Raw genomic sequence first — 72,089 nt, 5'->3', positions numbered from 1 at the left:
GCCTTTATTCATTACCTATACATGATATTCCTTCTATATACATTTCTCCCTTGTATACATTTCCTCCTTGTTCTTGAGCACTTGATGTCATTGCTAATGGGGTTGAAAGAATTGAAGTAATTCATATGATTCAATGTGTTCCTTGTGAACTCTAGTAATCATGGCTAGTGCATGATTCTATGTAGTTCTTGTAGCCTCCAAAATTTGATTCTACAGTGTTAGTTTTGTAGCTAAATCTATTAGGCTATTAGCCACTGATAAGTTATGATCCTCTATGATAACATCTTGGGTTTTTTTCAGTTCTCTCTACATGACCTCCAAATGAGGTATCAACATTGCATTAATTGAGATCAATTTGGATCTCATAGTTTTGTCACTTGCCTGAAGCTCACCATTTTACCTTGAGCATTCAACAAAATATTATAGTGATCTATGCTAGATCCTGTTGACTTGAAGATAACATTGTTGGATTCCTTCATCTTATTCTAATTCTTATATGCCTATGCTTGGATAGTATCTGTAAATCTTGGCACATCTAACAAAATTGTGTACACCTGTTGTACCCTTTATATAAGATTCATCATTACTTGTCCTTTATCCTATAATAACACTTTTTTCTTGGCTATAGTTATGATAACTTTGTCCATAACCTTGGTCTCAACTCTTCTTTTTGACCAATCCATTAACTTGTCATTGGATTCAATATTCTCAATACTGGATCAATGATATGTACAAGTTGATCAATGATTGATGTCTCTTCATCTATATTTTGTATCTCAAAAGCATCAACAAAAATATGTTTTAAATCTTGTAGTGTTTGTTGCTGCTTTAGCTCTTCTTGCCTCTTTTTCTTCTTCAAAATTTCTTGTAATAAAAATTTTTTACTACAAGGTGAAATTTTCCAGATCAAATTGCAGCATCTCAATATGTGTTGATCTCAGATTGGTTTTGACAATTGAGTCTCAACACAGTTAAGAATTTTTCTAAGTTTATACCAGGTATAGTATAGATGCTAAGTGTTGGCTCTTAATTTAACAATTTTTGAACAACCAAGTATGCAAGGCAAGAATACATCTATGGGAAGCTATCTCCAATAATGGACACACTTCACCAAGAATCTGGGCCAATTGTAAGGCTATACTCCTTCTGCACTTCAAGCTCTACAAAATCTAGGCGAGTGAACCTATAGATTCTTTATATGGTACCAGTTATCAAAGCATACACTGAATCTAATGTAAAGTAGATAAATACCCTTATTTATCCTAATAATGCATGAAATAACAAAAATCTACAGTAGCTAAATGCAGATCTATGAATCTCAAAAGCTGAGTGAGGGCATTCTATTATAGCTCTTCAACATGAAAGAGGAAAAGCGTTTGATTATTGATGTTGATTTTTAACAAATAGTCAAACATGCAGCAATATAACAAGTGATCCTATAACTGATCAGTGCCTAATCCATTGGGCAATTCCATGAATTCAAAACATACATCTGTGACATCAGGACATATTTCACATACCTAGACATCAAATCTATCTAATCACCTTATGATTCAGATATCAGTGTTCATTCAGATCTCATTCTCACAAGATATCCTTCTCAAGTAACCAGTAACCTTTCTAAACATATCAAGCATTTACTTGGCCATTGGATCTTAGATCTTTGTTCCAAGACCACATAATACTTATAGATTGCTGAGATAGGAGACAAGAACTAGAATGAAACTAGTGAAATTGTTGCTCATATTTATTCATTTCCTTGAAACTATATAGTCAGATGCATAAAATAAAAACATGAAACAACCTAACATCTCAGAACTATCTATATTCTCTTGAAACTTGCTGTTCACATGAGAGAAATATGCCGAAGAATGAAGGTGGAATCACAAATTTTGATCCAACCAAGTGGTCTCACAGAAAGACTGAAGATTTCCAAAAAATTGGAACCCTTACCATGAGAAAGAAAGAGATAGATAACGGAAGAAGAAAATCTTGGATCTGATTAGGAGATGATAAGTGTCCACCCAAAATTCCTTCCAAGAAGATAAAAAACCTCTCTACCTTCTCTCTATAACTGAAAATCAAATCCAATCATCCTGGTCTCTACATGGCAAAAATATTTGAGATCATCGTAACTAATTTTTGATGCCAAAGTGAACTCACAGGGTAAAAGTGAAAAATCAGTTCAATATGGCCTTCAGAATGCAATAAAACATCTCAGAATTGATTTTCTTCATTTTCACATTTCACCAAGCCTTCATATCTATCCTTTTACCAATTCTGATGATGTATGATGAAAACTACTCATTCTACTACCAATGCCCTTGATTTTACAAATTGACCTACAGTGCAAAATGATGAAAACCTGTGCATAATCTAACTCTAGAAATAAAAAATTCAGCTCTTCCTAATTTCAACAGTATATTGGAGTGCTAGTTTTTGACAAAAACTACCCCTGTTATGTTCCTCTAAAATTTATACCTTTGTTCATAGGTTTGCACATTAAAATGCCAAAATTGAAAAATTGAAAAATTGAAAATAATCTATAGTTTGAACTATAGAATATTTAACAACTAAAATCAAAATTTTCAAATTTGACTCAACGTGCACACATGGGGACATTTTTAAAATAAAAATCTGCCTTTATACCCTCCAGATAATCAGACAATGCCACTTGTCAACCTCTGACTTGTTCTAACCATCATAGTGCCACATCATCGATGCCACATAAGCACCATGTCAACGTCACTATCTTGCTATGGTAATTCTTGTGCAACTTTCCCATCGTGAGATAGTGGCTACCATTAGATTTTCCACATGTCACGATCTCCTCATTTATGTTGCAATCTCACCACATCATCTCATGTTGGGACCCCTTGCCACATGTTGTCATCACCTCTATCCTTGCTATGTCACCATGGTTAATTAGTGAGCACTTTTGGTTGGTGAGATAGTGACACTCGTTCGATCAGGACATATGTCACCATCTCCTTCCTCAGTCTATTTCCTACCACCTCATCACGCTGGTTAGTTTGTTTAAAATATTGCTTCATCATACTGACGTCAGTCCACCTCATCAGGGTTGGGTCCCACTCCATCGCTCACGACCTCCAAAAAAAGTGCTTTGTCTTTAAACACAATGCCTTTTGTGTGCTATTGTATTTAACTATTAAAAAGTACCCTCCTGTGAGCAATGTGGAATTATTTCTTTTCACATACTTTGCACTACATGGCTTCCTTCTACCCTTAACATTTCATCGCAAAATTGAGGCATCTTCTTCATGCCATGGGGTTGGCCACATAAATAGTGGAGCATCTAACAAGTTGGCTATAGTCCTCAGATGATTGCAATCTATTTATGCGTTGACTGTCTTGATGCTAAACTCTAGTCCCTTCTGCCTTCATGGGTTTCTTCTTTGCTTGGCATTGACATCTAGGCTCTTTTTTTTTAATGCATGGATCTCTTACAATTGATGTCCCTCATCTCCAAAAGTATGTCTTTCTAGTTGTAGAAACTCCTACCATGCCTTCTTACGTGGCCTAACTATTTGGAAGTCCTTCCTTGACATGGGCGTCTTGTTCCCTGCATTTTATACTAGCATTGGTTTCTTTGATTTATCTTTAGCACTAAGACCCCTTTCAAGACATGGGTCTATGTTCCTTCATGAATGTGGAGGCTCCTTTGAAAACGTGGCTCATTCCCTGCATCTTTGTTTGCTCTTGGTAGCTATTTTTGATGATTGCCTACATTATTTTTATGGTAGCTACCTCCTTCCTTCATATGCTGCCCATGCTTCTTACCAATTGCTTGATGAGATTGAAATTGAGATATAGCACAATACCCAAATATTACCATACATCTCACAAATATCTTTCATCAATTTATAATTTCTTCACTATAGCCTTTGCTTTGGTCCTATCGATATATTTTTGCTCTTTGAAAATGGCATGTAGTGTCTTGTGTACATCCCTTGCCATAACTTTTGCATCACCACATACATAGAGATAGCCACCTTGAGTAATGAGACTCCAAATATCCGATGCCTCTTAGTAGCCAGCTGCTCTACTTAACAACATACCTTATCTTCTTCTTTGCATTGTCTGTGGTGTTTTAAAAGACTATGAGCTCCTTTTATATTGCATGTTCTTTAAAAAACTACGGGTTCTTTTTGTGTTTGATGTAGGGGAGGCTTTCTCTTCAATGTCTATCTTCCTTGCAGGTTGTGTGGGATTTCTTTTGTGCATGGGACACTTGCTTAATCGTTGGATGCTCTTATTGATGCTGTAAAACTCCTTCCAATATGCATGGGTTCCTCTTAGTCTGGTTCAGCTTCTATTTACTGATGCTTTGCCTCCATGGTGGATTTGGTTGCTTGGACATAGGATTCACTCTCATTCCCTTGACTATGATGTGAATTGCTTTCTTCCTTGATCTGCGGCTACTCCTTTAGACACAGATCCTGCTCAAGATGGGGATATTAATCCCTTTATAAACTACATAATTATCTCCCTTGTTATCTATCAACTAAATCTTTATATGGCATGAATTGCTTCAAAAATTCTTCCATTTGAAACAATTGCTATTATCGAGGTGCTCCTGGAGTATTTATGTTTCATTCTTGGAACCTTAGCAATCTCCTTTGCCTTAGAAAGTGATGGAGACACAACCCAAGCATAAAATGGACACAACAGGAAAAGGGAAATTGTATTAAATATGAAAATAAGCTAGTACATTTAGTACAGAAAAATAAGACTTCAAAACATGCCCTAAGGGCTTACAATATCACAAAACTAGAGATAATTTCTCCTTTTGGTACCTCCTCTCAATTTCCACTCCAAACTGCCTTTTACAATGCTAAAAATGTCCTTAAATAGACCCCAGAGGGTTAAGGACTAGGAGTACATTCTAGAAAGTGCTAGTAGGCATCCACCGACCAAGTAGAAGGCTCCAAAGGCTGCGTTAGAAGTTGGTGCAAATATAGAAGAATCCAAAAATGGTAGCCGAACTTTCAGGAGGCATAACTTTTGAACCATAGCTCCGATTGATGAATTGTTTACATTTTCAGAAAGCTCTTGAAGTGCTCTATAGCCCTATGGACCAGCTTTGCTCGTCCCTCATTTTTGGCCCTTTTCAAGGTCATTTAATGCCCCTAACCTGACTTTGAAGCATTCTTAAGAGATCTCCAAAAATCAGAAAACTGCGATAACTTTCAAACCATGGGGCCTTTTGACCTGATTCTTTTTTTGGAATGCTCTAAATTACAATTACATTCATCTGGCCAATTTACACCTCCTAGTTCACCAAAATGATGGCTCAATTACATACTCCTATTTTTTTTTAGCATTTACACATATCCCAAGGTGTTCAAATACTCTATCCTAGAACACTAATAGTGGAACCATGAGAGTTGGAACCTTTATTTGACCCAAATGGGTATCCAAAAATGAAAACACATAAAATAGAAACTAAGTCTAAGTACATTTCTATTTTGGGTGACACAAGATTGCCCTTATACCTCTGGATGCTCCTATATCAGACACCTAGGGTAGATTGAAAAGTGACCCTGTCACTTTATGAATGGTAGAGGAAATCCAAAATGGGAAACCTCAGCTGCTGAAATCTAGGTTGAGTCCTCTATCGACCGTCCTTTCCACTTGACCAAATACTCTTCATACTACCTATTTCTGGTGCTTTTGCCCACACGATGATCTAGAATGTCTTCTATCTCCTCCTTCTTAGAAGTAGGAATTGGACATGGCTCTAACATCAGTTCCTCATCTGTACCATCATCATGATACTCTATTAAGTTTGCAATGTTGAAAATAGGAGAAATGTGAATACCATCTGGAAACTCCACCTCATATGCATTTTCTGAGTCATGTTTCTTCAGAATTTTGCAGGGGCCAAATTTCTTCATTTTTAGCTTGTTGTAAGTACCAGCTAGAAATCTTTCTTTTCATAAGTGTACCATGACTAGATCCCCTACTTGGAATTCCTTATGTCTTCTCATTTGATCAGCCCTAGCTTTATACTCTTGATTCATCTTGGTAATGTGTGCTTCAACCTCCTCATGTAGACGCTTGATATGTTCAGCAAATTCTTCAGCTTTAGCACTTGTCCTTTCCCCTTGCTCTATCTTTATCAATTTTGGAATAGTCCTTGGGCTACTTCCATATACAATGTGGAATGCTGGTCTACCAGTACTCCTATTTACAGAGTTATTGTAAGCAAACTCGGCTTGTGGTAGAATCAAATCTGACCCCTTGGGCTTATCCCCAACTAAACATCTTAGCAAATTTCCCAGACATCTGTTTACCACTTCTATTTGGCCATCAGTCTATGGGTGATGTGTGGAATTAAATATCAAGTCTGTTCTTAACTTTTTTCACAATGTTCTCCAGAAATACCCCACAAATTTAGTGTCTCTGTCGGAAACTATACTTCTTGGAAGACCATGTAGTCTTACCACTTCTCTGAAAAACAAGTTTGCAATATGGATAACATCATAAGTTTTGTGGCATGGAATGAAATGTGCCATTTTGGAGAACCTATCAACCACCACAAATACTGAGTCATTACCCCTTGGTGTCCTCAGCAATCCAAGAACAAAATCCATACTTATGTCCTCCCATGGCTTTGATGGAACGGGCAATGGCTGATATAGTCTAGTATTGTGGCTAAATCCCTTGGCAACTTGACAAACCTGGAAACTCTGTACAAACTTCTTCACATCTTGTGATATCTAAGGCCAAAAATAATGTTCTCTAAGAATGGCAATGGTCTTATCTCGACCAAAATGTCCTGCCATCCCTCCACTATGTTTCTCTTTAATCAGATTTTCCCTCATGGAACTCCTTGGAATGCACAATTGGTTGCCCTTGAATAAAATACCATCTTGAATCAGATAGTCTAACCACCTAGTTCTATCTACAACAACAGGCTCTTTACAAGGTTTCCATGCTTAAGCAAAATTAGGATCTTCAAGGTACAAATTTTTGAGTTCATCAGACCCAACTACTTCAACCTGCATTACTGTAAGCAACAACTATCTCCTGCTTAGTGCATCTGCAACCCTGTTAGATTTTCCACTTCTATGTTTCAACACAAATGTATAGCTCTGCAAGAACTCTACCCACTTCATATGCCTCTGATTCAATTTACCTTGGCTATTTAGGTATTGTAATGCCTAGTGATCAGTATAAAAAAGAAATTCCTTTGGCAATAAATAATGCCTCCATTTCTTTAAGGCCTGAACTATTGCATAGAACTCTTGATCATAAACATAATACTTCTTATTTGCATCATTCAATTTTTCACTAAAATATGCAATAGGCTTACCTTCTTGGCTCAATATAGCCCCAATAGCACTGCCACTAGCATCACAATCCACCTGGAACACCTTTCTAAAATCTAGAAGTGCCAACACAAGTTGTTCTATCACCTTCTTCTTTAGCAATTCAAAACTTCTCAGAGCTGCTACAGTCCATTTGAACTCTTTTCTATCCCTTCTTATTGTGTCAGTTAGGGGTGCACATATGCAACTAAAATTCTTAATAAACTTCTTGTAAAAACTAACCAGACCATGAAATGATCTTACCTCAGTAGCAGACCTTGGAGTAGGCCATTCCAAGATGGCTTTTACCTTCTCTGGATCCATTTTGAGACCTTTAGGTGATATAACAAACCCCAAATAGACTAACTCCCTTTTTGCAAAGATACACTTCTTCAAATTAATTAACAGTTTCTCTTCCCTTAACCTTTCAAGGACACTATGAATATGCAATAAATGTTCTTCCAAAGTCTTGCTTAAAATTAAAATATCATCCAAATAGAGAATAACAAATTTTCCCAAGAACTTGTTAAGTACCTCATTCATAAGCCGCATGAAGGTGCTTGGGACGTTCATCAATCCAAACGGCATGACTAACCACTCATAAAGACCCTCCTTGGTCTTGAAGGCCATTTTCCACTCATCTCCTTCTCGAATCCATATTTGGTAATAACCACTCTTGAGATCTATCTTTGTGAAGGTTGAGCTCCACTCAAGCAGTCCATAAGATCATCCATTCTTGGCAAAGGAAATCGATATTTGATGGTTATCCTATTTATAGCTCGAGAGTCTCAACACATCCTCCACTCTCCATCCTTCTTTGGTGTGAATACTACAAGTACTACACATGGACTCAAGCTCTCTCGAATCAAGCCCTTCCTCAATAGCTCCTAAACTTTTCTATTTAGCTCCTCTATTTCAGTAGGAGTCATCCTGTGAGTAGCCTTGTTAGGCAAACTAGCTCCTACAATTAGATCTATCTGATGACTGATTTGCTTTATTGGAGGCAATCCTTCTAGAACATTATCAGAGATAATATCTCCAAACTCACCTAGTAAATCTAAAACTTCAAGTGGTATTTCACTACTACCTTCTTTATCTTTCCTAGGAATCAAAGCATAGCACATACGCTGATGTTCCATTCCATCTAAAAAATTTCTTCCATCAACAAGACAAATCCTACCACTACTACATACCTTTTCACCTTCCTTTTTCATGGGCTTTAGTTTGTGGTGAACTCCATCCTTTGTTAGAGAGTATGTGTTTGCATCACCATCAAGTACTACATGTCTATCAAACTGCCATGGTCTACCCAACAATAGATGGCAAACATCCATTGGAATAACATCACAGAAAACTTCATCATGGTAACTCCCAATTTTGAATTTCACGAGACATTGTTCACTTACCAGGACCTTATGATCATCTTTCACCTAAGCAATCCGATAGGGCTGGGGATGTTTCTTCCTCTTGAGCTTCAACTTAGAGACCATCTCCTCTGACACCAAGTTGTCAGTGCTACCACCATCAATGATCACATCACAACATTTTTCCTCACATTTGCACCTGGTACGAAACAAACTCCTCCTTTGTCCTGGTTCAATCTCACCACTTCATAGGACCCTTTTATTTACCAATGTCTCTCCTCTTTCTACACCCGCTGAATGTGATGACTGTACATCCTCATCCACATGAGCAATCCTAGCTTGACCCTCATCTCTCCTATCTGTCTTTCCTTATCGTTGAGGGCATTCAAAGGCATGATGACCTTCTTCATTGCAATGGAAATAGGTACCACAAAAGCCTCCTCTTCCTTGTCCATGTCCTCTACCTCTTCCTCTTTGATTTCCAAAGTCTTGATCATGAGAGTGATTGAAACCCTCATTCCTCTGGTTCCTACTAGTACCCACATCTTCATTCTTCTTTTGGGTTTCATTTCGACCTCTAGATGACCTATTGCTTCCCCTTCCTCCTTGGCCATGCCCTCTTTGTCTCCCTTCAAACCTCTTATTCAGCTTCTCTTCAACTCGTAGGAAAAATTGGTATGCCTCTTCAATGCTGGTCATTCTTACCAGACTTAATTTCTCCTGGATGCTAGGTTGCCACCCACTGATATAATGAGCAACCTTCTCCTTATTTTCTTCTACATACCTTGCTCTAATCAAAAGTTGATAAAACCCCTCTGTATATTCTTGGACTAATCTTCCTACTTTCTTTAGCCCATGCATCTTCTTAAACAAATGAAGCTTGTAGTCCACAGGAATGAACTGCTTCTTTAGTTTGTCCACCATGCGATCCCACCTTGTGATCTTCTCCTTTCCTCTTCTATTTATTTCCAATTGAACCTCTTGCCACCAGATTTTGGCATGGCCTTTCAGTTTGGCCTTTGCAAACTTAACCCTATCTGGGTCCCTGATATCCTCATACTCAAAGTATTCTTCCAGTTCATTGATCCAGTCGATCAACTCATCTGGTTTCAGATTTCTTGAAAATACACCCACATCAATTGTAGGTTATTTTCCAAATTTAGTAATGGCCCTATAAAGCCTTTCCTCTGGCTAATTCAGAACTTCCCTGTCAAATTCCCCTTCTAGTCCAATTTCTTCTTCTTCATTGTCATCCTCACTATCATCACTTGCGGCAAGATTTGTTCCTCTACGGAGCTCCTCCTGCAATGCTTGTACCCTCCTTTGGTGAGCTCTAACCTCCTCAGGATTAACAACTCCAGCCCTTCCACCATGCTCTCCTTTTAGAGGCATCTTCTTAACTCAAACCCACAACCACACAGTCCTAGTGCAAACTGCCTCACAGTCGACGCTCTATCTACACACTCAGGAAAACCAACTCTGATACCACTTGATGGAGACACAACCCAAGCACAGAATGGAGACAACAGGAAAAGGGAAATTGTATTAACTATGAAAATAAGCTAGTACGTTCAGTACAAAAAAAATAGACTTCAAAACCTAGCCTAAGGGCTTACAATAGCACAAAACTAGAGATAATTTCTCCTTTTTATACCTCCTCTCAATTTCCACTCCGAACTACCTTTTACAGTGCCAAAAATGTCCCTAAATAGACCCCAGAGGGTTAAAAAATAGGAGTACATTCTAGTAAGTGCTAGTAGGCATCCACCGACCAAGTAGAAGGCTCCAGAAGCTGCATTAGAAGTTGGTGCAAATCTAGAAGAATCCAAAAATAGTTACCGTTTTTCGAGAGGCATAACTTTTGAACCGTAGCTCTGATTGACGAACCGTTTACGTTTTCAAAAAGCTCTCAAAGTTCTCTATAGCCCTATGGACCAGCTTCGCTCATCCCCCATTTTTTGGCCCTTTTTGAGGTCATTTAATGCCCCTAACCTGACTTTGAAGTATTCTTATGAGCTCTCCAAAAACTTAAAAGTTGCGATAACTTTTAAACCGTGGGGCCTTGTGACCTGATTCTTTTTCTAGAATGCTCTAAATTGCAATTACATTCATCTGGCCAATTTACACCTTCTAGTTCATGAAAATGATGGCTCAATTGCATACTCCTTTTTTTTTGGCATTTATACGTATCCCAAGGTGTTCAAATACTCTATCCTAGAACACTGATAGTGGAACTGTGAGAGTTGGAACCTTTATTTGACGCAAATGGGTATCTAGAAATGAAAACACATGAAATAGAAACTAAGTCTACTTTTTTTTTGGGTGACACAGGATTGCCCTTATACCTCTAGATGCTCCTACATCAGAAAGGTGGTCATTGGATCGACCCTTGCTTTTTTTATTTATCCTATTTTGCAATTCATCTGCTTTTGTACAAATATTCCTCACATTCTCTCCAACTGATAATAAAAGTATTTTTATTTCATGATTGTGCTCCTTTTACATCTTCTATATTTAGATTTTGGAACCATTATTGCACCATCAAGATCAATAAAAATTTAGTAGTCATTTGTAATGTCATACGAATAATTGCAACATTCTTTACATCCATGTCTTCTTCTAGAAAGCCTGAACTTTCTGATGTTTCAATTTTTGAATCTGACCAATGTCTCTTCTTTTACTTTGAAATTTTACTTTTACGGTCTGACACATCTTTCTCAATGAAGCCACTACAATCACTATTAGACATGCCTCTTTACTAAAACATTTTAATAAAATAAAATCATTATGACCCATTTTAATCCTTTTGAAATTTCTACAATGTTCTATCACTTTGACAAGATTAGTCGAGCCCCAAAGTGGGTCTAGATAAAAAAAAATTCATTTTCGGACAAATGAACCTTCAGACTGGTCTACTGATCTATTGAACTGGCTAGAATCACATTTAATCACTGATTGGTCATTAAAAACTAATTTTATCACTTTCCACTAAGAGTCACTTTTGTGCTAGGAGGTCTATTGACTGGCCTTAAAAACTGACCCAAACACCTAGTCTAGCTCTGAAATTGAACACACTAATCCTCTGCTCCAAATAATTTTACTCCATCAAATCTTGTCTCATGAGGAATCCAAGGTCAAAAGATATTCACTGTCAAAGTTGCCTTCTTAGAATCACCTGCAGATAAACATGTTAGAAAACTGAAAAGTACGTTTGGTTTGAGCTCTGAAAATTGGGCAAATGGGTACATGAGATTTTGAAAAATGGGGCATTGGTACTTTGGCATGAGGAGAATATGATTGTGTGATTTGGGCTCATGATGAATCACAGGTCGAATTTGGCAAGCATTTGAAGTTGGCTATCTGGATTTGCAAGACAGTGGACATCAATAAAATATCATTTTTTATGAATGGAATGACCCTGGAAAAGTGTGAAGATGGATTTTTCAGGACCTCAAAACCAACACACTTGTCATATTTTTAGAGGAAAAAATAGGGGTATAATCCATTTGACTTGACCAATCACTGATCAAGAGATATGGCATCACAAATAGGGCTACCAATCAATTTGCAAATACTGACACCAGTAAAAAGATATAAATTGCATTTGGAATCACATTTTAAAATTGGTCAAACAGATTTGTCATAAGCTGAAACTTGAAACATGACAAGTCTATAACCTCTACAATGCAATGCAAAAGGAATTTCAGCATTTCAATCAACTGGTCAAAAGTTACATCACATCAAACAAGGCTTCCAGAATTATGTGCAATGTGCATCAACATGACAAATTTAAATGACCAAGTTTGTGGGATTCAAAACCTTGTCAAATGGGCTTGAAACAACTTGAAATCTAAAACATAGGCTCTTTGGTATGGACACTAGATACTCCCAAAGTGGTAGGTTATGAAACATTTCTGTGTGCAAGATATTCAATGGCAAACACAACTTCATGTCGTTGTTTGATACATAGGGTAAAATGAAGATTTGGAACTAGCTCAAAACAGGACTTCGCCAAACAACTCAGAATGATGTTTTAACTTCATGGAATAGGTAGACAGGCTGAATGGAGGGTGTTAGAAACATTAAACACCTTACAGGCCTCAAAAGTACAGCGGAGTACATTTGCATTTGAAAGCGTTTGTAGGGCTCAAATTTCTCAATGGTACTCAAAATTGACCTTGCAATTTTTAGTCCCAAAATTAAGCTACAATATGTGTCGAGCCAAAAATTCAACAAGTGCCAATTCATTCAGATGCCAAGTAGTTAGATAGTGCCGAGCAAGTATATTTGTCAAGTGAACAATAGATGTTGAGCATGTTTAAGTGCCCAGCAAGATAGAATTTAGTATGTGCCAAGCAACAGTTTTATCAAGTGGCGAGTAACACAAAATCAGCATAAGAGTTTGTGGCTTCACAAACCAAGATGTAAATTGTTTTGCATGCTAGGTAATGGATAGATCTTGAAGCATAGAGATAAGATAAAATTTGTTTGATTCACTATGTAATCTACATGCAACCAATGAGAAAAATGGAATGAATTGAGCGAGAAAGTTGGACGAATCTCAATCATAGATTCATACCTAACCCTAAGTCACAAACATTCTTTTAAGAAGATTAAAGCCCCATAATTCAAGAGTGAGAGAGAGAATACATGTGAGAAGATAATGCTGGTAAAGTTTTGAAGGGGGTGAACTAATCAAAGTTGAAGATGATTTAGAAGAAGGATTGAATTGTGGAACTAGTTAGCAGAACAAAGGATCAAGGCTACAATATTTTTATACTAGATCAGTGAGGATCAAATTTGACAGAACAAGGATCTAAAATTAGTAATATCAGATTGTAAGTGTATCAGATCAAAACATTCCACTATACTTTCTAACAATTGTTATAGTAGAATAAAATCCTATGGACTTGGGTTGGTTTAACAGCCATTGTATAAAGCCTTTAATAGGGTGACATTCCAAGTGATTGTTCTAAAGTCCTTTAGGAAGACACACTTCTAACAGGATGTTAAAATCCTTTAACTGGGTAGGATTTAACAATCCTTTGTAAGCCTTTAACAAGGTAGGCCTTTCACAAGGAAAATCATAATATTGGTCAAAATATGTAACCTTAACAGGTGAACTTTATTGCTACAGTAGTGAAGAGTTGTGGGTGTCATCTCCACCCCAATTTTACCTTCTCATTGGAAGGTTTTTGGGTAATCATATCTGGTGTCAAGTTTTTATGTGGATGTATTTTCTTTACATGTTATTTCTATATGTTTATGCATGCAATGTTTTAAATTTGAAAATTTTATTGGTTAAAATCTAGTACTTCTGATTCATCCCCCCTCTCAAAAGTATACTTCCCACTTGTAAATCCCAACAATTGGTATCAAAGCTAAGTTCTCATCAGGAGAAGCCTTATAGCTTGGAGAAAATATCTTGAGATAGAAGTCTACAAGTTGGGAAGACCATTGAGAATCAGGAGATTGAGATACACCTCTTACTGCAACAATTGGATGAAGCTAGAGATGCCTTGAAGAGTTCACTAAAGAAAAGGAAAGAAATTGTCATAGCTAAGAATGACACCCAATACAAGGAGATTAACACCAAAAAGTTATTTGCAAATGGTAACTCATGTGATTTTGATGCAAAAATTTTAGATCTCACGGATAAGAACAAAGCACAAGTTGAAGAGATCAGAAATCTCAAGATGGAGCAAGAATCACAAGCAATACTACTATGTGAAGTAATTGAGAAAAAGAAGAAAGCCATTGAGGATAAGGTCATGATAGAAGATGAAAAGAGAAACTTAGTGAATAGACTAGAGGAGAAGTCAAATGAGCTTGCCAGAGTTTCCAACATGCAGTTGGATACCCTAAGCCAAATGATGAATGCCCATCATGACTTGAATGTCAAGGACATTGAAATAACTACATTGAAGCTACAAAATGAACAACTATAGAATGACCTAAAAAGGGAGAAAGATTTTTTTGAAAGCTTTAACAAGCCAAATGAAGCCATCAAGTACTTTGAGAAACTACTAAAATCCCCTAAATCCAATAAAGACACATTAGGATTGGGCTATACAAGCACTAAGGAAGGAGAGTAATCCAAGACTACTAAACAAAGGAATAACAAAGTTAAGAACTCCAAACCCAGTTGTCATTTTTGTGGTAAGAAAGGGCATACAACTAATTTTTGTAGGAAAAATAATGGTAGTCAAAATGCCAAGCCAAAGAATATAACACATTGTTACAAGTGCAACAAACAAGGTCATCAGGCACATGAATGCAGAACAAGGACCATGCATGCACCAAGATTTGAAGGACATTGCTACAACTGTCAAAAATATGGACATTGAGCCTTTAAATGTATATCCAAGCCTATGTGGTCACCAAATAGATGAGAAAAGACAAAAAACCATGAAAATTCCTATAATTGAGACTACAATACAAGACATAGTTGTCACTAATGTCACGAGTATGGACATATCCCTAAGAATTGTATAAGAACACATTTCAGTGGAAGCTACAAAAAATGGTTGAGCCAAACTACATGCTTTAGTTGTTTGAAAATTGGTCATATCAGCAAGCACTACCTAGCAAGGACAAAGGCACCTAACTCAGAGTCAAACAAAGGAAAAAGTAGAGTAGATGTTGAACACATTAGAGGAGAAATGAATAAGACATGGAAGAAGAAAGATGGATGCAACACATCAAATGAAAGGATCACTTCACCTAAAGGGTCAAGTGGTCATACTTCATCAAACTAAGAAACAAAAGGTATGCCAAAACTGATATTTAAATGCTTCATCATACATTAGTTTCTAGATAAGTTAGTACTAAAAAGGATAGATCAGCATGAATAAAGATGCAAGGTTAAATCTTCAAAGTTTTTTCATTATTGTTGAGTAAGGAAAGTTGCCCGCAGATGCCCAGTAAAATCCTAGTGTATGCTGAGCTGCTAGCCAAAGTTAATTGAAGCCGAGTTAGTAATGGTTGCCAAGTAAAAGGAAATTCTTATTGAAGCCAAGCAAGAGAAACTCCAATAGATGCCAAGTGTTGAAAAATCAATGGAAGTTAAGTGAAATAGAAATTCCATAAGGAGTCAAGTGGATAGCTATATATGCACTAAGCATTAAATGTTATGTAATTAAAGTTATTGTGAGGCCTTACCTCGACCCACTATAGCCTAGATGTTTTATTTACATTTTGATATTTGAGACCTTGATATTTCGACAGATATAGATGGATAGTGGATTTGCCTTATTTATGGATTTGATATTATAGTAGTGCCTTACATTGTTATATGCACAATGAACCTATTCTTGTATAGGAAATGTTTGACCATATTTGGGTGCAGCTTTATGACATGATATTATCAAATTTTGAGGCAATGCAAAATGTTAATTTGTTTCTGAAGATTTTTAGTATATGGATGAATATTAATTTGATTATGATGCTTATGACATGCAAATTTTGATATCTTAAAATTTTGAGTGGAATAATTGAAGGTTTAGGAAAGGATATCTAATTTGAATTATGTTAATATGGATATTATTATTTGCACTTACATTATGTATGCTTATTTGATGGATCACCAGTCCAAGTGGGAAGAGTATCTCCATCTTGCAGAATTCGCCTACAACAACGGGCATCATACTTCTATAGGCATGCCACCTTATCAAGCCTTGTATGGTAGGCCTTCCACGACACCCTTTAGTTGGGATAGGATAGAAGACAATGTATCTATAGGGCCACAGATAGTCAAGGACATGGAGCAGTAGGTGGTTTTGATCAGACAATGCCTCAGAGAAGTAGAAGATAGATAGAAGAAATATGAAAATGTAAAGAGGATGGATAGAGAGTACATGGTTGGACATAAAGTATTTCTGAGGGTGCGACCACATAAGAATCCAATCCGTTTTGGAAAGGGCTCTAAGTTAGCAGCTCATTTTGTGGGCCCCTTTGAGATTTTGGAGCAGATAGGACCAGTTGCTTATTGTTTAGCCTTGCCACCTAGCTTGTCATTCATTCATGATGTATTTCATGTATTTTTATTGAGGAAGTATGTATATGACAAGTCTCACATCATAGATTGGGATACTTTTCAGGTGGAGTTAGACGGGAAGATGACATTGGAGCCCATTTGCATTTTGGCTCGACGGACCCTCACAGTTTGAGGTAGAGAGTTGGACCAAGTTAGGGTCTAGTAGGATTGTTGTAATGAGGTCATAATTTCATGGGAGGATGCAACTCAACTAAAGGCGCAATACCCATATCTTTTTTATGAACTCCAGGAGCAAGTTCATTCCTAGGGGAGGAGGATTTGAGGCCTCACCCCGACCCGTTATAGCCTGGATGTTTTATTTACATTTTGGTATTTGAGACCTTGATATTTTGATAGATTTAGATGGATAGTTGATTTTCCTTATTTATGGATTTGATATTATAGTAGTGCCTTACATTGTTATACACACAAAGAACCTGTTATTGTATAGGAAATGTTTGAACATATTTGGGTGCAGTTTTATGACATGATATTATCAAATTTTGAGGCAATGCAAAATGTTAATTTTCTTTTGAAGATTTTTAGTATATGGATGAATATTAATTTGATTATGATGCTTATGAAATGCTAATTTTTGTATCTTGACATTTCGAGTGGAATAATTGAAGGTTTAGGAAAGGATATCTAATTTGAATTATGTTAATATGGATATTATTATTATTTGCACTTACATTATGTGTGCTTATTTGATTCCTTGGACTACTAATGCTTGAGTTCGATGTGCAGGAAGAGGAACCATGGAAACTTAATGGGGAAACAAGGTATAGACACATGTTTAAATGACTCTGCCAAGGTGAATCTTTGTAAGATTTCGTAAACCTTGTTGTGATGTGCTTATTTCATAAGCATGAGATGTATGTGTGTGGTATGTTTTTTATTTGTAGATTTTGAAAGTTTCATGTGTGACATTTTAGTGTGTTTTGTGTGTGCCACTTCACACTTGTGTTGTTATGTGAAATGACAGGTTATTTGTCGATGGATCATGTGGCAACCTTATTCTATGTTAAATGCTTCAATTGAGAAATTTGATTATTGCCTTAGTTAGAAAAAAGACAAGGTTATCACCTTGGTGGAAATTTTGAAATTTGTATTACCTAGCTTGGGAGGGTCATAAAGTAACTTTAACGTAAGTTTGTGACTAAATAAACCCTACCCATGTTAATACTATAGGTTAGGGGCCTAATAATGACCTTTAGGGTGCCTAGTGGACCTAGGGAGTCTCATTAAAATTGCATTCTTTATTGAATTCGAAAATGGAAAAAATGATAAATAGAGGCATGGCTAAATTTGAACCTCACTTGGTCACTCTCTACCTTTAGATATTGTTAGGGTTTGAAGGAAGAGGAGGGAGCTCTACTACAATTATTCATTACCTTTCTTGGAGGAAGGTAGGTACCATGATCCATGAAGTTTCTGTTGTCACATAGGTTTGCACCCTTGTCCAAGGCCTATGCGCGAGGAAAACCTAGTGAAACATGGAAACAACCTCCAAGCTGTGGGACTTGAACTGCGAGTTGAGTCTCCCGAGAAGGCCGGCTTCCTCTTACTGTCAGGGTGCACCTATCTATTCTCAGAAGGGAAAGGGAGAAAGAGAGCACTAAAGCAAATCTACCTAGTCTAATCTAAGGCGGTGATGCACCAAAACAGAGTGTTCAGGCTCATTTCTACCCATATATGCACTACAGAACTAGGGTAACATTCAAGGTCATACATTCATTCAGGATTATATTGACCAACAGCCACATACAGATCAGGAGACCAATTGAATAACACTGGGAATAGAAGATTTCACTTGTATATTATTCCATAGGCCAAAGATAGATACAGTATGCAGACCACTGATCTCAACAATACATCAATGAGAGGCAAAATGCTACACATACATGTTGATGGCTGAAAGAGATGATACTGGATGTTTTATCTAGCTCAGAGACAAAGGGATTTTTACACTACAAGTCTGCAAGCAGTAGTAGAGAAAATTAGGAAGAGTCAACCCTGAGAACATATCACCAAATTGCCTTTATAGATTAGGCATAACTGAAGATTTCTGCATTACATTCACTTCTCACCTACTGGCATTAACTTTATATCCTGAGAATCCAATCAAAGATCTGATTGAACATGGCCTGCATACCAAGAAATCTGATATCCCTCTGAGAAAGAGCTCAGAGAAGACAGGAACGACGCCACAACATTCTCTAACATGGTAGATGGATCGCCCAGATGGATGGAGTGTCTTCCTGCGATTGGCATTCATTTCGAGTTGGTAACAATTAATCCCACTATCAGATCGTGGCAAAACCCAGATTTCTCATCATTCATGATTTGTGCACCCATCAGAATCAATCAGTCAAACAGGCTTGATGAGCCAACTGGGCCATGCAGGCCAATCACACCTTCGATCTCACCACCCTGGCAATCTCTTATGTTTGACTGGGCACTTACCACCTTTTTCGTGCAACTGGGTGCTATGTCGCTATCGAAAAACTCTTCAAAGATCTCGATAGTGCCATAGCGCCTAAGGGTTTCATCCTGACTGAACCACCTTTCATCATCTTGCTGTAACCTTACATTAACCATCACATCGACTGTGATGATTGTAGTGACCGCCAACCACCAACCGCCAACCATTTTACTTACTGTGCTTCCAAATCTGGGCCCATGAGGACACACGACGCACGGGCGCTATGTCGCCGACATTAACTCCCGGGTAGTTCTCGATAGCGAGACAACACCAGTCATAGATTCCTACGGATCCAATGATCATGAAGACTTGCCATTCGTGCTGAGACTACTGGACCCACTGTACGCTATGCACTAACTCATACACATGGTACCTCCCTATTTGATTTGATGAAACACTAGCTGGCAACCCAAGACCTGATCTGTAGAGCGACCACGTGTCAACTAGGCGCCATGTCGCTATGCAAAAATTGAGATCAAATTCCCATAGTGCCATAGCACCCACTGACAGTGTGCCCTGAGATTTACACATGTCCCCATCCGATTTGCCACGTCGACTGCACTTGCACGGCACCCGTAGGGACCTATCCGTCTTATCATTCCTTGCCACGGTGAACTTTTTGTTTGGGCGCTATGTCACCATCAGAAAATGCATGGGTTTTCTATTGGCACCATGGAACCTCGCCATTTTTTAAAACCTTCGGGTCGTGAAACTTGTTTGCCCGTCGACATGAAACTTCTGACCTGCCATACTCTGCGATCTGCGACCGGACCCATCCCACTCGATGCCACATCTGTAACTGCACCACACTCTGGATGACACCTGGCAATCCTTGGTGAGACTTGGTCCTGCTGATCCATGTGGCGGATGGTCGCTATGTCGCCGTGATAAAATTTGTGCATCTCTGCCATAGCGAGATGGCACCATCTGTTGATGTTACCCAATCCGATGATCATGAGGACTTGTCATACCTCGTGCTTTCGCCCCCCATGTCAATACACCTAGCATTGCCTTGAGACATGGCCCCACCTAAAACATGTCACCAGGGCATGATGTCACTGTCATAACCCTTGCACAACTCCTCCATAGCATGATGGCACTTACCGTTGATCTGAGCTGATCCGACGGTGGTGATCGTAAGCCCTGACTGTGTTAGCCGTGCCGACAAAAACTCTGACCTGGCACACATGGTTCCTTCTAATTTGTCATTGCAACACCTAATTATGTCGATCATTGAAACTCACCACCGTGACTATTTCTGCCGGGCACTATATCGCTATGGAGATTTTTCGGCCGATACACGATAGCGACATAGCGCCGAGGGCGTCAAGAACCTTTTTTGACCCGCAGAACACCAGACCTACCCCTACAACATGTCGTCAGGGCATCATCTCACTATAATAAATATCGTGTGTTTCCCTTATAGCACGATGGCACCAACTATCGGTACCGCTTAGATCTGATGGCTAGAAACTTGCAGGTCATAACATTAAAATACTAATTCAAGACTAACCGTTGCACGAGCCACACTTTCAAAATTTAAATCCTTGGTGGTAAAACAAGAGGTAACACTTTTGGTGACTCGCAGGGGGCATGAGCCTACTCAATGCATGACCAGTGCCTGAGAATGATCCATTGGGCCATGGAGTCAAAAAAGAGGGCCTGGAAGGTACGAAACTGAGAGCTGCAAGAAACCCTAACCCTTAATGAGGAAATCAAAATATTGAAAACCCCCAAAGTCTAGCTCTATCTCTGTGACTTGGAAACAAAACAAGACCTCCTCAGCAACTCGAGACTTGTCAAAACTTCAGGAACTGGCGACTCAAGAAGTGATCCATATGCACGTGCACTTATTGCAAAACAGGAACAAACAGGAAGCAAATAAACTAACTATGTACATGGATTCACAACTTTTTCAAAAATAGGGTTTCAAATGGATCCCATTGACTGGAATGGGTAGAATTTCACCATTTGGCCTACTTAGCTGGAATGCATTGGCCTATTTGCAACTAGAGATCAGATAAGGGCCACTCCATAGTGGATCAAATTTGGAGTGCCTTCCTAGTTTTGCTTTGTCTGAGTCCCACTTGAGAACTAAATCTCCCTCTCTAAAGATTCTGGCCCTTGCCTTCTTATCAAAACTCTTCTTCATCTACTGCTGGTGTATCTCTAGGGTTTGCATAGCTTTGTTTCTCTTTTCTTCCAGTTCAGTCAACTCTGCCACTCTTACTGACATGGAACTATTTTCAACCAATTCCAGCTGATGACCCAACTCCAAGGATGGGAATTCCAACGAGATTGGAAGTCTGGCCTCCCTACCATATACCAGCACAAAAGGTGAATTCTCAATAGATCTCTTGGGTGTTATCCTATCAGTCCATAGAGCAGTCCTTAATTTTTTATGCCAGACCCTCTGATTGTCTTCTATCGTTCTCCTTATGATTCTGATCAAATTTTTGTTGGAAGATTCAGCTAAACCATTACCCTGGGGGTAGTAATTTGATGATGTGCTTAGATAGATATTGTGACTCATTGCCCATACACAAATCTGGGTTCCAACAAAATATTTGACATTATCTGAGATGATAGTAGAAGGGGTTCCAAACCTAGATACAATTCCATCAAGGAATTCAACAACTGATGGCTCTGTAGCATCCTTCAAGGCAACTGCCTTTGTCCACCTAGTGAAATAATCGATGGCAGCCAAGATCTATTTATGACCTACACTAGATGGAGGATTAATAGGGCCTATAAAATCCAACCCCCACTGGGTGAAGGGCTGATCCACCTCAATGGGATGAAGAGGAAGAGCTACAAGTCTCTGTTTTCCTGAGAAAAAAGAACATTTCTCACATTTTCTCACATACCTATAACAATCATTGAACAGAGATGGCCAATAATATCCAGCCCTCATGATCTTCATGGTGGTTGTTCTTGCAGAGAAGTGGCCACCATCAGGGCCATCATGAAGTTCTTTAATCATCCTCTCAACCTGATCCTCTTCAATACATCTCAATAGGGTCCCATTAAAATCCCTCCTAAATAGGATATCATTAATCACAACATAGGGAATGGACTACAGTCTATATTGTCTTCTTTTAGCTCTGTCCAATCCCTGAGGGTATCCATTCCCTGATAGAAAGTTCCTCATGTCATCCATCCAGCTCCTTGGGGCATTAACATTTCTTTCCTCCTGTTGCTCTACAATTACCATAGCAGTCCCTTCATCTAAATCCTGACCTGATAACATTTCTTTGCATAATCCTCTCCCTCTTACCAATTTGGTAATTCGAATATCAACATCATATTCCATTACCCTAGTGATCCATCCAGCTCTCTTTTCACTGATGTCCTTGCTTAACAAGAAGTCTTTTACACTCGCATGGGGCACCAACAAATGGATCCTATTGTGGGATAAGAGGTGTCTAAATTTCTTCAAGGCTCTAATGACTGCAAGGGCTTGCTTCTCAACAAAGCTATACTTATCTTCATATTCCTTGAGTCCTTCACTAAAGAAGGCTATGGGCTGCTCCTCATTCTTGTCATTTGTCTGAGTCAAGATAGCAGAAACACTTGACTCACCACCTAAAGTGTAGAGGATGAAATCTTTCTCAAAATTTGGGTTCATGAGAGTGGGGGCTGAGGCTATGGCTGCCTTGATTTCTTCAAAACTCCCCTTCCTCTCCTTGGTCCATGAGAAGACCATATCTTTCTTAAGCATGGCTGTGAGGGGTTTCACCATGATGTCAAGATTAGGAATAAACCTTCTTACAAAATTTATCCTACCAAGGAAACTTTGCAGCCCTTTCTTGTGTTTAGGGAGAGGAAGGGCAAGTATTTCTTTTTCTCTTTCTGGATCAATGGTCAACTCATCCTTAGATACAATGTGTCCCAGTAATTTTCCTTGGCTTGTAGCAAAGACACACTTGGCTGGGTTGAAGGAAACCCCAAACTCTCTACATCTTAGAAATCCCTGTCTCAAATGATCAAGATGATCTTTTACATTCTTGGAATATATAGTTATATCATCAAGGTATACTAAGAAAAACTTGTCGATTAATCTTTTGAAAGCCACCTCCATTGCCTTTTGGAATGTGGCACCTACATTTGTTAGTCCAAATGGCATCTGGCAATAAGCATAGGTGCCCCATTTAGTAGTAAATGTTGTCTTATATCTGTCAGATTCTTTAACCAACACTTGGTTATAACCAAAAAATCCATCAAGAAAAGAGAACCTCCTTGACCCACTGACCTTGGACAGAATTTGCTCCATAAAAGGGAGAGGATGGTGATCCTTAAGGGAAGCCTGATTAAGATCCCTAAAGTCCACACACAATCTGATTTCTCCATTCTTCTTCCTTACAGGGACAAGGTTAGCCACCCATGATGAGTGTTTGATAGGAAAAATTATGTTAGCTTCAATCAACTTGGATAGTTCCTTCCTCGTTAAGGGTTCAATCTTGGGATTCACTGGCCTTTTTTTTTGCCTTACTGGTTTGACCCTATCAACTAAATCTATGGTATGCTAAAACAAACTATGGTCAAACCCCTTTAAGACATCATATGTTCAAGCAAACACATCATTAAATTCTTGACATAGATGAATGAAATTTTCTTGTTCAGCCTCAGAACATACCTTCCCCATGTTAAGAGATTTTCCATCAGCAATTGTAACTAGGGCATGATCATCCTTTTCTATAGCTAGATTCATTCCTTTGCCTCTTGACTGATCATCAGGATTAAAGACACTCTCCAAGGTAATGAGACCCTTGGGCAACTTGTTGGAACTGAGGTGAATGATCTGATCACCATACTGATCTTGTAGTCTTGATTGATTTCTTTTTGAAAATTCTGCTTCATTCTGCAAGAAACTCACAATTTGCTCATCAGACTCAAACACTTGCCAATGAGTATTATTATCAGGAACAGCAGGCCTTACTACCACCTTTATTTGTTGCTTCTTCTCTTCCTCAAGATTCCCTAGCACATCATAAGATGCACCCACTTCTGCAAGTCTATTAGTATATTTGTTTTCTTTCCTAGGAATTCTCTGGATATTAAATGCTTGGAAACCCTCAAGCAAATCCCAGAATCTGTGTTTGTAAGACTTGAGCAGACCATTTTTGGTGATATTCTGATTTCTCACTTGGTTCACTACCAACTCAATGTCTCCATATACTTTCAAGGCTTGAATTCCCCTCTTTTGGGCAAGTAGGAGACCTTGGATCAAAGGTTCATACTCAGCAACATTATTGGTACAACTGAATTGGAGCCTAACAGAGAAGTAGTATCTTATTTGTGCAGGAGAGATCAACATAACACCAGCCCCTGATCCATTTCTATTCCTTGAGCCATCAAAGTACATACTCCATATTCCACTTATGTCATCATTAGCTCCAACAAGATTAGGAACTTGAGCCTTCTTCTCTATTATGCAATATGTACTAAGGCCTGTCTCAAGAGTTTCGAACATAGGTTCAAATTGACATGTATTTGCCCACTCATCTAAGAAGAAATCAGGAATCTCTACTATGGAGGTGGCAGGCTCATTTACTATGTCATTTTCATCCATCTCCAAAATAGGGCAATTCATATTAATGAAGTTGGGGGTGTAGGGTTTAGTGTGATGAAGGGCTTGAGGTTCTACTCTAATTGAAGCATTGGCCCCATATCTGGTCTTAAATGACATATAAGACCAATCAGCAGATATGAATCCACCTATTTGGGCAGTGAAGTCTCTTGAAAGACAGATGGCAAAATAGGGCTTGACTTTAGCAACAGATATGTCTTGAATCATAGTACAACCAGGGCATGCATGTAGGACCATTTCCACATTCCTAAGGATTCCTATGGTTTTGACAGTACTCCCATCTAGTTGTAACACATCCCTAATAATGGGCTCATATTTCATTCCTAAAGCATCAGCAACACACCTAGGCATTATTGAGCTACTAGCCCCCGAATCTATCATGCAATTATGGACTAACTTGCCCCCTATAATCAGAGAAACATAGAATGGAGGAGGTCTAACCTTTTTATTTGTCTCCACATCACCTGATGGTTGTACTAAACTAGTGTCACTCTACATGGTGGGTGACTGATCTTTGGGTTTGATCTTTTCCAATTCTTGCTGCAGCATCTTTTTCTGCATTGGTATGGTGGCAACTGCATCCCATATGGAGATGCTTACATTGGTTTTCTTCATTTTCTCTAACACACTCAAGGGTGCATTAGGAATTTTGGTGAAAAATTTGGGAGCTGCACCCATGAGAGGCTGAGATGGAGCAACATAGGGATCACTTGCATCCTCCTTTCTTGGACCTTGCCTTTGCTATTGTGAAGTGTTTGTCTGCTCATTTTCTTTTTGTGTATGAGGTATAACGCTCGAAGTTGAGGCCTACTCAAGAGAAAGGGGGGCAGTATGTTCCATAGCTCTCTTCTTGCTCCTTGTGTTATGAGCAACGAAATCCTAGTTTACATTACAATGCTCCTCCATTTGGTGATTCATAAAAGAGCAATCACCTTGCCTCTGAACATATGAGGCCTCCTTGGGATGATCTTCCTTGTATGATTGCTTTACTGCGGACTCCTGGACAGTTAGGGCCAAATAAGATTCTGCCTTCTGACATAGGCAGTAGGCATAAGAATAGTTACATGAAGGACAGAAGTCTTGATCTTGGGCTAAGTTATTTTGAGGAACTAAAGGTCTATTCTGATTTGAGCTTGAAGCAGCAGCATGACTATTTTGCCTATTCTGATCAAAAGAGCTATTCCAAAGATTAGGAGGCCTACCACCACTTGGGGCCTGATGTTGTAATTAGGGGGGCTTGCCACTTTGGGCTTGCTGCCTTTCTAAGGCCACCACCTTGTTACTCATTTTTTGTATTAGAGAAAAACTATCCTCTAATCTCTTCCCTTGGTCCTTCAACTCCTTCCCCTGCTCTTGCAATTTTTTATCCAGAGTCCTCTCTCTTTTATCTGTATTTAGCACTAGACCTTGGAGCATTTCTTTGAGTTCATCTATTCCGTTTGAGGATGTGGAAGCTTGGGGAACTAGAGTAAGGGCTTGTGACGTAGAAATCATAGGAAGGGGGGCTATTACTGGTTGGTGGTTGGGAACATTAGGAAAGAAAGGCATAGAAGGCCTTGGAGCCAACTTTCCTCCTTGTATTAGGATGTTCTCAGCTTTTATAGCTATCTCATAAGCATTCGGTAATGTATCCCCTCCCATAGTTTGGATTGTAGTGGCAATGTCACTGTTGAAAGCTCTAAGGTAATGCAAGAAGGCATTACCAGGGGTAGGTTTCACTATAGTAGGTATTCTATCCCATGTCTTTTGGAATCTGTAATTAAAATCAGTCATACATTCATGGGGGGCTCTTTTTTATTGTAGTCATCTGCTCTAGTAGTGACAAATGGTCACTCTTATCCTCAAAATGTTTGCATAATCCTGCTCCTAGTCCATCCCAATTAGTTATGGAACCATGAGCTAAGCCTCTATACCAATGTAATGCTTTTCCTTTTAAGGATGAGGCTAGAAGTCTGACGGCAACATCATCTTCTATAATACCATGAATATTGCAGACATTCGCTACCTCTTGGATATTCTCTAAAGGGGAAATAGAAGTTTCACCAGTAAAATTAGGTATACTTTTTAGTGCAGATATTGGTACATCATGTCTTTGGGCTAACAACAGAGGACTTCCACCATTAAAGGTGGCAAAAGAATGAACTCTTGGCTATGCCATATAAACAAGTGTTCTATTGATGAGTGTTGATGGCAATCTAGGCTGAGTTCGAACAGTAGGGGGAGTAGAGACAGATCTTATAGGTATATCAACTGTTATTCTACCCCTATCTGGTGATAATGAAGTTCTAGTCCTTCTCCTCCTAGGATTTGAAAGAGAAAGCTCTTGATATTGAAATTTACCTCTAGAAGACGCCCTTGTTTCAGTCCTGGGCATGAATCACTACAAACTTGGTCTGGAACGAGACTTTTTGATGTTCAGAGTCACCAAGTACTTGAAGAATCAGCCTCTTGAAGGCTTGAAAACTGAAGCTAGCACTACTTCTTCAGCATTTATCTCTAGAATTCTTTCTTCTTGACACTAGTAGACCTAAAATCTTCTAATATGAGTCCCATCGGGTGTGCCAAAAATTGTTGTCACATAGGTTTGCACCCTTGTCCAAGGCCTATGCATGAGGGCAACCTAGTGAAACATGGAAACAACCTCCAAGCTGTGGGACTTGAACTGCGAGGTTGAGTCTCTGGAGAAGGCCGGCTTCCTCTTACTATCAGGGCGCACCTATCTATTCGCAGAAGGCAAAGGGAGAAAGAGAGCACTAAAGAAAATCTACCTAGTCTAATCTAAGGCGGTGATGCACCAAAACAGAGTGTTCAAGCTCATTTCTGCCCATATATGCACTACTAAACTAGGGTAACATTCAAGGTCATACATTCATTCAGACTTATATTGAGAAACAACCACATATAGATCAGGAGACCAATTGAATAACACCAGGAACAAAAGATTTCACTTGTATATTATTCCATAGGCCAAAGATAGATACAGCATGCAGACCACTGATCTCAACAATACATCAATGAGAGGCAAAATGCTACACATACATGTTGATGGGTGAAAGAGATGATACAGGATGTTTTATCTAGCTTAGAGACAAAGGGATTTTTACACTGCAAGTCTGCAAGCAGCAGTAGAGAAAATCAGGAAGAGTCGACCCTAAGAACAGATCACCAAATTGCCTATATAGATTAGGCATAACTAAAGAGTTCTGCATTACATTCACTTCTCACCTACTGGCATTAACTTTCTATCCTAAGAATCCAATCAAAGATCTAATTGAACATGGCCTACATACCAAGAAATTTGATATCCCTCTAAGAAAGAGCCTGGAGAAGATAGGAACGGTGCCACAACATTCTCTGACATGGTAGATGGATCACCCGGATTGATGGAGTGTCTTCCTGCGCTTGGCATTCATTTCGAGTTAGTAGCAATTAATCCCACTATCAGATGGTGGCAAAACTTGGATTTCTCATCATTCATGATTTGTGCACCCATCAAAATCGATCAGTCAAATAGGCTCAACGAGCCAACTGGGCCATGCAGGCCAATCACACCTTCGATCTCGCCACCTTGGCAGTCTCTTATGTTTGATTGGGCACTTACCACCTTTTTTGTGTGACTGGGTGCTATGTCGCTATCAAAAGAGTCTTCAAAGATCTTGATAGTGCCATAGCACCTAAGGGTTTCTTCCTGACTGTGCCACCTTTCATCATCTTGCTGTAACCTTACATTAACTGTCACGTTGACTGTGACGATTGCAATGACCGCCAACCACCAACTGCCAACCATTTTACTTACTGCACTTCCAAATCTGAGCCCACGAGGACATGCAGCCCACGGGCGCTATGTCACCGACGTTAACTCTCGGGCAGTTCTCGATAGCGAGGCAATGCCAATCATAGATTCCTACAGATCCGACGATCATGAAGACTCGCCATTCGTGTTGAGACTACTGGACCCACTGTACACTATGCACTGACTCATACACATGGCACCTCCCTATTTGGTTCAACAAAACACTAGCTAGCAACCCAAGACCTAATCCGTAGAGCGACCACATATCAGTTAGGCACCATGTCGCTATGCAAAAATCGAGACCAAATTCCCATAGCACCATAGCGCCCACTGACAGCGTGCCTTGAGATTTACACGTGTCTCCATCCGATTCACCACATCAACTGCGCTTGTACAGCACCCGCTGGGACCTATCCATCTGATCATTCCTTGCCATGGTGAACTTTTTGTTTGGGTGCTATGTTGCCATCCAAAAATGCATGGGTTTTCCATTGGCACCATGGCACCTTGCCATTTTTTGAAACCTCTAGGCCGTGAAACTTGTTTGCCCGCCGCCATGAAACTTTTGACCTACCATACTTTGTGATCTGCGACTGGACCCATCCCACTTGGTGCCATATCTGTAACTGCACCACACTTTGGATGACACCTGGAAATCCTTGGTGAGACTTGGTCCTATCGATCCACATGGCGGATGGTCGCTATATCGCCATGATAAAATCCGTGCATCTCCTCCATAGTAAGATGGCACCATCCGTTGATGCGACCCAATCTGACCATCGTGAGGACTCATCGTACCTCGTGCTTCCACCCCCCATGTCAATACACTTGACATCGCCTTGAGACACAGCCCCACCTGACACACATCACCAAGGCGCGATGTCGCTATCATAACCCTCGCGCAACTCCTCCATAGCGTGATGGCGCTTACCGTTGATCCGAGCTGATCTGACGGTGGTGATCGTAAGCCTCGACTATGTTAGCCATGCCAATAGAAACTCTGACCTGGCATACATGGTTCCTTTTGATTTGTCGCCGCAACACCTGATTCTGCCAGTCATTGAAACTCACCGTCGTGACTATTTTCGCCGGGCGCTATGTTGCTATGGAGATTTTTCGATTGATACGCGATAGCGACATAGCGCCAAGGGCATCAAGAACCTTTTTTGACCTGTAGAATACTGAGACCACCCCTGCAATGTGTCGTCAGGGCGTCATCATGCTATAATAAATATCGTGCATTTCCCTTATAGCGCGATGGCGCCAACCATCGATATCGCTTAGATCTAGCGGCTAGAAACTTGTAGGTTGTAACATTAAAATACTAATTCGAGACTAACTGTTGCACAAGCCATGCTTTCAAAATTTAAATCCTTAGCAGTAAAACCAGAGGTAACAGTTTCTTCATTTTGCATGTAGATTAGAAATGGTGTTCTTCATTTCATGATGAGATTGTAGTGTATTGTGGTGCGTTTGTGAGTAAAAGATCTTTTTTGTGTGTTGCATGTAAGAAGTGTTGTGTGAATATTTCTTTTATCTTGTTTTTTTTCATATTATGTGCATTGTGAAATGGGTGTGAAGCATCACTTACCCTTGGGAGGGAAGAGATGCTTGGGTGAAGGGGTTAGTTGGGCTCAAACATGTAGTTGAGAATACTCCCTTGTTTGGAGATGGTTGTATATGTTCAATGGGATGTGAATTATCTTGCACTTGTATATTGAGACGTATAAGGAGGTATGTAGAAGGGAAGATATTGGTTGCCCTGAAAGGGCATTCTTCTATTGAGAAGATGTGTATATTGTGAATGAAAACTATGTAAATCATCCTCATGGTGAGAGCCCACCTTCACCCTATTCTTGATTCATTTGTTGAATCTTTGTCCAAAGCCTTGGGAAGGGATGTGTGGTTATGGCTTGTGTAAAATCTTGTCATATTTTTGTGTATATGCATGGCATGTGAATTCTGTAGTATGCCACCATTTATGCCTTTTTTCCCCAAGCTCGGTGGGTGGTCTCCTTGAGGCCTAGGTTGGGAGATGAGCCTCCATGGTTCCCTATTTGTCTCTTTTGTGTAGGTATTAATTTGGAGAGTTTCGAAAGCTTGGAGTTATAAAGTCTATTTCTTGCATAGGAGGAGATTCATTATTATTGTGTTGAAATGGAGAGATAAACTCCACTGGTTATGTGAAGAAATTTGTATTGTAGAGTTTAGTATTTGTTTCCATTTCATATGCTCATAGGGAGAGAAGTTGCTAAATCATGGCCTTTCTATTGTGTTTAGATTGATATAGTTCATGCTTGATATTGTGTTGAAAGTAAATTGAAGGAATCATGTAGGAGAGATTATGTTAAATTATCTATACCTAGAATTGGAGCGTGTTGAAAGAAAGAATCTTTGTGTGTATTGATACTCCATTAAGAATGAATAGAAAATTATCATCTTGATATTATTATTTTCTCAATTGTTATAAGATTAGTTTAGTTACATTGATGTTCAATTATGTGTTCAATCAGTTGTAATAGTTAGTTAATGGATATGTAGATGGTTAAACTATGCAATATGGATGTTGTTGATTTGTATTGAATTGGATGTTCATGGAAAATGCTAGCCTAGAACTCATATAAGATCCATGTAAATTTTTGTTTGAAATTGCAAAAAAAAAAATTATGTTGAGCTTTCTTAATTAGAATAGAGAACATAATGAATAATAAAATGTTAAACTAATGTCAATTTGAATCTAAACACCCCTAAGATTGCATAAAAGGACTTAGACAAATAAGATAAGATCAAAGGAAACAAAACAATCCTGTAGATGCAATTTCATTTGCTAGAAAAAGTATGAGAAACAAAAAAAAAATCCTCTCACATAATATAGACAATTAAATATTATTAATAGGATAGTATAATCTTTTTATTATATTAAAATAGACATACATCCAATAATGCATATAAATATATATAAATTGGCTTACACCTTCCTTAGAAAACAACTAGGAGCATTTATGAATTGTCAGGCTCCAAAAATTGTTTTTAAAAAAACATTAAAATTTTAGATGGGAAGGAGTCACATCCTCACCCACCCCATCCTATCAATTTTCAAGGGAATACATGACTTGCTAAAAGTCAAACTAAACTATTCATTCCTTTATGTTAAATAAAAAGCTCATTCTCCTAGTTGCCTCAATTTGGAAGCTTAAGTAATTATGGTGTCAGGTGGATAGATAGTAGGGTAGATAGTAGGGGTAGGTGGCAACTGGAAGTAAGTGGGAAGCTTATCTTGTTAGAAGAAAACATGAATACTTGATTTGACACTTCATCTCCCAAGCACATAACCTTGAGAATGGATAAAGGTTAACATTTTTTTGAAATCCTTCACCACTCATGCCTAAGTAGGAAAGGCATGCACATGCAGCAAGAAGTCAGCACAAATTAAATGTTTGAAAGTGCAAAATTTAGCTATTGTTATAGGGGACATAGGGTAGATAGATATAGGTTTGTTTAGGCCTAGATTAATTAGGAGTATGTTTCATTAGGTATATGTTTCAAATGGTCTAGAAATAAGCAATTTTCTTTTATGTAATAGATATTTTTGATTTCTTTTTAGATAATACTATTTAGATATTTTCTTTATATTAAAAGGAGGAAGTATAGTGTTTAAATGATTATCTAGAAGTTATTTGGGTGGCATAGATTAGATGTTTTTTTTATACTTTGTTATTTTTATGTAAAAGAATAAATATATTGAGAAGATAATATGTATACATTTATGCATGTTAACTTAATTTCCTTTGATTATGGATGTCCAGAAAATATTAAATTCAAATGTATATTTACCTTTTGATTGTAAAAACAATAATAATAGTCATAAAAGAAATAATAATAATAATAATTCATTTGTTCTTGCATCAAATCATGATGTAGTAAATTTAATACTTTGAATGATATTGTTAGCAAATAAAAATATATACAGGTGCTTGAATATAATAATTGGAATAATAAATCAATAAATTTACACAATACATATATTCTCTATAGAAAATGTCTAACAATATTAGTGATCCTCACCTATAGAAAATTGTTTGAAAGGAATCTACCAGCTTCCTTCTCCACAATTTGGATATAGTGGATGTTAAGGGAGTTTTAGGTAATAGTAGACAATGCTCGACTTACCATTGTAACTCACAACTCTAGGGTAATACTCATGCACACTAAGTTACAACTATTAATCAATATGGATGACTCTAACATAATGCTAGTATGAATTGTAGTATATCACACTTCATACCAACTAAACCCTAACATAAGAACATAAATATATTCAAAAAAAAGTTAGTCTTGTTTTTCCATTAAAGAATGTGGGCATGACAGGTATAAGGTCAATTTTTCAATCATTTTTCATCATTGTGAAGACAAAGCAAGAGAAATAAGAGCACATAAGCAACTAGTGACCAAAGATTGAAGCATTTGCACAATTTCAACATAAATCAAGCATCATTTCATCAATTTAAAGGTATTTATCAAGTGTCAAGTTACATAGTTTCAAAGTTTAAACCCTAGTTTGCAGAAATGGCCTCTACCTCTAGGAACCCCAAGGACAAGGAACTGTTTGAGGTTTATTTGGTCAATAGTGAGGTTAAACAATTAGATTTTAGGCCAATACCTAAAGTCACATACAAGAATGACCCTATTGGTACATTATCCATCATTCCACCTCAAGTTGTAATGGTACAAGATGTTAGAAAGTGTTATAACTGTAATGTAGGAACAATTTGTGATATGGAGGTTCAACAAGCATATGAAAAACTATGTGATAACACAGTATTAAAGGAAGAATTTCATATTGTTGAAAGGAAGGGCTTAATCTATGCCCTAGATTTCCCTACAATTTTTAAGACAGAGAGGATAAGAATATTTTTAAGCATAATTCATGATAGATGTCTATGGTTGGATGGTGGACCTATTAAACTATCAAAGAGAATCATACATAGGGCAATAGGATACCCAACCCTAGAATGGCCAAAGACCTTGAGAAGTAACTCAAAAGAAGTCATAGAGGAGAACACTGGGGCAAAGTGGAATAAAGAGGCATGACTATTGACACAATCAAAGATCCACTTATAAAATTTGTTGTTAGGGTTATATCTCATAAATTCTACCAATAAAGTTGACTAAATAGTGTACCTTGCATTGTAGTTAATGTGGGATATAAACTTGTTAGGAAGGATCATACATATAATCTAGTAGAACTGCAATTGCAACAGATTATGGAGAAGTTGGAAGCAATAAGGAGATCCAAGAGTGCTCAGTGTAAGTTTGGATCAATTTTGATATGCATATTTTTCTATGTTTAGAATGAATTTCCCTCTTTTGGCTAGATAAGTTGGAAGACCAATAGGTCTACAACAATAAAAGTAAATGAGTACATAGAGCAAATGGGAACCAATTTTGAAACATTAATGACAAGTTACTTTGAGGACTTTAAGAAATCTATGAAGCAAAGACTAAGGATCCTACTTTCTCTAGTAGATCAACATATCAATGATATTTGTTTCTTAGTTGCCATTGATTACACTTATATCCAAGTAGTAGTACCAAGAGTAAGATGGCTAAGGCTATTAGGTTATGAGATAAACATTGATGAGGCATTAGCAGCAATCACAACATTGCTTGTAGAAGAAATTGATAAAAGTGCAAAACCTTTTGGCAGTTTTGATGTTGTAAAGTCTAAGGTGGAAATGGAGTTGAAAACTGCTTCAACTTTAAAGAAAAAGGACAAATTGGTCAAGAAACTCAAGGCTAAATTTGGTGAAGGGACTGCAGAAGAAGAAGATGATGATGAAGATGATGAAGAAGAAGAAGAATAGGGCCAAGAGCCACTTGCCTTGACACAAGGGATGAGAGAAGATGTTGAAGAAGAAGAAGGTGTCAAGGAGGAACAAGTTGAGGAAGCACCTACTTAGCTAGAGCCTAAGAAGAGAAAACCTCAAAATTAGCATGTAGCTCAACCCAAGGGTAAAAAAAATACAAAGCCAAACCTAGCCAAGCCAGCCACAAGAGAAACCAAAAGGGCTACCACTCAAAAAGCCAAGGAGAAGGCCAAAGAAAAGAAGAAGGAAAATAAGCAATAAGGTCCAACAAAGAAGAAACTAAGAAGAAAATATGTTGCTCAACATGACTCAGATGAAGAGAGAACAGAATTAGAAGACACAAGCACATTTAGAGTGCTAGGTCATGCATCAAAATCTGATTTTAAAAACATTTGTGACAATGTTAAAGATAATGCTAACTTAAATGGCTTGAAGAATATTGAATTCAGTAAGTTAAGTAGGAATGAGTAGAAAATGGTTGAAGAATCAATTTATACCATGATGGCCAAGTTCAAGACCACCCCACTTGAACTTGAAAATTCAATACCAAAAGATTTATACTCTATTGTTGAAAGTAAATGGCATTATTGCCTCAACATGGAAAAGGAAATAAGAGAGTCTACATTGGCTCAAGTAATTCCTAAGCTATCAAAAGGGTGAATAACCACGACCGATAAGAAGTATGGGAGAAAATTTGCACCCAAATATAGAGCCTTTTAACATTCTTCACAATAAGATTGAAGATGTTGTTAAGAAGTCCACTCAAATGTCAAAATTGATTTATGGACTAACAATTGTTAAAGAAGGAGAAGAAGATCCCTTTGAGGGGAGAAATAATGGAGAAGAGGATGAAAATGATAAGGAAGGTAAAGGTGAAAAATAATAAGTAGATGATACTATGGAGGAAGAAATACAACAGAGAAATGATGTGACAATTGCTAAAGATCAGCAAATAGAACAGAGTGTGCAAGACACAATTTCCACCTCCAAGTCCTCCACATGACACTTGTACACTTGCAGAAACAATAAAAGTAAAGGATATTCCTAACAACTCTGGTCAAAACATAAACTCATTGACTATAAAGGATCTCAAGAAGATCCTTGACCAATCAACTCTACAAGCTCAATCATGTAGTAACCTAGTATTGGTCAGTGTAGATGAGTTATAAAAAGTAGTAGATGACTTGACTAGGTATAAGATGGTGACACAAGAAACATCTTCTATCATCCCTACAGCTACAAGTGAACAACCTAATTTGAAGGTTTCACAAGATACATTAGCTAAGATTGATTATATTGTTAAAGTTACTATAACTACCAAGGAGCCAACAAAGGGACAAATACAACAGATGGATACTTATGTTCCTATTGCACAAGTACAAGGTGCACCACCTCAAATAATAGTAATTGACCAAGGAAGATCAGAGGAGGAGAAGGAGACCCAAAGGAAAAGGAGAAAGAAGCAATTCAAACCTTAGTAAATTTTCCAACCACTGGAACTCCAACAAGAATGCCTCAAAAGCCGAGCACTAAAAAAATATCACTTCAAATTTCAGCACCAGGCTCGAGCTGTCCAAAGGTTGCAAGGGTACTTCACTATGGAGACCTTACACTAGATGAAGAAATAGTCATTCCTAAGTATGACTATGAAACCATGAACATTGATCAAATCAATGAAGTGTAAGAGGCATTAGTAAGGAAGAAGTAGTAGATACATAGAAATGAGTATAAATAGAGACCAACACCAATTAAAATAAAGGATATCTTCTTAGATGCCTTTAGCCTGCAAGCACTTGATGAAACAAATCCCATTATGTAGCAACATTTAGAGATAGTGGACCAAGTGCAAAGTGAAGACCATGATACCAATGCAAAACTCATGGAATGGTTAGAAAAGAAGTTTCAAATAAAGTTGAATGAAAGAATATCTAGTGAGATAGCACTATCACAAGTAAAGCTGGCTAAGAAAATTGAAAAGGTGAAGACAATACTTTAGAATACCTTCTCATTGTACTCAAAATTGTGTGATCCTTCCATTTTCACATAGGAGATCAGCTAGAGAATAATGAGCTTGGAAATAAATTTAAAAATATCAAGCATATAACTACCTAATGATCTAGCTCAAAGTGAGAAACATTTTCATACACCGCTTCACACATAGAAGGAACTAGCTATGCGAAAAGTAGAAGAGGCTAATATAAGAGCCAAGTTAGTTCAAATTTATGCTGCTCTAACCCCTCACATGGAGATTCTACAAAAAGAACTAGCCTGTGCAGAAAATGTATTGAAGAAAGATCCTAATCTTTCTACATTAGATGGCTTCGTTCACCTTGCAATAGAGATAGCTATACAAATCAAATCCCTAGAAGTTGTAATACAAAAATAGGATGTTGCTCTAAGAATTGTGATGGTTGTGAACAAAACCTTCTTGGAAAAATATTCAGTTAGTGTATAGAACATTTGACATAAGTGTCAAAAATGGGGAGAAAATAATAACAAAGGGGGAGAAATTGTAAAGCTAGAAGGACACTTAATTTGCAAGGGGAAATATGTGAAAGGGGGAGCTAAAATGAAAGGGGGAGTGATAAAATAAATAGAGAAAAGAAGGAGAAGAGAAAAATAGGAAATAGAGCATAACATGATACATTAGATAAAGAGTATCAGAATTTAGAATAAAGATAAGGAGTATCAATAGAGGCAAATCACTCTAATCAGAGAGAATTTTGGTTACAAAAAAAAAGCACATCAACTCAAGGGGAGACACAAAATTTTGAGGTATATAGCCCTTCACAAAATTTTGATTAGTTTTTGAAGTTTTGTATATATGCCAAATAGAATTTATGTTAAACTCAAAGAGATTAGTTTCATCATGTATAGTTAAGTGTTTTTGACACTCATGTCAAAGGGGGAGATTGTTGATCTCATATTGGTTTTAACAATTGAGTGTCAACACACTTAAGAAATTTTTTAATTTTATGCCGAGTATAGTATAGATGTTGAGCTATAATATGTGGCGAGACAAAAATTCAACAAGTGCTGAGTCATTCAGATGTCAAGTAGATAGATAGTGCCGAGCAAGCATATGTGTTGAGTGAACAATAGATGCTGAGCAAGTTGAAGTGTCGAGCAAGATAGAATTTAGTATGTGTCAAGAAATAGTTTTATCAAGTGCCGAGTAACATAGAACCAACTTAAGAGTTTGTGCCTTCACAAACTAAGATGTAAACCATTTTGCATGCTAGCTAATGGATAGATCTTGAAGCTTAGAGATAAGATCAAATCTATTTGATTCCATATGTAATCTACATGCAACCAATGAGAAAAATGGAATGAATTGAATGAGAAAGTTGGATGACTCTCAATTTTAGATTCATACCTAACTCTAAGTCACAAAAATCCTTTTAAGGAGGTCGAAGCCTCATAATTCAAGAGTGAGAGAGAATGCATGTGAGGAGATAATGCTAGTGAAGTTTTGAAGTGGGTGAACAAATCAAAGTTGAAGGTGATTTAGAAGAAGGAATGAATTGTGGAATCAATTAGCAGAAAAAAGGATTAAGGCTATAGTATTTTTTATACTAGATCAGTGAGGATCAAATTGGACAGAACAAGGATTTGAAATCAGCAATATCAAATTGTAAGTGTATCAAATAAAAAAATTCCACTACACTTTCTAACAATTGTTATAGTAGAATGAAATCCTACTGACTTAGGTTGGTTAAACAACCATTTTATAAAGTCTTTAACAAGGTGACATTCCAAGTGAATTTTCTAAAGTCCTTTAGCCAGACACACTTCTAACAGGGTGTTAAAATCCTTTAATAGGGTAGGATTTAACAATCCTTTGTAAGCCTTTAACAAGGCAGGCCTTTCACAAGGTAGATCATGAGAATGGTCAAAATATGTAACCTTAACAAGTGAACTTTATTGATGTAGTAGTGAAGAGTTATGGGTGTCATCCCCACCCCATTTTTACCTTTTCATTAGAGGGTTTCTAGGTAATCATATTTCGTGTCAAATGTTTACGTGGATGCATTTGCTTTACATGTTATTTCTATATGTTTATGTATCCAATGTTTTAAAGTTGAAAGTTTTATTGGTTAAATTCTAGTACTTCTCATTTACCCCACCTCTCAAAAGTATACTTCCCACTTGTAAATCCCAACAAATATGTTCATCTAGACTGACTTCACTATCTAGTGAAATACCCTTTATTTATTTTTATTTCCTTCTCAATGAAGTGGTGATGTTTCTCAAAACTCCCTTAGGAGTAGGTGATGGGTTATCACCACTTGGTCTTTCTTGTGCATCAGTGCTCTAGACAAAAACAATAGCACTTGGTTCACCCTTATTTAATTCTTTATTTTTCCTAATTTGAGGTGTTGAAACGATTTTATCATTTTTATCTTCATCATCTTCTTCTTCGTTAATAAGCCTCAACTACTTGGCTTCTAGAATGTCTAGAGTGTTAACTTGTGTAGGATACATGTGCCTTGTGGATTCAACACACCTAAGCTTTCTCCACTATTTTTTTCATCACCAATATTCATGATTTCTAGCTTCTTTTTTGTATGCCTAAAAATTCTTTTACACAACAATTCACGCTAATGTCATACAAATTCATTTTTATTTTTTAGTATCAAGTACTTGATGTATTTAGGAACAAATCATCTCCTATGTTATTTAAAAAATGTGTCCTTTTGTTCTTGAGACAGATCAAGCATAACTTTGACTAGTGTGTTCATTCTTATCTATTTTTTTGTTACTTTGGCCTGCTGCAATCTTGTTTCTAATCTATCATATGGATCCTTGGGTATATTCTTCTCTATTGCACTAGGAGATAGTTTTTTTTTGGCAATTATTTCTACCATAGCTTCCTCAACTTTATTTTTATCATTATTATCTAGTGTATCATATCTCACATATTTGAAACTAGATAATCTTACATATCTTCTTAGCTATCACATACCTCTTCAATAGTCTTGACCTGCCTCATAGGTTGTCCTCTGACTAATCTCCTTCTTCTAGTTCAAGGTTCACTTGAATCAGTGGGTCAGTGCAAGAAGTTGGGTCTCACTTTTGGCCAAAAAGTGGAAGTGTTTTTCCTATTTTTGAAATATTTTGTCGATTGATGCCAAAATTTGAGCCATTTAGAGATTAAATATAAAAAAATTTAGATATAAAAATTGTAGTGCTTGGAATCTTCTTTTTGAATATGTAATTTATTTGTATACCCATATGATGGATTATTTTTTCGATATGGATCTTCAATAACCACTTTTTCAAAATGCCCGTTTTAGGACCATACCACACTCGTGTATAAACACCATAATTTGACACAAATGAATGATTTTTTGTGAATCCTTTTACATGGAGTTACCTAACACACCAAAGATTGATGAGAATATTTTTATTGAATTTTTTAATGAATAGTTTTTTATTATTAATTTTTAATTTTCTATAAGGAAAATTTTAAAACCTCTTGTGTACGGACACCATAATTTGATCAAAATTTTACTTTTTAAATTTTATTTTTTTTAACTTCAAAAGAATTGAATATAGATTGATGATATATAAATTAATTTAAGAAAAATTATAAAATAAAAAAGTTATTAAAGTTTTAGTGAACATTGCTATTTTACATTTAGGTACCACCTTTGATTAAAAAATAATACAAAAATAGTGAATAAAATCATAACACTATAAACTTTATATTTCTAATATCAGGACAGTGAGAGCTCTAATGGGTTTTTGTTTCGTAAAAAAATTTGACCGAGAAGACCCTCTAAAAATTATGGCAAGGCATGAATTTGTCAGTTCAATGCCTTAGCCAAATCTTGAGAGGCCAAGGCTTAGGCTTGGTCTCACCAAGCCTGTCCCAAACCAAAATCTAAGGCAAGAAAAAAAATCCCCGCCTCATGTTGTAAGAAACAGGCACCCGTTATTTGAATTTTGAAAAATAGGTACCCGTTTTGAAAAGCTAAAAGCGGCATGTCAAATCTATCGAAAACTTAAAAATTGAAATTTTTAATTTTTTAAGAAACAAGTACCCATTTTTTTGAAAATAAAAAATAGGTGCCCAATTTTTAAAAATAACGGGTGCCTATTTTTTAAATTTAGGGTCGGGCACCCAAGTCGAAAATAGGTGCCCATTTTTAAAAATTGGGTACCCATTTCTAAGAGGTCTCATTCCACAGATTTGACTTTCGCAGTATTGCAACCCAACTTTATGCATTCACCCCAGTAGTCTCTTCTACTTTCACCTTCATAGATTGCTTGGAAATAGTAGTTTCCCTAGTCCTTGGCTTAGTTCATGGTGCAAGTGAAATTACCTTCTTCTTCTTTGATCTTTGAGCCTTCTTTCTTGTTAGCATGAAAACAACTATGGCTTTACCTTTGTTACCTTCTTCCTCTTTTGCCTCTTCTTCCTCATCACTGATGTCTTGTTCTTTATCTTTGCCAAGACATTGAGTCAATTGAAATGGTTATTTTCCCTTGCCTAGGGTGACTAATTTAGCTTCTAGGTCTTCAATCATCTTCTTCCTTTTCTTTTCTTTGGAAGCAATCTATATGTTCACTTTTCAATGCCCTTATCTCTTCATTGAGGAGTTTGTTCTTTTCAAGTAATCCAATAGATACTTTGTCATTATGATTGATTGGTCCAAATAGTCCTTCAATTTCAACTTCTTCATAAGAGAATTTCTTTATTTGGATGAAAATTTTCTCTCTCCTTCTTAGGGAATCATTCAGATCTTGTCTTTCTTGCTATAGGTTTTGCAATGAGAGTTGGATGTTAATCACCTAATTCTCAATAGACTTGTCTAGTTTGAAAGACTCCATCTTCCAAGACCTAATCTCCAAGATTTTAAGCTTCTTTCGAATAACTTATCTCTAATACAAATTGTTGATTTATGAAGGAGTAAACTAGATACTGAGAGGGGGGCGGGGGGGGGGGGGGGTGTATCAGAATCTATCACAATTATACATTTTCATAGATTCATCCACATCCAATAATAATGTAAGTACACAAATTTATAAATATAAACTTATTGTACTATGTAAATCAATTCAATCACATGCATAAAAGTAATAACACATAACATTATATTTGTTACCTAGAAACCCTCCAAGGTGAAGGTAAAGCTGGCCTATGGATGAAACCCACAAATCATCACTACTGCAGTAAAGTGAACTAGTTAAGGTTACAATGTTTAACCAAAATATGGTTAGAAATATGGTTAGATAGATGTTTTGATTATTGTTATTTATGGAAACATGTAGTCAACATTTCATTTACGCATTAAGAGATAGAAAATTGTCTAAGTGTTAGATAGTTTAGAGTAGTATAAAGAGAAAATGTGATGTGTATGGATGACTCATTGAGAGTTAGCTTATGTGTAGTTGAGGAAATTTCTATGATAGTATCATCATGATGTGTACCAGTGCACAGGTGTGTATAGACAGTTCAAAATGAGTTATAATTGAAATACTTGTATAGGTATTTAACAGAGTAGAATAGAGCATAGAAGTGAATTGGATTGTATGACCTGAGGATGACACCAAAAAATCTTCACTACTATAGTAATAAAGTTAACCAGTTAAGGTTATAATGTTTGACTATAATATATCATCTACTTTATGAGGAGTTATTCCTATTAAAGACTTAATAAACTATTAGGTTTCACCTTTTTAGAGGACTTGACACTTACAACTAAGTAAGAACTCTGTTAGGAGATTTACAAAGATTTGATAAGAGATTTACCCTTATTAAAGTAGATATTATTCCATAAGTTATTTTATATTATGTCAAGCATATGAAAGCATGAAGGTCAACTAAGCAATGAATTATGAAAATGAGAAGTATAAGTAAAGATCTTATCTTGTGAAGATAAGTGTGTGACATATGTATGATCTATGCATGCGATATTTGTGATTGATGTTAAGTCAATGAGATGATATGTGAACTACATATAATGTATGATCAAAGTAATTGCAAACTATAGAAAATAGAAAGTATTGTATGTATATATATTCTTGTGAAGAATTGTATTATATAATTTCATATTAGGGAAGTGAGCTCTTCTTGCATACATTGTATTTGATCCACCAACTCCTAACATGGTTTAGGATTCTAACAAGGCCTAGTCATCGAACAAGGACTTGAGACACTATATGTATTTCACAGATTCGTAACAGGGTCAATATCCTTAACATGATCTTATTTCTTAGTGAATCACCTAGTTGGTATCATCTCCACCAGGGTTTTCCCTTGGCGAGGGTTTCTCTAGTTAACAAATAATGGTATTGTGAGTTCTCTATCTGCATGGTTATATTTATTTTTCAACATTGTTGGCTTACTTTCATATGCAAGTTCTAAATTAATTAACAATATTCAGTTGTGGTATCAAAGCCCAATTACTCAGAAGAAGTTTAAAAACTTGGGTAAGATCCCTATAAATATGGAATAGTTGAATAAATATCTTGAAGAAGCTCGTAAGAAGACTGAACTTCTTACTAAAGAAAGAGATAAGCTAAAAGATAGATATGAAGATGCAAAAGTTTTCATTGGTAAATTTAAAGACAAGATTGATTATCTAAAATCTGGCAAGGAATCAATTGCATAGACTAGTGTCAATGATGAAGTAGGAAATCTCTAGAAAGAAAATGAGATTTTGAAAAATGAACTAAAAATTGTTGAACTTAATTTGAGTCTTAAGAAAAATAGTTGCAATAATGAACTTGAACTGAAAACTAAGAATGCAGACCTTAGATCCTAGTTAAGTTAAGTTACATCTAACTAGATATTATCAAGATTGAGAATGAAGAATTAGAAAAGTATAATATCATTGTAAAAGGAGAATTGACACAAGCTAAGAAACAACAAGAGAAACTTTATTCTCGTAGTGAGAAGATAGATGAACAAATATTTCACCAAAGATCTTCTTATAACAAGACAAGACTTTTATATCTTATTAGAGAGAAATCAGACAAGAAAGTTGAAATCAAAAGAGAACCAAATCCAATTATTCAATCCCCTAACGAATCTAATTTGAGTAAGGTAGAATCAAGAACATCTATTGAAGTATCTAAGGAAATTGAATTAATTGATTTTTTAGTGAAACATGATGAACCTACGAAAATAGAGTAAGTTGATAAACCTAAGCAACATGAACCACCCAAAGAAGTAAGACATGAGTTCAAAGGTAGATGCTTCATATGTAATGAAGTTAGACATATCAAAGGAGATTGCATAGGTAATTTTTTATCCCCATTACAATTTTTTATTGTTATAATTTTCGTGGTTGTGGAGATAAAGTATTAGAATGTAAGAAACCTAAGTTTGATGGTAATAATGCAAATAGTAGAATGTTTAGGAATACTAAACTTGTAGATAATGGAAGAGGTAGATCACAAAGTAGATCCAATGATGGTGAGAAATCCAATGGAGAATTTACAAGTGTAACAATCATGGACACATTGCAAGGAATTGCAAAGTACCTAACAATTAGAATGGGAAAAATAAGAGGAGAAATGCACCTATATGTCAGTTATGTAATAACTTGAGACACACAATGAGATATTGTAGAATGGATAGAAGGAAGAAAAATAGAAATGACAAAAGCAATGACAATAGTAGTGACAATAGTCGGAAGGAAATAATTAAAGAACATGTTGATGAATTCAAAGAAGTATTTGTGATAGCTAAGGATCTTGAAAGCTCTTGTAAAATTTTGGAGGAATAGTATTTTGATGCACCTAATGAGAAATTAAATTCACAGATTATTTATGATTCATCCTACCTGAATTAAGCTATTTTAGAAGAGATAGTGAATCAACTGGTCAAAACTGATGTTAGAGAGAGAGAGTTGGAAGTTACATAGATAATAGAAGATAAAGGACATAAAGAGAAAGTTATGGTCAAGTGCACAAGTCTAGATATGAGCTCAGTGAGTAGGAATTTAGAAAACAAGCTTACTGGTAAATAGAGATAGTATTTGAATTTGTGGTAGATACACAATTAGTGCACAATCAAATTTGAAATGATTTAAGGATCGCAAACAAGATTGTATGTACCATTTGTTCATGGGAAGTGTCTTGAGAAACTTGAAGAGTGATTTGATAGAAAAGTAAAGTGTAAAGAGAACTTTGTGAAGCATAAAGTTGCAAAAGCCCTAAAAAGGGATTTTAAGGTATTTTACAAAGTTAAAACTAAATTTCTCAATTGATATAGTATAATTGCAATGGCTATTCAAACTGTCTATGATGTGAGTGATAAACTATAGGATGTGTTCAAGAAACATCTATTTATTTCACTTTTGGATAACTTGTTGGGTGCATTTTTACAGGTTCTAGAGAATGTACTTCATTTTGAGGATATTAGAAGTTATATCCACTATAAGATTGAAAGCATAGGAGATGAAGATATTCACAAAGATTTGGGAACCACGTATAACAATGATTTATCCCTAAAATCCAAGTATGCACACTTGAATGAATTGAATTAAGTAAAGTATATGTTTTTTATGGAATTTTATAATCAAAATTGGACTTGAATTATTCTGAGTAGGGTACATGATGATTTTTATGGCTAGGTGATGTAGAAATAGTTATTGAAAATGACCTAATTCATAATGTCATGAGTTTTATTTATGAGGGATGTTATCCTATAAATAAGAAGAATGTCAGCAAAATGGTTGAGACAAACTTGAATACTAGGTTTGATGGAAGAAATATGAAGGTAGACTCTATTCAAGACAAAGGAGTAAATTTATTAAGAAAAATATTAGGGTGCAAGTTAAACCATGGATCAAGGCTTAACTATGTATTAGCTAGATTTTTACATGAGGCTTATATGATGGAAGTTCAAGGGAGAAAAGTTAATATATGTGAGATTATCAGAATACAAGTATTAGATAACATTGGCAAAGTGAATAAAACAAAGAGCATAATTTTTAGATTTGAGTCTCTACTCACTCACTTTTTTTTCTATGCTTTAAGAAAGTTTCCTGGAGTAACAAATTGGGATAGCAATGAGTGCACAATGAAGATGGTGACTCAATGCTATAGATCTAAGTTGGAGAATATCAAAGATGATGACATTGAAGACTGATGAAAGGTTTCCAATCAGAAATAAAATAGAGGTATTAAATGCCTCCCTCAATGGTAGAAAAGTACAAGGAAGGAAACAAAAACACCTGTACAGAAGCTATAGTACCAAGGGTTAAGTTCATAGAACCCATAGAATATGAGATGAGTGCAAAGCTCATTGAAGGGTATACACAGATCATATTCTAATCAAAGAAGGGCATAAAATGCCCTAGATGGGGAGCTTATGAGGAGATAGTTTAGTCAAAATTACAAAACAAGGAAAGAAAGAAGAAAGTAGAAAACGTGATAGATTCCATCCTCAAGGAATCAATAATGACCAAAGAGGAATTTAATGAAGTCAAAAGCATTGTGCTAGAAATGAATGCAAGAATTATTTTTGAAGTGATAGCAACAACTCTTATTGCTATTGCAAGACCTTCAGATGGTGTGATAATAGCACAACCATGTGTGTAGGCCCCTATTGCACTATATGCAATAGTTGCACTAGTGCAACCAATTAGAATGAGAGGTGAACAACCTAAGAAGTAATTAGAGGTGGAAGCACCTATTGTGCAAAGAAAGCTAGTGAGATTGGTAAAGGTTAAGCAAGAACCTAAACCATCCACAAAGAAAAGGGTTAAGTAGGCCACCAGTGGACTAGGCAAGAGAAGAAAAATGATGCAAGTGAATCTGAAAGTTCTAAGGATGAAGTTGGAGATAGACTAGTAGTTCAAGATGTGCAGGAAGGCAAAACTACAACTAGAAAGAGGTATGAAAATGAAAGGTGAAAGGAAACTTGCAACAAAGAATATAATCATTTCCACATAACCCATAATAGATTTGAAACAAATATGCAATTGAAATCCACATGCAAGAGAATAGACAACAAACCCAAAAAAATTATGACACAAGATATACCCTGGAAAACCCTCATTAAGGGAAAAACCTAGCCTCCAAAAGCATCCATCACCGTGTATTATTAAACAAAAAACATCATTGCAATACTATTACTAAAATTTGACAGATGTTGAATTTTATTTTAAGTAACATTACACAAGAAACATTCATTTTTTATTCATTTACATTTCATCATTTTTGCAATAATATAAAATCATGAGCAAAAGGAGATATAATGTTCATTGTACAAATCATCACTGATATGTACAATTTTCATTTTTACAAAAGTATGAAATGAATGAATAGAAAATGTTGGAAAGTAAAAATCTCGCACAAGTTGTGAGTCTAACTACTATCTTTCGTACATATTGAGAACAAGAAAAGTATAACACATGAGGGAAGAATCAAAGATAACCAATCATTGCCTATCAACCTTTGACTAGTTAAATGTTTCTTGTTGCCACTCCTGGTTCAGCTCTCGATCTGACAGCTTTGGGTCTTCGTTCTCCTGCATGGGAAAGATGGGGTTAGATCTTAAAAGATCTAAGCAATGACTGATTATCTATGACTATGTACCCACACATGCAATATCTTGCCTATTCTAAATACAGATACAAATAGAAAAATGTATTCTAAGTGTTCAAACAACAAAATTAGAAATTTTAATGTTAAAGGGACATATTAATTCTAATATGAAACCTTTTGTTATAATAAAAAAAAAGCATATTGATTTCATAAGGAATAAATGTAGATCACAGAAATATAGTTTATGAGTGTCACAAGCCCATGCTTGAACCTCATGGAATACTATTTTAAATATCATAGAATAGGATAAGAACAAAGGAGAATATTGTCAATGCTTTACAAAATATTAGAGAGGGATGTATTGTTGATCTCAAAAGACTAAGAGTCAGGCATAATTCTTTATAACTCAGAAAGAACATTTTATAAAGAACTGGTTAAAGTAATAGAGGCATTAGATGTCATTATGGAGGTTCTAGATGCTAGAGATCCTCTTGGATCCCAATGTGTGGACTTGGAGGTTGCCTAGAAGACATAGATAAAAGTTGGCAAGACTAGGCATGCAACATATCTTGCAGATTTGCAAGCAATGAAGAATGAATTGGAAACAATGAAATTTGAGTATCAACATTTCATGAATGCAAGGGATATTGCCATAATAAAATGCAGAATGGGCTTTTAATGCATCTGAGGAAATGGAAGAATATGTTGATAAACTCACCTTAAAGCTTATTGTGACAAAGGACTCTCCAGAGATGGCTCATGTTGCACTTTAGGAAGAAAAGGAAGTTGTTGCAGCAATTTATAACAACCAAAGTGACCATGGTTATGTTCAACAATGAGTTCAAAGAATCATTTACCAAGAGGTTTAAATGTACAAGAGCAAATAATCAATACAATACTAAAAGTGGCAAACAAGTGATGACAAAGTAGGAAACATGTTGGTTCTCCATTATAAAACCTTATAAATGAATATGCAACATTAGGTTTATACTTGGTGTGGACAACTAATTTTGAACACGGCGAGGAAGTCTTCCAAATATTAAAAATATGGAATATTCTTAGTCATGTAGAAATTCCTATTCTTAAAGAATGCTTGGAGAATGTTTTCACAACATATATGCCAAAGTACATTTTATGGTGTAAAGAAAAACTTTTAGATAAGGATGCAAAGATAGAACTACCAAGGTGATGGAAGTATGATCCTTGGTTTGTTTGCTATAGGCATCTATAGCAACAAAAAATGGTTGAATCACTTCATTGTGAAACTCTTGATAAGGAAACTATTACATTGGAGCATACTAAAGTAGAAGAAAGCTTTTTGTAGATGAAGTTTTATTCCTTTTCTTCTACCATTGCAAATCAATTATTGATAGCTCAAGATGGATCAGGGATTGATTTTCAGTTTGAGGTGAATGAGGAAGAATCACAATAATTAGACTTCCAAGAAGTTCATTTATTCTTGGATGATTTGGTATAGGAAAGAAAATTGTACTCAAAATGAAACTTCTTCAAAAGGAACAACAATTATATCTTGATACTCATGTCTTCTCATGGGATAAATAGGGTATCATAGAAAGAAAAGTTGGGAGAAATGATTTGCAAGAAAAATGTATTAATTCAAGCTATCTTCACCAAATGTTTGTGACTGTGAGTGCAAAAACTTTTCTCAGCAATAAGGAATTGCATTAGTCGCATTGACAGTTTCATACAGGGAAAAGATCTCACTCTATATTTGGCAATTCATGATAGTAGTGATAGTCTGCAGGAGTTTCAAAATATTCTAGATAGTTTTATTGATATAGATGACAAGAATTTCCCTATGGTCATCACATTCTAGAAATTCTTGACAATATTAGATGAGAGCGTATGTAGCTAGTTCTTCCAAAATAGATGTCCTAAAGAATGGGGATACTCAATGAAAAGAAACAAGAACATTACCATGTTATACTGAAACTTGCCAACCACATCAAAACCCTTGTAGGCAGCTTGAGTGGTATGCATGCACCAAAAGGAAATAGAAAAAACTAATAAAACCCTTCAAAGAAGCTCCAAAAAATATAACAATGGCAGCCAACAAGAAATACTCCAAAAAATTATAGGAGAAACCCCACTCGGGTTTTCTAAAGAATGGAACGTAATTTCTAGAATTCTAAATGATTTGATTTCTAGGATCTAGGATTATTACAGAGAATGCTAACCAATTACATAAAGTTAACTTTAAAGCTTTAATAAAGAAAAATTAACGTAATTTCAAATAAGAAAACATAGAATGAGATGATAGAAAGAGAGATAGAGACACGACACATTTGATTTCGGAGTTCATCCGGGAAGGACTACGTCTCTAGTCTAGCTGCAATAGGGGGACCAATCCAATTAACTCCAATAAATCAATACAAGTGATTTGTGACAATTCCCTTCAAGCATACGCAGCAAAATTCCTCTATGTGCAGGAAAAATCACTAAGTCTCCACATAGAAAAACTCTCTCTCAACATTTGCATTATTTCTACCTTCATTTTCATGCCTTCAAAAGGCCCTAAACCCTCTCTTTTATAAAAAATATTTGCCTAATAATAGGGAAAAATAAGATTTTACATATTTAGACCCTTACCACAGTCTATCTTCGAAATAAGACTCATTCCTATTTTATAATTTGTCCTTATTTAATAATTTCCCTTATTTAGGCAAGAGGAAATCGAGCAGTGATTCTCTTTAAATAAAATCTATGCAAATAATGTCACAAGCCACTCACGTGGCATAGTGGCAAAGAAGTCTTTTGGAAAATGCATAAGGGAGCGGGGGTCGGTGGTTCCAACCACCGCACCGCCATTTACACCGAGCTAAGGTTAGTTAAGGTTTATCAATAACCTTGCGCCATATATGGTTGAAGGTAGTCAGTGGCGTAAGGGACACCGGCTCTGTTTTGACACTCGGTGGTCATGGGGTCGACCCCCACTGCTCACTTGTCAATATTGCAATTTAAATGCCACCACGTAGATATACTTTCAACAAACCTGAAGGTGCCACATGGATTCCTGCCATATGCATGGCACTTAAATTTTTATTAATTAATGCCACGTTGGTGACACGTGTCACCCCCGTAATCTGCCATGTCACCATCATCAATCCTTTTGGTCAACCACCTTTGACTGCACATAACTTTTGCATACAGAGTCCAATTTTGACGAAACAAAATTTTTTGGAAAGCTCTCGACAAGACCTTCGATTTGGCACCAACTTCGACCAATTTTGGAGAGTTTGAAATTTCACCTTTTTGATGACCTTTGCTCAATGTTTGACCCAACTTTGACTGGCCATATCTTGAGCGTATGAACTCTATTTTTGCCCGTTCAAATTACGTTGGGTGCAAAATTTTGAAGACTTTAAAATGATGTTGATTGTTGGAGTTTTGGAGATACTTCAATTTTTGGTGAAAATATCCCTCGGATCAAGCCTCTGTATTGAGAAGCTTTCAGACCACCGAAAGTTTGATTACTCGAAAAATAGGTGAGGGTATTTTTCCCTCACTTTACCAATCTCCATCCATCTTGATTTTCTTGGATGCATCCCCTTCAATCCCACTTGGAGGTATTCAACTAGTCCTCTTCGTGAAGTTCTGACATTCCTGTCAAGGATGACATCTTCTAGCAATTCTGTCATATACTCTTGTGAAAGATCATCAAATGATGGAACTTGAACACTGATGTCTTCATCCAAGATCATTGGAGGCTCATACAACTTCAGATTCTCAACATTGACAACTGAGTAAATTTTCATGTATGGAGGACGATTAAGGCAAAAGGCATTAGTACCAATCTTTTCTAAGATTTCAAAAGGACCATACCTAATAGGCTTGAGCTTCCTTCCTTCACCTTGCATTCTTTCCTTACTGATATGTAACCAAACTCTATCACCAACTTGGAACTGATGATCAATGTGATGCTTATCATGGTGAGCCTTGTATTTTGCTTGGCTCTGCTCCAACTATGCTTCTATTGCCTGATGGATTGCTTGGACCTTTTGGATGAACTTCAAAGCCCTTTCTGCAACATGGCATCCATCGATGATATCATCCTTTCCAAAAGCTAAATCCATTGGTGTTTTTGGCAAATAACCGAAGCAAGTCTCAAAAGGAGACCTCTTTGTAGAAGAGTGTGTTGCATGGTTGTAAGCGTGTTGCACATAGTGAAGACTTTCATCCCACAACTTAGGATGCTTGTTGCAGTAACCTCTAAGCAGATGAACCACTATCCTATTGACTACCTCTGTTTTTCCATCAGTCTGTGGATGGAAGGATGTACTCTTCTTCAGCTTGGTATCCATGAGTCCCCACAAAGATGACCAAAGTTCCCCTGAGAATCGAGAATCTCAATCCAATACAATAGAAGTAGGTAACCCAAAATGAACCCATACATTTTGAAAGTACAAATGAGTAGTTAGTTCAGCAGTGACTTGCTTTTTACAAGGCATTAAAATACACATTTTACTGAACCGATCAACTACTACATACAAATAATCATGACCCTTCCTAGACATAGGCCAACCCCCCACAAATTCCATAGACACACTTTCCCATGGATGCGATGGTACAAGTAATGGTGTGTACAAACCCAATTTCTTATTACTTGGCTTATTGGTTGCACACATTACACATCCTTTTATATACTTGGTGACAATTTCCTGCATACGAGGCCAGTAACAATATTTTTGCAATTGAGCTAATGTCTTACTTACCTTGAAATGCCCTACAATCAAAGAGGTGTGTGCTTCATGGATTACATGTGCCTGTTCATCTTTAGGAATGCATACTTTTCCCAAGTGGTACAACAAATTATCCTACACATAGTAATCTTTCTCTCCCACATGTTTACCCTAGATTAAAGCTACATAGATATCCTTAAAGTCCTCATCATTAGCATATTGTTCCTGAAAACTTTCATGAACCATAGAACTATTCTGAAGGATTATCAAAGCATTCTTAATAGGAGGCCTACAGAGCATATCTGCTACTTTGTTATGGGAACCCTTTTTATACTTAATTACCAAATGAAACTATTGCAGAAAACCCATCCACCTAAAATGCCTACTCTGTTACAACTTAGATTATGAGTGCAAATATTGTAGTGGCTGGTGATCAGTGTGGATTATAGTTTCCTTTCCCATTAAGTAGTGCTTCCATTTTTTAACACTCTGAACTAAACCATAAAGTTCCTTATCATAAGTAGGATAGTTACTTACTGCTCTTGAAAAAGTTTCAGAGTGGTAGCAAACTAGTTTACCTCCTTGCATGAGTACCACTCCCATGGAAAACTCGCTTGCATCTATCTCAATCTCAAATGGTTGATGTAAATCTAGTAAAGCCAAAACTGGTGTAGTGCTCAACTTTTCTTTCAAAGTGTCAAAAGCCTTTTGTTGTGGACCTCCCCACTGAAAAGTTGCCTTGGTACTGGTCAATGCGTGCAATGGTGATGCAATATAAGAGAAGTTTGCAATGAACTTTCTCCAGTACTGAACTGCACCTAAAAAGCTCCTAACTTCTGTAATTGTACTTGGCTTAGGCCATTTTACAATACATTTGACCTTCGCTGGGTCTACCTTCAATTGACCATTTCCTATGACATAGCCTAAGTACACTAAGGATGTCTTTGCAAATTCACATTTTGACATCTTTACATAGAGTTTTTCTTTTCTCAATACATCAAGTACTTTTTTTACATGAATTACATGATCATCCCAAGACTTACTAAATAAAAGAATATCATCTAGATAGACAATGGAAAAATCATCAATAAAAGGATGGAAGACATCATTCATGACTCTCATGAATGTAGCTGGTGCATTACAAAGCCCAAATGGCATAACCAATCTCTCATAAAGTCCTTGTTTTGTCTTAAAAGCAATTTTCCAAATATCATTTTCTACTATTCTTATCTGATGATATCCACTATGTAAGTCTAGCTTAGTGAAATAAATTGCATGTTTCAACTGATCAAGTAAATCATCAATTCTAGGAAGAGAGTACCTGTTCTTTACCGTTATCTTGTTCAAAGCTTTGTAGTCAATGCACATTCTCCAAGTCCCATCTTTCTTTGGAACCAACACAATAGGAGAACCATAACGAGAAGTACTAGGACAAATAACTCCTTTCTCCACAAGCTCTTGAACTTGCTTCTTGATTTCTTCATTTTGTAAGACTGATAAGTGATACATGCCAATATTAGGAAGTGGCACTTTTGGCTGCAACTAAATTTCATGTTGTATCTCTCTTTTGGGAGGCAACCCCTTTGGTTCCTAAAACAAGTCATCATAGGCAGAAACAACTTTGACCATTTCATCTTTATGTTTTGGATCACATCCCTTAAATGCCTCAAATGTTTCATCTTCTTTGGCTTTTACAATCATCAACACAAAATTCTTACTAGATTTGACTAACCTTTTCATTTGACCAGCATTAACCAGCACCAGATTAGTCTTAACCTTATGTGCCCATACAATATATTCAATTTTATCTTTAAATAGATGATACTTATTTTCCCCCCTATAGAAGATAGCCTGTCGATCATATAAATAGGGACTACCAAGTACAAGACCACAAATATCTAGAGGGACTACATCAGCTTCTACCTCATCTACAAAGTTTGCAGGGATAGCAAATCTTAACTTACATTGCTTGGTTACGTGTAATTGTGCATCATTGCAAACCCATCCAAGAGGATATGGCTTTGGATGAGGTGTTGTAGTCCAATTAAGCTTCTTAACAATTTCCTTAGATATCAAGTTAACTTAAGAACCCATATCAAATAATGTATCAACCTTATTTTGCTTGATGACAACTTGAATGTGAAATAATTCATTCCTTTTCTTATCACTCTTAGGAGAAGAATCTTCACTTGTACTTGCACTTATGCTAGAAGAATTGGTAGCTGATGAAAGAGAAATACCTTTTCCTTTACCTTGGATCTCAGTAGCAATGATCTTTGCTTCATCTCCAGAGTCAGATCCAAGATCCTGTTGAGCTACAACAACAGTCTTTTTTTTACCTTTATTTCTACCAAATCGCTTAGGCCTCTTTTCAAGATGCAACTTCCAGCACTTAGAATCATCATGCCCTTCTTTCTTGTAATGCAAGCATGTGGGTTTCTCACCCTCTTTCTTTACTGTAGTTGTCTTTTTACCCTTCCCTTTTTCTTTTGACTTTTCCTCAGACTTAGACATCTTTTTATCAGACTTATCAATGAAGGTACCCTTACCTCTTGACTCTAAATGTGTTTCCTGGACACATACTTCATCCAAATTACAAGGATTCAGGATGAGAATAGAGTGCCTTAGGTAAGAATGAAGACCACCTATATACTTGAGTAAAGTGTCCTGGGTATACAATGGGACATTTAATGAAATAGCTCTTTTACAAAACTCATGGGTGTACTCTTGGACAGTTTGACCTTTCCCTTTCCTTAAATGTTGTCAGCTCATCGTTAACTGCTACATATGGCCTAGGGGATAGAATTGCTTCTTTAAAGCACTAACAAATTCTTACCAAGACATATTTAACTTACCATGTTGTGAAGTTTCAGTTTGGGTCCTACTCTCCCACCAAGTTAGAGCTACACCACCTAACCGAAGAGTGGCTAACTGAATTCTATCAACATCATCTACAAGGTTTTGGACTCTACAATAGACTTCTACTTGCTGAATCCAATCATCTAATTTCTCAGCATTTAACTCCCCAAAATATTTTGGCAAATTTTACATCCAACTTAATTCGAGGCTTATGTCCACCCTTAAAAATGTTAGAAGACTCAAAATGTGTAGAAGGAGAAGAAGGGGGAGAAGGAGAAGAGGGAGGAGATGGAGGCTCATGATCAGGATCATCACCAGTGCCTTTCTTTTTCCCTTTGTCATCACGAGCTGCACGCCTTCACATCTTCTCTTCTCTTTCTTGTAACAAAACTTCTACCATTGTTTACAAACTCTGGAGGGTCTTCTAGACATTTTGATCTTCTAAACCTTGTCCACCACCTTTATCTTCCATCTGAAATGGTGGATTAGTTCTTTGTTTTTCGATCTCAGGATTATATTCTTCAAGATCACCTTCACCTTGATTCAACCTAGATCTTGTTAACATTCAAATCTACAATACTAGTCCAACAAAGCTCTCATACCAAATTTGATCTAATTTCTAGGATCTAGGACTATTACAGAGAATGCTAACCAATTACATAAAGTTAATTTTAAAGCTTTAATAAAGAAAAATTAACGTAATTGCAAATAAGAAAACACAGAATGAGATGATAGAAAGAGAGATAGAGACACAACACATTTGATTTCAGAGTTCATCCAGGAAGGACTATGTCTCTGGGTCCAGCTCCAATAGGGGGATCGATCTGATTAACTCCAATAAATCAATATAAGTGATTTGTGACAATTCCCTTCAAGAACACACAACAAAATTCCTCCATGTGTAGGAAAAATCACTAAGTCTCCACATAGAAAAACTCTCTCTCAACATTTTCATTATTTCTCCCTTCATTGTCATGCCTTCAAAAGGCCCTAAACCCTCTCTTTTATACAAAATATTTGCCTAATAATAGGGCAAAACAAGATTTTACATATTTAGACCCTTACCATAGTCTATCTTTGAAATAAGACTCATTCCTATTTTATAATTTGTCCTTATTTAATAATTTCCCTTATTTAGGCAAGGGGAAATCGGGCAGTGATTCACTTTAAATAAAATCTATGCAAATAATGTCACAAGCCACTCACGTGGCATAGTGGCAAAGAAGTCTTTTGGAAAATGCATAAGGGAGCGGGGGTCAGTGGTTCCAACCACTGCACCGCCATTTACAGCGAGCTAAGGTTGGTTAAGGTTTATCAATAACCTTGCACCATATATGGTTGAAGGTAGTCAGTGGCATAATGGCCACCGACTCTATTTTGATGCCCGGTGGTCACGGGGTCAACCCCCACTACTCACTTGTCAATATTGCAATTTAAATGCTGCCACATAGATATACTTCCAACAAACCTGAAGGTGCCACATGGCTTCCTGCCATACGCATGGCACTTAAATTTTTATTAATTAATGCCATGTTGGTGACACGTGTCACCTCCGTATTCTACCACGTCACCATCATCAATCCTTTTGGTCAACCACCTTTGACTGCACATAACTTTTGCATACGGAGTCCAATTTCAACGAAACGAACATTTTTAGAAATCTCTTGATGAGACCTTCGATTTGGTGTCAACTTTGATCAATTTTGGAGAGTTTGAAATTTCACCTTTTTGATGACCTTTGCTCAATGTTTGACCCAACTTTGACTGGCCATATCTCGAGTGTATGAACTTCATTTTTTCCCGTTCGAATTGCGTTGGGTGCAAAATTTTGAAGACTTTAAAATGATGTTGATTGTTGGAGTTTTGGAGATACTTCAATTTTTGGTGAAAATATCCCCCAGATCACTAAAGAACCAACAAAAACCCTTATGTAAAAGTGTAAAAGCTAGAACATATGTTATATACATACATCATTGAAGCTCAAAAAATAGCAGACTCAAATGGAGGCTTAAACTTTTTAGGTCAACAAAAGAATGTGAGAAGTGAAATAACAAATAAGTATTACCTTTGATGATTGATAGAAAACCTAGCAAAAGGGTGGCCTTTAAGCTCTAGATGCTATTAACAAATGCATGGAAATGTGAAGAATATAGGTTCCAAACAACATCAAGAAAAATATTTCAAGCTCTAGCGAATCCCTTTCATAGTGACATTAAAGAAATGGTGAAACCCTTTTAAATTTGAGCTTCATTACCAGCTCCAGCAAGCTCAAAAATGGTGGCTAAGAACCAAAAACCCTCATGTTTCCTCAACCATTCAACACTTCTAGAGTGCCAATGAAAATGAAAAACTTTTAGGGTATTCACTATTTATTATGCCCCCTTTTTCATATTGCATATTTTGTTGAAGTCTGTGAGTAGATATATGGGGTTTTATTTTTTATTTTTTAAAGGTTTATTTTTATTGTGAAAGGGTGGGGGGGAAGTCTGTGGTTTGTTTATACTTTTGTCTTAGGAATGATGAGTTATTTTTTAAATTTCTTTTTGCATAAATATTTCATTGTAAAAGGAAAATATTTAAATGATGAACTTATAAATCATTTGATATTTTGCTATCATTGATGCAAAAAGAGGCGAGTCATTATATGCATATGTCATGATCTTTTAAGTGAGAAATCAGTTGGAAACATCTAGAGAGGATATAGGAATCAGGGGTTGAATTTGAATTTGCCAAGTTAGTTTAAGGGCCTTTATTGACTATTGGAGTGTTTTGGGGTAATTTCTAATGAGTCACAAGGGTAGTTATGGGTTAGTAAAGTCTTATGAGTAATGAGACTTTATTTTTGGAAGTTTCTAAGCCCTCATTTTCAGGCTTTCTTTTTTTATTCAACCCAAGTGTTAGGTTTGTATTTAGTGAAGTTTGTAACTAATTTTAGAGAGTTCTGATTATGAAGAGAATTTTATGTGACTACCTTCTGAGTCCTTAACCTTATTTGTAGAGTTTTTAATTCATTTTAGAAGCTTAATACAGGTGACAACAGTTGTGTTCATGATATTTTGTGTCAATTTTGGACCTTCTTTCTGCAATTTTGTGTGTGGTATCAAAATGATTTGATAAAAAAATTTTGAACTATTCATGTTCCTCATTAGTTTGTCTCATTCTAGTGCTTAGTTGTAGAAAAGTGATTCTATTTTTAGGTTGTAGTTTATGTTTTTAAAACATGAAATTAGTAAGAGAGAGGCATCTATATTCCTCCTTTTGCTAATTCATTCCTCAAACCTTATTACAATTATTTATGCAAGTATTTATGTAAAGAAGTATTTTATTTGTACTTCAAATAGCTAAATAATCCTTCTCTATTAGTTGTGTTTAAACTTTCATATGTCTTGTGGTGTATCACTTATTTGTTAGTTTAACTGTAGGTTTTAGGTTTATTTCCAATAATCTCTCTCCTTTTTCCCTGCAAGTTTAAATTAAGTTCATGGAGATTTCACTAAATATTTGATAGGAGCCAACATAAAACCTAGAGGTCTCACCTCATTTGTATGTCCCACATAGTGAAGTGCTTCCCATGTTGGGTCAGAATTACTAAATTTTTTCAGTTCAGTATTGGGTGCAAATTTTGATACTTAACAAATACAACCATGGAAACCTTCAAATCCATAGCCACTACCAAGCAATCCATGTGAATAAGCATGAATCCACAATCCCATATCATGATTCCAACCTTCAAAAATGCTCCTTTAGCTAACTTGTCAAGCTTTTTCCTACTCAACTCTTTCTTTTTTCCTTTTTGTCTTCTCACACCAACAACTACTATTGTGGTTTCTTATATAGTAGAAAGTCCCAGAAAACCACTAAGTGTTATTACATAAACTATGTGCTAAAAATATGTGTTACCTAACCCACTAACCCCACATTTAATATTAGATATTTAATTTCTTTTCCTCAATATTAAATAATTACATGAAATATTGTCACAATGTTACCATACAACTTATCAAGTATATCCCTTGAGAATCCTTACATGTTTTATGTCCATCTAGGTACAACATTACATAATAAAATAAATTAATACAATATAGTAATATTATGCAATGTGTGCAACATCCATTATCTCAACAATCGTCCACTTGTTGTATATGTTTCATAAGTTCAATTTGTAGCCACATAAATAAACAAAGGAACAATCCCTCCCAACACATCCACCATCATGGATCAAAGTACACCATGTGCTCCATCCTAGTACCCACAACAAAATCAAAGCATCCAACTTCTCAAAAATGAATGAAGCCACCTTCTATTATGCCAATGCCACAAGACATACACAAAATTCATCCAAAGAGAAAGCCATCCAACTTGTCATATTAGAAGATCATAAAATCCTGTACCAACTAAACTATCAAGCACAAAAATTTGATCCAAAGGTAATCACATGTATCCAAAGTTGTCAAAATATCCATAACTAAAATAACACCCACAACAAGTGTCAAACTCATCCAACTATCCATGCTTCCAAATGTATAACAAGTGAATCTCACACCATCAACATATCTAGAATCTATAACTTGCAAACACAAGCCTCAAGAGCTATACCTATGACATATATACCAAGAAGGTCCCACTACAAAAGATAATATCAAATCTATAATCAATCAACTCACAACATCTCAAAGAAGTGAATCCATGTAGTATCCAAAACATCCACAATACATAAACCAATAATGTGCAAGAACAACTCTTGTAATAAATCTCCAAAAGTCTCCTAAGCTCTCCCCAACCAATAAAGGAAAGAGATAAAGAAAAAACCATCTCATCTCTCACACAACATACATGAGAAAAATTAGCAATCAAAATCTCTATCCAATCTCAAGTTCAATGAAAGTGAAAACTGAATATCTAGGAAGATAACGAAGACCAAAGAGAAATCATGAAAATCATAACATGTATCATGTCCTTCTACACACCTCTAGATGTAAACTGTGTAAGTATGATCTCTATAAAACCCCAACAAGAGTCTTCAACAATTCCCAAATCATACCATATAACTAACTATGAATGTAAGCCTCTCACAAGAAGATCAAATTCATAAACCATTCCTAACTCAAGAAATTACCATTCCTAAACAAAAGAATATGCCCAATATAAAACCATCTCGCAAACTTAACTAGCATAACAACATATGTACATGGAGATAACCAATGCTAATCCATCTCTCAAATGGACCCTCCAAAACTAACTCATGTACCATAGCTCAAGATCCATATCAATAAAAAACAAGCATAAACATAATGCACTTGAGAGAAACAATGAGCTATGCCTCTCAAGTAGAAAACTATCAAGTAGACCAAGAGTGAGGAATGTGAATTCTCATCAAGATATCCAAGTCTCCAACCTAGACTCATCTAAGAAAAAAACTCCTCTCAAGTCTATATTAGGTGAATGCATCTCGGACTCCCTACTAAAACCATCAACCATCCCAAGAAATGCTTCTCTAATCTAAGAGAAATCAAGATCATCACTATCTCTAAGTATCCATGAGCACTTTTTACCAATCAATCCATACCACCTCCAAATGCAACATAGAAATATCATGAAGTATCCATCTTATGATCAATGTACTCAATACCAAGAAAATAAACCAATATCAATGTCAAAGTTTCAACCATGGCCTAGGAACATAAATATGACAACATGATCTAACCATCTGAACCAAAGATATAACATGATCCATATGAACATACTCTAATATGTCAAAACTTTAAATGTGTATCAAGAGTATACCATAACATAATAATTAAACCATCCTCACTACAAGGATAACATGTCAAGTAAAAACATAAACCACACCTTTACCAAGAACCCCATTAGTCCTTAAGATGCAACCATCTCCACACACTATGAAGAAAACCATCTCCACATACCATGAAGAACCATCTCCTCACACCATGAATATAACAAGTGCACTATACAAATATCAAAGACACTTCTACAAAAACAAGATCTAAGACAAACCTCCAATATCTGCAAATACTCAATCATTATATCAATGCCAACAACTCCCACTCAAGCATGGTACTGAGTCATCCATGGCATCATATAAATCTATCTCCTACATGAAGATCCTCTAGGTCTATACACACAACCAAAGTATCAATTCCAAGTGAAACCAAGATCTCCAAACCAATAAGATACAAACCAAACTATGAACTAATCTTGTACTATCACCCCATCACTATCATAAGCTCCCACTAAACCATGTATCCAAGCTATTCATGACATCATGATGAAAAAACATCCTCTAACTATGAGAATAAATCAAGGCATCAAACTATCAAAAAACTCAAAGTATACATCATGAGCTCCTCAAAAGAAACCAAATAACCATGATCTGCAACCAAGACAATATACCACCATAACCACATCAAAAATTTAAATCAATGAACATCAAGGTTTTTCCTGTATATCCAATCATGTCATGCCAAAAATCCATGGCACCATGATTACATCCATGAACTGACCATCTGACTCTCAATATGTCCAACCTGTCAACATAAAATAGTCAACCACAATCCTCCACTATCACTATACTTGGTAACAAAATCTTATCCCTTATACATGAAGAAAAATAAAAAAACTCATCTAATTTAGGGCATAGACAACCTAGATTCAAGCCACCAATTTGAATATGCATTAATAATTAAAGATCAATAAACAAAGGCAACCCATATCCAAGCCATAAATCCAACCTGTAAGTATAGACCACTTATAACACTACACAACTTGTAGACCCAACAATTCATCATACATATCCAAACCAAACACTAATAACCATATCATTAGAAGACCAATCTAAAATATGAGCTGAGTATAAATTGACATCAAATCTTAAATCTCTAAACATACAGTATCATAAACTCACAATGCTACCTATTAGAAATTCTTTAGAATAACTAAGAGGAGGGTGGGTGAATCAGTTATTCAAGGTTCAAATGTCCTATTCAAACTTTTTCATCAAGTAAAGTGTGCCCATTAAACTTATTCATTCATCCAAGCTTTAACGTTCCTATTCAATAAGTTACTGTAAATCAACATGCAAGCATAATATATAAAAATATCAACACATAACACAGTGATTTACGTGGAAACCCAATTTGAAAAAAAACCACCAGTAACATGCTACTTAATTGTGAGGCCTCACCCTCGACATAACATAGCATGGATATTTTATTTACATTCTGAATATTCGAGATCTAGATATTTTGATAGTTATTTGAGACTTGATCGACTGTGGATTATTTTATTTACACACTTTAATAATTAGTAGTGGTTTACATTATCATATGCACTTAGAACTTGTTATTGTGTAGGAAATGTTTGAAAATATATGGATGCAATTTTATGAATTGATATTATTAGAATTTTGATGTGATGCTAAATGTTAAGTTGATTATGGATAGATGTCAATTTGATTATGATGCTTTATGAGATGAATGATTATGATATGCAGAGAAGTGGTTATGATGATTTATGATACACTAATAAATGATAATTTGATTTTGATATGTAGATAGATGTTAATCTAACAGCTTATGTATTGCAAATTTGTTATTCTAAGATCTTGGATGATTTAAATGGGAACAAATAGGAAAATTTACCTGAATTATGGTTATCACTATACGCATATACATTATATATGTTATATGACTCCTTGGACTACAGATGCTTGAGTTTATTGTGCAGGAAGTGGAACCATGGAAATTCTTGGGGGAACAAGTTCCAAACCTTGTGAACACAGTTTAACCAAGGTGAATCTTTGGAAGATTCAAAAGCCTCATTGTGAAAGTAATTTTCTTCGTAATTGTATGGTTGCTTGCTTTCTTGTGAATATGTTTAATCATAACCTAGGTGCATTGAGGGCATGACAAGGAAAGTGTAATGTATTTTTATGTGTGTCACTTGACACTTGTATAGTCTATGTGTTGATGACATGTTCCTTCTTTTCAAATTAATGCTTAAGTACACCCATTTGGGAGAGAGTGTTAGGATCGGTCACCATCATGTTGAAATTCGAATTCAAACTTAATAGGGAGTTTAGGGGGTTTGAATGGGGTCCTAAAGAGTTTTTTTATTGTTAAAAAGCCACCAAATGGTAGTATAGTAGGTTAGCAGCCTAAATTTAATTATTTTAATATTTTTCTAGTTTTGGGGACCCCTTAAACAAAGCTAACTTGAACCAATTCGACATTTGAGGTTTCCATGATAGAACCCTCACAATCCCACTTGGTCAACCTTCTTATTTTGGAGGAGCACCAATGTAAGAGAGGGAGGCTTGATGTTCTTACTAAAAAGGGTTAGTGGAGAGTCTTTTAGGGGGGGAGTGACAAGCTAATGGGTTGTGTTGTCACTTAGGTTTGCACCCTTGTCCAAGGCCTATGTGCGAGGAAAACCTAGTGAAACGTGGAAACAACCTCCAAGCTGTGGGACTTGAACTACGAGGTTGAGTCTCCGGAGAAGGCCGACTTCCTCTTACTATTAGGGTGCACCTATCTACTCTTGGAGAGGAAAAGGGAGAAGGAGAGCATGAAAGAAAATATACCTAGTCTAATCTAAGGAGGTGATGCACCAAAATAGAGTGTTCAGACTTCATTTTGCCCATATATGCACTACAGAACTAGGATAACATTCAAAAGACATACACACCCAAACTTATATCAATCAGTAACCACATAGAGATCAAGAAACCAAATTGAATAACACAAGGAAAGGATTTCACTTATATGTTATCTAGTAGGCCAAAAATAGACACAGTATGTGAGCCACAGATCTTGACAATACACCAATGAGAGGGAAGATGGACACACATGCACATTGATGGCTAAAGGAGATGATACAGAATGTTATACAGCTCAAAGACAAAGGGAATTTTACATTGCAGATTCGCAAGCAGTAGTAGAGAAATTAGAAAGAGTCAACCCTAAAAAAAAGATCACAAAATTGCCTTTATAGTTCAGGCATAACTGAGGATTTTTGCATTACATTTACTTCTCACCTATTAGCATTAACTTCTCGCCCTGGGAATCCAATCAAAGATTTGATTTGAAAAATGGTTTGCATACCAAAAAATTTGATATTTCTCTAAGAAAGATCCTCGAGAAGATAGAAATGGTGACCCAACATTCTTGACATAGTAAATAGATCGACTGGATGGATGGAGTGTCTTTCTACACCTGGTATTCATTCTGAGTTGGTGGTAATTAATCACATGATCAGATTCATGGCAAAACTTTGATCTCTTATCGTTCTTGGTCTCATGAATCCATCAAAGTCAAACAATCAACTAGGCTATACAAGCCAGCTGGGCCATGTGGGCCAATGATACTATTTCTTTTTTGCCACCCTGGAAGTCCTCCTGCAATTGACCACCTTTATTGAACTAACGATGCCACCCTTCAAATATTAATACTAACTATGATGGTTACACTAATTGCCAGTTGCTGACCGTCAATCTCGACTGGGCCAGTGAGACACGTGTCATCAGGGCGCTATGTCGCCAACATATACATTGTGTAACTTCTTCATAGCGATACAACATCATCCCTTGATCTCTCCAGATGTGACGATCATGAAGACTCGTCATGCGTCATACTTGCTCCTTACCTTGGGCCCCTCATACCTAACACCACCTTAGCAACTGCACCATGCTCAAATGACACCTGGACATCCTTAGCATACATTCTTTAGTGAGACCTGGTCCCACGAGGACATGTGTCCACCAAGTGCCAACTCACTATTGTAAATCCTGTGCAACTTCTCCATAGCACGATGGCACCTGCCGTCAATCTGACTTGATCTAATGGCCATGAATGATTTGCCCCTCTTTACTGCACTGGATGCATGAAAATATGGTCCCACCAAGACACATGGTGCCCAGGCACTATGTCACTAATGTTATCTCCTGAGCAGTTTCTCATAGCGTAATGGTGCCTGCCCTTGATCTCTGCAGATTTGACGGTGGAGGACTTAACCCTTGACTGCGCTGGCTGCGTTGAAGATCTGGTCCCATGACACATCTGTGTTCTAACTTGACATAGGTGGCAGTTCCTCATTGGTCCAATGAAGTACCACCCTAGCAGACTCAAGACTTGACCCCATGGAGCGGCCACGTGTCAACTAGGTGTCATGTCGCTATGAGAAAATCGAGGTCAAATTCCCATAGCGCCATAGCACCCAACTGATGACATGTCCTCCCTCTTGCACATGGCTCCCTCTAATCTTACACCATGGCACCAAACTCCACCAACTGGGTAAATGAAGTATGAAATGGGACCTAACAACTTTCCTAAAGCTCTTGCCGTTGATCTCTTCCATTGCCACCAACCCTGCCATAGAAACTAGGACTTATCGTAGAAATAACCTCTAGTCGGTCGGGCGCTATGTCACTATGAAGATTTCTTGGCCAACACACGATAGTGACATAGCGCCTACGAGCGCCACAGAACTTTTCTAACCCACCCTTCATTGTAACCTATTTGCTAAATGTGGACCCACCATGGCAACGTGTCATCAGGGTGCCATCTCACTATCATAAATATCATGCATCTTTTCCATAGTGCAATGGTGCCATCCGTTGATCTCCTTTGATCTGATGGCAGAGAGCTTATGGGTTGCAAAAAATATGCCATAAGGTTCGAAACTTGGTATTTCTCAATATTTCCATGGGCATTAAAATATTAATAATTGGGGAGGTGACCATTGGGCGGGGTAACATTTGAATTTTGAATTTTGGTAGGGCAAACAAAATTTGGTGACATTCTGGCGACTCACAGGGGATGCAAGCCTGCTATGCATCAGACCAGTGCCTACGACAAAATCCATTGGGCTATGGAGTCAAAAAATGGATCTGGAAGGTATGAATCTGAGAACTACAAAAAACCATAACCTTTCTGTGAGGAAAACAAAACACTAAAAACCCTAGCTCTGCCTCTGTAACCTCAAAACTATCAAAACTTCGAAAGCTGGCAACTCAAAGAGAGAACCATGTGCATGCGCACTTATTGAAAAGTAGGAAACAATAGAAAGAACTAAACTACTTATGTACATGGATTCTCAAATCTTTAGAAATAGGGCTTTAGATAGATCGCATTGACTAGAATGGGAAAAATCTTTCCATTGGGCCTGCTTAATTGAAACGCATTGGCCTATTTGCAACTGGCAATCAGATAGGGGCCACTGCATAGTGGGTCAAACTTGGAATGTCTTCCTGGTTTTGCTTTGTTAGAATCCCACTTTAGAACTAAATCTCCTTCTCTAAAGGTCCTAACCCTATCCTTCTTATCAAAACTCCTCTTCATTTGTTGCTAATGTATCTCTAGGGTTTGCATAGCCTTATTTCTATTTTCTTCTAGTTCAATCAGCTTTGCCATTCTTACTAACATGGCATTATCTTCAATCAATTCCAGCTGATGAGCCAACTCCAAGGATGGGAATTCCAATGAAATTGGGATTCTGGCCTCCCTACCATATACCAACACAAAAGGTGAATTCCCAATAGATCTCTTGGGTGTTATCCTACCAGCCCACATAGCAGTTCTTAATTTCTTATGCCAGACCCTCTGATTATCTTCTATTGTCCTCTTCATGATTCTGATCAGATTCTTGTTGGAAGACTCAGCCAAACCATTACCCTGGGGATAGTAATTTGATGATGTACTCAGGTAGATATTGTGATTCATTGCCCATGCACAAATTTGAGTTCCAACAAAAGACTTGGCATTGTTCGAAATGATAGTAGAAGGAGCACCAAATCTAGGTACAATTCCATCAAGGAATTCAACAACTGATGGTTCTGTGGCATCCTTCGAGGCAACTACCTCTGTCCATCTAGTGAAATAATCAGTAGTAGCCAAATTCCATTTATGACCTGCACTAGATGGAGGATTAACAGGGCTTATAAAATCCAACCCCCACTAGGTAAAGGGTTGATCCACCTGAATAGGATGAAGGGGGAGAGTTGCAAGCCTTTGTTTTCCTGAAAAGAAAGCACATTTCTCACATTTTCTCACATATCTATAACAATCATGGAATAGAGATGGCCAATAATAACCAGCCCTCACGATCTTCATGGCAGTTGTTCTTGCAAAGAAATGGCCACCATCAGGGCCATCATGAAGTTCCTTAATCATCCTCTCAGCCTGATCCACTTCAATGCATCTCAATAGGATCCCATTAAAATCCCTCCTAAATAGGATACCATCAATTACAACATAGGGAATGGACTATAGTCTATATTGTGTCCTTTTGGTTCTATCCAATCCCTGAGGGTATCCGTCCCCTAATAAGAAGCTCTTCATATCATTTATCCAACTCCTTGGACCATTAGCACTTCTTTCCTCTTGCTGCTCTATTATTAACATAGCAACCTCTTCATCTGAATCCTAACCTGATAACATTTGTTTGCACAATCCTCTCCCTCTTAGCAGCTTGGTAATCTGAATATCAACATCATACTCCATTACCTTAGTGATCCATCCAGCTCTCTTTTAACTAATATCCTTTCTTAACAGGAAGTCTTTTGCACTGGCATGGGGCACCAACAAATGGATCCTATTGTGGGATAAGAGGTGTTTGAATTTCTTCAAGGCTCTGATGATAGCAAGGGCCTGCTTCTCAACAAAGTTGTACTTATCCTCATATTCCTTGAGCCCTTCACTAAAGAAGGCTATGGGCTGCTCCTCATCCTTGTCATTTGTTTGAGTCAAGGCAGCAGAGATACTTGACTCACCACCTAAAGTGTAGAGGATGAAATCTTTCTCAAAATTTGGATTCATGAGAGTAGGGGCTGAGGCTATGGCTGTCTTGATCTCTTCAAAACTCTCCTTCCCTTCCTTGGTCCATGAGAAGACCATACCTTTCTTAAGCATAGTTGTAAGAGGTTTCACCATGGTAGCAAGATTAGGAATGAACCTTCTTACAAAATTTATTCTACCCAGGAAACTTTGCAGCCCCTTCTTGTGTTTAGGAAGAGGAAGGGCAAGTATTGTCTTTGTTCTTTTTGGATCAATGGTTAGCCCATCCTCAAATACAATGTGTCCCAATATTTTTCATTGACTTGTAGCAAAGAAACACTTGGCTGGGTTGAGGGAAACCCCAAACTCTCTACATCTTAGAAATACCTGCCTTAGATTATTAAAATGATCTTCTACATTTTTTGAATATACAGTTATATCATCAAGGTATACCAAGACAAACTTGTCAATTAATTTTTTGAAGGCCATCTCTATTGCCTTCTAAAATGTGGCACCTACATTTGTTAGTCCAAATGGCATCTTGCAATAAGCATAGGTGCCCCACTTAGTAGTAAATGCAGTCTTATATCTGTCAGATTCTTTAACCAGCACTTGATTATAACTAGAGAATCCATCAAGAAAATAAAATCTCCTTGAACCACTAACCTTGGACAAAATCTACTCCATGGAAGGGAGAGGATGGTGATCTTTAAGAGAAACCTAATTGAGGTCTCTAAAGTCCACACACAGTCTAATTTCTCAATTTTTCTTTCTTATGGGGACAAGGCTAGCTACCCATGATGAGTGTTTGATAGGAAATATTATATTAGCTTCTATCAACTTAGATAGCTCTTTTCTCATTAGGGGCTCTGTTGGTGTTTTATTATGATGTTAAAATAGTGCTAAAACTACTAGGCAACAAAAGGCTTAATACCTAGATATCAATACATACACAACCTAAAGAATAGCCAATTCTCATTATCACTTGCATATGCAAAGTACTAGGACCCAACTCCAACAAAACCTTAGACGGTTTTCTACTCTTTTGGCTCTGTAAGAACCAGGGCGGGTGTACCCGGGGATGGTTCAAAGATGAAACAATTGTATGAGAATTATTCTTAGTTTCATTTTGATTCTCATCTCTAAATCCTCAAACATATACGTAAATCTTACCGAATTGATAAACACATCCATTGAACAAATATGGCCAAGAAATCCTCTATAGCTCTGCAGATGTTTCCAATAGCAATGGCTAAATGAAGCTAAAACAATCCATGCAGGCAAGTGCTGGCCAACTTTGAATATCTTACAGGAAATATAAGTAAAATTTGATTTTATGATGTACTTTGAAAAAACCAGTCATAATATACTTCTCTTTTGGCTGAAATACTTTCGATCAGTGCCTAATCCATTGGGGATTCAGAGTCAAGTAAATTCTTAGATCTAATTTGTTTCTTTGCAACAAATTCTTATCAGCAATTCTTACCAGAATTTATCATTCAAAAATCCTTTTTAACACCTAAGCAACCTCATCACATTCATTAGAGCCTTTATTTAATCCATTGAATTAATAGCAATAACAAATGGATGTACAGCCTTACTATATTACAATCAATTGCATAAGCTTTTACTCACACAACATCAAGGTAGCTAAGTATTTAAAAGGAGACAAAATTCAGAAAAGAACAGATATGGGGATGGTTCATAATTTGTATTCATTTCCTTTGAAAATGGTATTATCCTTTACAATATACCCAGAAAGACCTTCAGAGAAGAAGCACAATTCTTTCTACATTCATCTATATCTCAGAAATTTTGACAGAAAAGTATATTACAAATTTCCTTCCCAAAATGTTTGGACCAAAAATAGAACTAAGCACAATACTTAGTAAAAATAGAATTTGGACCATTCTTTAGCCTTGGGATCTCACTTAAATAGTGTGAGATGCAACAAGCTTCAGGCTAAAGAAGGTGACAAGTGTCCTTCTTTAGAAAGACAAAAACAAAAATAACAGAAAGGTTAATTACAACAACAATTCTTGGCGGGTCCCTTTCTGTTATGCTTCTTGGTTGTTGTGATCTGATCTTACAATCATTCTTCATCTTCAGAGTACATACCCATAAGGTCTGTAAGTGATGTATCATCTTCTGTTAGCTACAAACTCACTTTAACCTGGGGATTTTCTATGTCATCATTGCTGATTACAAAAGTAACTATTACTCTTACATCTTCTTCATCATCGTCTCCTGACATCTGCTCACTAAACTGATTTTTCCATCTATTAAAAGTATCATCATCTGGCCAATCAAAACTTAGGGTTTCTCTTTGTATCTTTATTAAAGAATTGGCATTTTCCTCTAAATCATCGAATTCTTTTCTCATAGCAGCATAATATAATTGTACTTTTACCAGCTCCTCATTTATCTTTGCCCAAAACCAATGGCCAGTCTCACTGATGATGTTTATTATTCTGTTATCAAATAATTCATCCATTTCCTTTTTCCATTTTTCTTTTTCCTTTACTGTATCAACAGATTCTAAAGCACAAGGAAATAGGGTGAATTTTTCAGCAAGATATTTTGAAAAACAGAGTATCAATTTTCTCTGTAAAGAATCTCTTTTATTCTCAAAATTATCTAATTGATTCAATAAATCAAAAATCCTTTCAACCTGATGATAAGGCATTTGGACTGTAGATATACAAATAATTGTAACATCATTGTTTCTCTGTCTCCATTTCTATGCAAGAGAATCTAGTCCATCCTTTTCTTTATTCAACTCATCCATGAGGGTTACAATCCTTGTCAACTGATCATAAAAAGTTGACCATTGTATTTTATCCCTCAAATATGTCACACCCTGCCTCCATTTCTCTTCCTGCTGATTTCTAAATTCTATCTGCCACTCATGTAATTTGGTTTTTTTTGCTTCAAATTCCTCTGCAGTATAGAATTGAGGTCTTTCAGGGGTGTCAGGTATCTCAATAATAGGGGTTAATCCCACAGATGACTGTGGAGGATATGCAATTCTCAGTGCACTGGATTCTCTGACTTTCCTCTTTCCAAGTACCTTCTCTAATTGAGATACCCTATTTTCCAGCTCAATTCTCCTTTTTACCTCTTGGTTATAAGCATCCACCACTATTTCATATTTATTATGCATATCAATCATTTCCCTTTCTTCTCTTTCCACAGTAGCCAAGGCAAATTTAGAATAATCCACATTCATGTGGGCTGCCTGTACATTTGAAGTATTAGCAACTCTCCTTACAATGATACTCCCTGTTAGTCCTGAATCATCAGGCTGTGATGAGGTAGTTCTGGATCCTCTTCTCAGGGACCACATAACAAGGGCAGCTTGATCATTGCTGAATGCTATACCCAAGAATTCCTCTTTATTTGGATCCTGGAGTCCTAAATTATTTGAAACAGAATTAAAAATTAATGCGTCAGCAATATCCCAATTGGGCAATAATAAAAAATTAGCATTTTTTACCATCTGTCTTCCCTCATCAGGGGTTATATTTTGGAACTCTTGCACCATTTGTTCCTTTATTTGATTTTGAATGGAGGTCTCATCCATTTCTGGATGTTCTGTTTTCATATTCTTACACCTTTGCTCAAAAATGTGCATGTTTACCCTCCACGCAAACTGATGGAAAGCCCTAGATCTTACAAAATTGTTATCGGACAAAAAATGCTGACTGGCTTGTTCCAAAATAGGGTCCAATTCCCTTCCTCTGAAATCTGCTATAGTTAATTCAAAACTTGGCACAGGGGGTTCCTGGGGGTTCCCTTCATCAATTTCTACTTGTGTAACAAAAATTTCTCCTTGTGACCCCATTTGTTCGAATTGCTCATTGGTGAGCTGTTCTTCCTCAAGTCTTATTGGGGTTTGAGATGGTGAGTAACTTTCATCAGGGGATTCTTCCTCCCTTATTATTCTTCTTCTTTTGGAAGAAGGTTCAGGGGGTCTTTCTTCCAGGACAGTGCTGGTGGATTCAACTATCTATTTTTCTTTATGTACAAGGGGCACCTGCTGTCGAACAATAGTATATCCTGTCTTCTTTCGTACCACCAGTGGACGCATTCCAATGTTGGGGGTGAAACCCAATTTTCTCATAATTTCTCTGGCTTTATCTGGGAAAGAATTAATAAAATGTTGTTTCTTCTCATTCATTACTTCCATTATCTCAGAGAAAGTACTCATGAGCTTATTTATTTTATCTGCATTGGTTGCAGCATTACTAAGAGGACTGTAATCTTTGTCAAAACAATTAATGAATTCCAAAACTTTTGAATAGACTCTCCATTTTTCTTTCTTTATTTCTTGCTCATGGAGAGAATATTCATTTCTTATTATATCTTCAGGAAAATAGAATTCATGCTGAACTGGACGAAGCTTGATTCTGAATCTAAGAGCAGAGTTAAAGAAACCTTCTGTATCACAAAAATGAGAATGAGACACTGCCATCTTATATTGATCCAAAATTTTGTGGAGAAAGACCCACCCTTCTTTAGTTATCACAAACTGGTGGGCTATAGTAGAAGTAGGAAAAATTGATCCTGTCCCCCTTTTGTGCAAAAGGCCTCCTCCACTCCTCCCAACTGCCACAAAAATTCAGCTATCCCTACCTTTAAAGGTACCTGATAGGGTAGCACATGGGGTGTTCCTTTGAATCCATAGACCCTGATGACAATTGAGACTGAATATGGGATAATATCTCCCCAATTATGTGAAACTTTTAGATTATGGGGTTTTTCCAT

This window comes from Cupressus sempervirens, chromosome 3, assembly GCF_028749045.1.
Source record: "Cupressus sempervirens isolate cs-2001-9-10 chromosome 3, ASM2874904v1, whole genome shotgun sequence".
Taxonomy (NCBI): domain Eukaryota; kingdom Viridiplantae; phylum Streptophyta; class Pinopsida; order Cupressales; family Cupressaceae; genus Cupressus; species Cupressus sempervirens.
The sequence above is the reverse complement of the archived record's forward strand: the minus strand, read 5'-3'. Positions refer to the sequence as shown.